This window comes from Columba livia, chromosome 1 (genome assembly GCF_036013475.1).
Source record: "Columba livia isolate bColLiv1 breed racing homer chromosome 1, bColLiv1.pat.W.v2, whole genome shotgun sequence".
Taxonomy (NCBI): Eukaryota; Metazoa; Chordata; class Aves; order Columbiformes; family Columbidae; genus Columba; species Columba livia.
This window is the reverse complement of record NC_088602.1, coordinates 52,550,437-52,622,525: the sequence shown is the minus strand read 5'-3', so window position 1 is coordinate 52,622,525 and position 72,089 is coordinate 52,550,437.

Below are 72,089 nucleotides of genomic sequence, written 5' to 3'. Positions count from 1 at the left end.
TTATGACTGTCCACAAGTCTGCTGAATTTTTACCACATTTGTGCAGTCCTTTTGCTCTTTGGATTCTTTGATTTCTAAGAACACATGACCTCATTCTGAAGCTTTTCACTTGATCAGTAGTTTTATGTTCACTCAGACATCTTTCTCCTAATTTTTAACTCCTTTCTCATTTTTATAAAGAATGTAACTGGAAAACCACTGTTTAGTCATACTTACTAATGGATACTACAGTTAATGGCATGCAGATTGTAGGCAGGATGATGGTATCAGCTTTATTTCTTTAGGAAAATGGAATAAAAATAGGTATTTTAATCCTCTTTAGAATGCCTCCCAGTTCACAGAAGACTGTTTGAGCTCCAAGTTAACTGTACATTTCCATGCACTCTGATTCACCCTGTTTCAGTTTTGTAATAGTCCATGTTTAAAAGAAGAAAGAGAAGTAAATTTAAACCCATAAGCAGAAGCTGTAGGTGGTTTTCATTTGAGGTTCTGATATATAGTCTAGTTGATTCTGTTGGTGTCCCTGCGAGTTTGCTCATACATGCCAGCTATAATTATACAATTAATATCTTCATGTTATGGAGTCAGATTGCAGATTCCTAAAGAAACATGGCAAACTAAAACACAGGATCTATCTGAGCCTCCATCTTGAGAAATTTCAACTGAAATTTGCTGAGATTTAAATTTCTTCTATTTACCTACCTTTTTAAAAAGTTTTAAATCTGATAAACTTTAATTTCCAGAAAACCAGTGAGAAAAACTGTTTCGGGTCATTTCACATACAACGTGCATATAGAAAATATTCTAAGAAAAAAAGAAAAATAAAGGGAAAAAATGGACAAAGTGCTTTTTTCTCTCCCCCCTTCCCCCCCCTCCCCATTCCTATTGTGTTAATAACATGGGATATTGACAACTGTATGTAGCATAAGAGCAGGCATTTCTTCTAATAAAATTTACATATCCTTATGGACACCATGCCAGATGGTCGCTCAACACTTTTCCTTTCAAATTTCATGTGGGAGAACACAAAAAGTTGCAGAACTTTAAGATGTTTTGCTTTTGTTGTCTTAAAGAAACACAGGGTTTTCTGACATCAAGGGCAGCACACGCCACAGGGCAGTTTTTTGCAAGAAACATGTATTTAAAAGAGATTTAAGAGCTGTTTTTAAAATGTCAACAAAAACAAGTATTTAGTGTTTCGTAAGCATTTTTATGGGTCTTTCAAAATATGACACTATAAAGAAAAACGGTTTTCTGAATTACTTTAGTAAAAGGACTACAGAACAGTGCTCTTAAATTATTTTAGTTAAATTTTCAGTTTAACATTTGCTTCTCTTTAGTGCAGAAACAAAGTAGCGAAATTGAAAGAAAAAAGCCTGTTCATTTCCACAACAAGTATTCAGCAGTCTTTTGTAAGTTCATGTGATGGATGAATTCTGTATTTGGATCATTGCATTCTGTAGTGATGGAGGAATGTGTCAGATCGTATAACAGCCAAAGAACATTAGTAATTCCCATGATCTAGATGAGAATTGGGGCTCATATCTGGCTCTTCTAACTGTAAGACACCAGATACTTAGTTTGGGCACAGCTCTGTGGCCTGTCTTTAGCTCTAGGATCTTTTTCACAAATTGTTTTTGATTCCCCAAAGACCAAATCAGGTTGACCAAACTGGCTTTGGCAACTGTGCCTTAGATGAATAAAACACAAGAAGACAAAAGGAGCAATATGCGTGAACTTTAAAGTTCTTGTTTTTCCAGCTGTTACTACTAGTTCTTATTTGATAAAGTTATATCTTGTTTATGGACCTTCTTGAGTCATTTAGTAAAAAGCATACTGAGACATGCTGGGACATTTTCTCAGATATCAAGAGTATGTAAGGTTTTACTAAAATCTGAATATTTTATATTCAAAAATCAGCAAAAATCAAAAATCAGTATTCTTAAGAGATGACAGGACATTTCCACTATGCCAATATGCCAGCTATCAATGCTTCTAACTGTTGGATGTTTGTGACAAGGTCTTGTAAATACATAGGTAACTTACAAAAATCTAAATTCCAGCAGTATAAAATCTACCATTGCATACTGTTTTCCTAAAATGTCACCAAGGTTGCTTGATTTGTATTGTCAATATCTTAGTTTGGGGTTCATCTCTGGACAGTTCTACAACCCATGACTCCTTTTCTATTTCCTTTTTCTTCTCAGGCTATGTAATAAATAAAAATGCTTTCTTCTCCAGCCACCTTATGTATATGTCTGGCTTAGGTACTGTCTGCACGAAGTTAATCTACTTTTTTGAACTAAAAAGACCCGAACACTCCATTTGAAATAGTATTTTTTTTTTGCTTCAGACCTTCTTCTAAGAGGTCTTGGGAAAAGTTTGATTAATGTAAGAATTTCAGTTACTACCATCAACACAAGTGAACAGCATACAAATTGTTGAAAATGAGATTATGAAGCAGAAATCTCAGTATCTGTTTCTGTCCTCATTAATATTCTTCCTACATACATGACGGATTTATTTGGCTTTGGTGTTGGGATTTTTTCCTTCTCCATATAATGATACCTCTTTTCAGTATATATCAGGTATTGAGGTTCTGCGACTCCTAGTTATATGAGCTCAAAAAAAAAAAAAAAAAACCACCTAGTTCAAAATCATGTCTTTTCATGGAATTTAGAAAAAGTGTCCATTCATGCAGTGAGACTGCAAAATGCAAATTAATCCACATGATTAAAGGAGGTATGAGCACAATATCACACTCTCCCCTGGATGCCTCTGAGGAAAGTTGCAAACCCCACTCTATTGTTATTTTATTTTGTGTCTGGAATCTGTCTTGGCATTGCCATTCAGCATGAAAACAGAAGTTTCCTGTCTATTCATTTCTGCTTCTGTCCCTGGCCTATTCAGAAAATAAATTATACAAAATAACATCCTGAGTGGCAATTAATAAGAAATTGTCTGCTTGGAGGAAACAAAAGCATCTACATGCACTTTGTTTTGTTTGCAGTTATCATATTTCCACAGGGAAATTACAACAGCTAAATCACAGCACATAAGGATAGATTCAGCTATGAAGTATGTTCACAGTGTTGTTTTTCACAACCTTTTTAGTGTCATCTGGTACAAGTGGCCATTTGAAGGCAACCTGGGAATAATTTTGTGTAATTGATATGTGTTCTTTAAAATATTCATGTCATGCAGTCCTGTCTTGACAAGATGCTATTGAGTCTCCATGTCTGTGAAACAGTCCCTACAACAGGAAAACCAGCAGGAGTTGCAGGGGTTTAGTTTAATGATTGCTTTATACTTTTTTTTTTTTTTTTAACCAAAAATAAAAGTGTAGCAAGTCATCAGGCTGATGTTATTATGATTTTGGGGCTAAAAGAGAGATATCACAAACAGCAATGTTAAAAATTTACTCAGTTAATAATTATTTGTGACACTGCATAGAAACAACGTATTTGTATTTGAAAACCAGTTCTTATATAGGAACAGAGACACAAATTTTTACTGGTATTTTTTTGATATGTTCTTACTTTTTAGGCAGATTTGAAATGCTTAGACATCATTGTCATTTAACATAAAAGGGAATGTTATTTTTAAAGTAGGTCTCAGGAGTGTTCCAACTTTTGCTTCAGTGAGACTGCTTATTCCATAGAGAACGAAAATTATACATTCCACTATGCCATTTCTAACTTTACAATCCTATGTGTTGAAAAACTGTGTCTTGAGTTAAATCTCTTATAATCCATCTTCTTACAAAGCAGAAAAATAGATAGCTTTTTGTCTCAGACATGGTAATTATCATCTTAAGTGGTGACAAATAACATAATACAAAAGAAGAGGATATTAATGCAGCATTTCTTCATGTTCTCTAGAATTTGCAGTGATTAATTACATCTATCATCAAAAGCATTTAATAACACGCTATAAATGGATATGAAGTCTGAGAAAAGGGCGAGATAGCATATGCTTCAGCTTTATTACTGGTTTATTGGAACATTCCTTACAAAACTGAAGTTCATTGAAAAATTCTAGACTAATCATACCTTCCAGAGATTCTGAACTCCATTTCTTTCCAAAATTTTATTTTGTGTGAACTCACTCCTCAGTATAAATTCCCTGAAGAGTTCTGGGAGCAAAAGCTAGAGTTCAGGACCACACTACTTTTAACCTAAAAGTGACATGGTCAAAACAGAGAATTGATGACTTTTTTTCCTCTTCTTCTTTAAATACCAATTTTTTATTATGCCTGTCCATAGTTTTTACATTATTTGCTGATTTAGGTTACCTTCATGCTAGGTTTGTTAATATTGTTTGAAAGGAACTAAATTATCATCCTGAATTGTGCTTGCAAATCCTAGTTGGACTAAAGTTGACCATAGTCAACAAGGACAAGACATGTAAAAAATACCTTTGGTGACTGAAGGACCTTTATTTGTGGTGCTTTCCTTTCTCATCTATAAAATAAAGAGAAGGCTGCCTTTTAGTGGTGCTGGTAGGAAAAATAGGTTAGGAAATTTAGCAGGCTGAATGAGAGCTTTTATCTCCTAGATAGTCAGGTTTTGAGGCTTTGGGATTGGATATTTATTGATTATTGACCAACTGATCAGCTAATCTGATTGGTCAGACTCTGATTAGCCCATACAATAGACCTAATGAACTTTTAACTACCTACTTTTAATTACGTGTGCTGTGAGGGGAAATGCTTGTCTTGAATAAATGCTTTTATGAAAAGTAATGTTTCATTGTCTTAGTATTTTTCAGTACATTCTTGAAAGGTGTTACTAAGGTGCCTTTTATAATTGGAGGCAAAACTTTTTCTGTTCCTATGAATCAGTTGCAAAATATGTGTAGTTCTTAGATTCCAAAAATCTAGAGAGAAGTTTGAGATTCTATCTATTTTCAAGGTTTCAGTTTCAGATAAAATCATTTGGATAAGCTAGTGCTTTATTGTCCCATTGCAACAGTACACCTGGGATCACACAGTCTCATTTTATGTGTTCATGTGACCACCTGTATAGGCACATTGTGAACTAGTCTTTTAATTAAGTTATCAGTATTTTTCCCTAGTGGACCTAGGGCCTTACTTGATACAGACATTGGATTTTCCTTCATAAGCAGCTATTCAATATTCATGTGACTTCTTTGCTTAGCCTATATTATTCTATCTCTGTTCTGGACAGTCAATTGCTAATGCTCTCACATGACTTATCTGTGGTGTTCATCACTATGCTGTTTGAATGCTTTAAAAATGCTGACGAATTCATATTCATATGTTCCTTCAAGCAGAAGAAACACAGTGAGTCATATTTTAGAGATACTGAGAAAGTTAAATTAACAGTTTCCACTTGAATTTAATGACAAATAGTCATAGTAATTTTGTTTCATGAAGGATTTTGACATCTGACTTCTCCCTAAACTTGACTTCTTTTAAGGGAGTTTATTTTCACTATGTTACCCAAAGCAGAGACTCAGGTACAGATTCCAGAAATTCTTCTTATATAGTTTATTTGCAAGGTACAGCATAGAGCAGCTCAAGCTGGATGCCGCCTGAAGAGGGACCACCAGCCAAAAAATCTTTGAACAATTACAGCCTTACAATCTAAGCTTCCCACCCCTTACGCGTGGGTACTGTCCAATTATAAAGTTAGATTCTGAAGTCTCCCCATTCTTCATTGGATCCTTTCATTTTTGTGAGGCAGGACGTTTCTTAACTGTGTGGGTAGTTGTTTGTTCAACCAGATTAGATGTTAAAGTCCTGACCTTCATTTGTTATTTTGCACCTGTAGCTAAGGAGAGAAATAAGTTCTTGGCAATAATCAAAGCATTCTTCTGTTTCACCTTCTTTTAGATGCTCTGATCCATTGCTTTACTTAACTCCAGGGACACAGGTCACCTTCTGAGACCTTTTTTGCTTAATGAGGCAGAAAGTTCAAAAGCTCACAACTTCAAGTCTAAGCAGATTTACTTATAGTAAGCAAATTCTATATAAGCAGTTTCTAAACAAATTCTATAAGAAGCAGTATACAAAAAAATTCAATAAGCTAAGGAAGTCTATTCCCTAACACATCTCTTCAATTTCATTCCTCTTCTAAATCAAAACTACAAATAGTTGAACGCTTTATGGAAAAGTGTATATGCAGCTCCCAAAGTCCACTAAAAAAACGGTGTCCCTACAGCTCATTAGAGCACACACTAATGAGAAGCTATGAGCATTGCAGCCAGGTCTCCTGTGATTCTAGGCCACAGCCTGCCAAAGAGAAATCTATTGTTGTCAAGCAGGATGGGTTCTGCTGGACTCTCACTAATTATCAGAAGAATCTTATCAAGACTGGATTGCCTCCTTCAATTTATTCCATTTGAATTTTAAGGAACAGCCTATCCAACAAATAGGTTTAATTTCCACTGACCTCATCATTCAGTTTTTGAAGACCCAGATCTGACTTTTCAGACTAATTGGTACCCAATTGGTTGTTAAAATGAAGATTACTGACAGTTCTGTCACAGTTCTTAACTGCAAATTAGACTAGACTTTAATGACCCTTCTCATGGATGAATAGTGGGAAGATACAGTTCTACTGACGTTTTCAGTGTTACATAGGACCCCTTCAGAGAAAGTGATAGAATCAAGTTCTCAGCAGGCATGACTCCTTATTTTAGTCATGAGAATGACCCTTCTTTTTGTGGTTGACAGACTCACTTTTTACATTCTCTGTTGCACAAAATGTTCTGTGCTCTCCATAGATAGAAAATATTTCCTTTTCAAAAGTCTTCCATTGGAACTATGTACAGTCTTTAATGTAAAACAAATATGAGAATCAGGTGTCATAAAAATAGGGATTCAAAACTATTCAAACATTTATTACATATTTTGAATACAAGATGACTTTACAAATGCACTGTTCTGGCACATAATAATACATCTGTCAGAAAATCAAGGAGTGTATACTTTCAGTTGCATAGTATTTAGGAAGACTTCTCTGTTTCTTTGTCAACATCTGTATCTATATGTTTAAATCAACACTGACAATGACAACACTGGAAGAGTAAAAGCTTTATGCTGTCAGGAGGTCTTGAATGATCAGATGGTATACAGAGGGACAGTAATCACTATTTTTCCTAACAAAAAATTGAAGTAATACTCACAGAGCTTTCTGAAAACAGATCCTCAAAACATTCTCAGAAACTTTTTGATTTCTTTGAAAGCAGAACATCCTTTTTAAAAACTCAGATTACAAGCAGTCAGGACATACGTATGACTCACTTGCCAAATTCCACTTTTAAAAATCAAACTCACTTAATGCTAAGCAATAAAAGTGTTAAAAGTAAGCATATTTCTTACAGGTTTAAAATAGAACTAACTTACTTAAGAAATTTCAGGGAAGAAATTCTTTTTTTTCCAGGATCATGTTGTAGCCTGGGGCAAATTCATGTAAGCACACTGGCTGAAAAAAAAAAAAAAAAAAAAAAAAAAGCAGATATTGAAACACCAGTCTTGGTTTATCAGTGTTTTGGACATACATTCCTTGGTTAGTTCTGTTCTTTATCTGTAAAGTGCTTTGCCATACTATCTTTAATGCTGACTAAGATAATATTTTATCTGTTTAACAGAATAAAAACCAGGAAAATACAGAAAGAAGTTGTCTGTCATGATCTTCTGGAACAAACTGTTCAAGGTAATTATTTTAAGAGGAAAACCATGGTACCTGCAGATGTCTTCTATCAGTAATATACACATTATTTCATCTTCTGACTCAGGTAGTAAATTAGTGGGCAAAATATACCTGATTAAATGATATATGATAGTAAAAGCAAGTTTTGTTGTCTCTTGTTTTTGAAAGCCTGCAAAGAACATCCATTCCTTGGATGTGTGCTGTACAGTTATATTTCATGATTCATAATCTGTCTTTATTCCTAGTTGCCTTGAAAAGGAAGAATGTTACATTACAGTCCCATTAAAAAAATGACAAAAACAAAAATCAGTTTTCTAATATTACCCTACTCATGTAAGATTTTAGGTTGACAATGTGGCTTATGTTCATCTGTTTTTGTCAAACTAAAAATAGAAAAACACTTGAAATCACAGATTAAAGAGAACAGCAATTTTGAGGCTAAGATAAAGAGTGTTTGTGGGAAAAATTCTAAGAACTGATGTAGCTGGGATGAAAACTAGGATTTATGGTTTTTATTTTGTTTAAAACAGCAGAAATAAAATGGAGGGTTATTGAATGTGTTTAATGTATTTTCAGACAGCTCCTATTACATATAGAAGAAGTTTATCGGATACTTAATAATCTTTTAAGACAACAACAAACAAAATGTGAACTGACCTAAAAAAAATTAATGCAAGTAATAAAGCACTATGCAGGAGTCTATATCTTGCACAAGCAACTAGATTTCAATCAAAATATTGTTTCCTTTGAATTTTCTTTCTTTCATACTTTCAGTGTGTGTTTGCTACTTGGTCCTGATGATTTACTGCTTTTTAAACAGTATGACTATTCCCTCTGATTTACCAACAGAACGACACTTACAGCAGGAATTCTCTTCTTGTGTTTCATAGTACAGATTAATTGAAAAAGCTAATTTAAAGTCTTCACAATTTCACTGACATCTTTGAGGCAGTACTCTCTATTTAAATGTTTCAAGGGAACTACATGAAACTTACAGTTTGACTTGCTAACATAGTTTTGTTTTCCAGAATATAATAATGATCTTGTTGATACTACATCAAAACCTAGATCGATTCTCAGAATCAACTTAATGCTGTTCTGGGTCTACTTAATTGCTTGGTAGTCATTCAGCACATTAATATATCTTGTTTATCCTGGAAACAGAGAAGCTCTTAGTCATGCAAGTTGTCTAACTCGAGTAAGCATGTAGGTACAAGAATCACATATATGAAAGATTCACTTCATGCACTGAAATCACATTTATGTTTGACAGAATGCATATAATGATGAGATTTAAAGTTACTTCAGCTGTACTGAGAGGGAATTGAAGACATTTTGTACTTCGTAGAAAAAGTCATAACTTAAACAATTAGTCTACAATTTTCTGGGCTACTACAGTGAATCTACTGACACATTGTGTATCAAGTGTTTATTTAGAGGATAACTGAATAGACTTGATACAATATCATTAGATTTTTAAGTCTCCCGTCTATTCTTCGCCTTCCTCCTCAAGACAATACCAGTCTTTAGTAGGTTTTGTGCCTTATCTTCTAGACCTTTGCTGAGTATCTTCTAGACCTTCACTGAATGTCTCAAACACTGCCGCTGGGCCTCCATGTGTAGGCAACAGAATTGATCTTGTGGTGTAAAAATAACTAGTCCATTATACTGGACATTAGAAAAAAAAAAAAAAAAATAGCCACTTATGAAAAGGTCAGAAAAGGGATTCCAAATTTTGATAGTGATATGAAAAACTTTCTTTTAATCACAGAATATTCTGATGTGAACTTATGTAAACTAATATACTGGTTTTGTATTTTTGAGATGATTAGATATTAGATAAACAGTAAAAATATAAGAAAAAGAATTAAAATACAAGTAGCATTAGATGTCATATATTTGTTAATTTGTTAAAAAGTATTATTTTGATGCTTATATGAAAACACATTAAAAATTCGTTGAACTCTTACAGAAAAGCGTGTTTGTCTTTTAAGCATAGAAAGATTCTGATAGGAATCTTCAAGTTGGTTATTAACTAGACTACATTAATCCCCTGAGAAATTAATTAATTAAGTGATTCATAAGGCAGGGAAAATAGTAATGCATTAACAGAGAAAACTGTTTTAGTGAAATATCTATCAAAAAGAATTCTTCTCTAGAAAATGACTGTGACATTTGAAACTTGCAGCACTGTGCAAAGGAGTTTCAGAACTACTTGCATTTAGGTTTGGAACCAACAATGAAATACTTCCAAGAACTGAAGATGAACCATCGTGACAACTGGAATATACTGAGAAAAGGTACTGTTCAGAATTGTTACTAAAAATTCTGAGAGGTCAGGATTTTCAGAGACAAGACACTGTGGTCCAAATTAAAAAGGATAGTCAGGGAAGAAGACTTAGAAGTTGTGATATCTAGCACTGCAATATCCAAGTAAAATTGATCGTTCGTAGTTCTTACATTACAGGAATGTCCAAACCTAGTGATATACAAAATTCTTGGTGCTTGAAGTCATCAACCCATGGCATAAATGACCAAGCTGGCCATTGATTTGGTCTGAGTATTTGCAACTCAGAACAGTCTGAACTTTCAGCAGTTAGAAAACTTCTGTGTGTACATAAGTTATTTTTTCCTTTGAATCTTATGTTAAGTAATGCAAAGCAATTTCCATCTCACATGCATCGAAATAATGGTAAAATAGAGGCTGGTAACAGCATGTCTCTGTGATATCAGTATAGCATTTTATATAGTGTTATTTTCCTTTATTTGAAAACTGTAGGGTTATCTCACTTTCATATGTATTTCACAATCATTTTTTCATAATACAATATTTTTTCTCTTCATTTCAGTTACTCTGATGCAATATAAAGAGCAGGGATTTTCTAGAAGCTCATGCACTGTTTTCCCCAGGACTCAGTTCAAATGGAAGGGCAATTGCAATATTTCACACGACGTGCAAACTTTACCTACATTTCATTTACCTCGCTCATTTACACTCCTAGTCTTTTCTAGTAAAGCAACTATGTAAGACACCAGTTGATATTCAGTGAACCATAAAAGCCGACATACTTGACTTTTATTGGAAAGTTACCTCTGTCAGAGTTAGAGGGAAGCATACTAAAACTGACATCCAGAAAGACCTTTCTTTTATGAAATTTTCATCTTCCTACTGTAATACAGTATACTTCTAAAAATACATGTGGAGTACAGCTGAAATAACCCCAAATATCTTTCTAACAAAAGCAAGCCAAAAAAGAATACTTTAACTCACACAGCACGTCCTTCTGCCTTGGCAAGGAAAATGAAACCATTATTTTTGGAAAAATAAAGGAGAAATCCTACTAACAGAAAAAAGACTGTAGTATATTAAAATAATTTTTCTTCTTTTGATTTTTTTTTTTTAAATGAAGGTCTAATTACTAAACAAATAGCAACAAATTAGAAAATACGAACAAATATACATTCTTACTGCTCTTCAAATAGTGGGTATCAACCATTATTACACTTGCTCTATGTTTCTGATTCAGAGTCTTAAGTGATTACAAATTTACCAAAACTTTCAATTAAGACTGTTCTTCCTGTGTTACAGAAAAAAAAATAAATTGAGTCCTTTTAGGTTCTGTTTAGCCAATTGAACTTAGCTTCTGTAAGAACTTGAGATGAGAGACTTTTCCTTAGTGCTGCTTATAGGCTTGCATAGCTCTTATGATTTTTTTCTTAGCTCAAAAAGCACACTTTTTTCACACAATCTTAATTTAAAAATAAATTTTAAAGAAAACTCAAATGAAGTATTAGATAATGTGTCAAAGTAGTTCAAAAAGTAAACTAGAATTTAAATTCTGTTTTATTATCAGAATTACTCATACCTTGTAACAAACTCAGTTTCATACTCTCATGATAACATTCAAGATGCTCGACAAAATCATTTTTACATAATTGCCTGTGCTGATGGCAAAAATTCTGCTCATTAGGAAGTAAATTACATATTGGAATGCCATTTCCCTTATCCATGCGGTTAGTTACATGGATATCTGGGGAATTTAGAAGTCTGGTGTAACATTTTACCTTGATGAAAAAAGTGAAAAAAAGGATACTGTATTTTGCATTATGCCATTCAACTGGAAAATGTATTGGTAACCATACTTATTAAAAGAAAACAAACCAGTTTTTGTAAATCAAACTGAAGTTGGAGTTCATTCCAATAAATTTTGCAAATTTGGTACCTGGCCCTCAGCTGTTATTAATGTCAAATTAGAGAAATTAGATACGTACACCATGACAAAATTACATTAGGAATGTTTCTTTCCTTCCAATAGAAAAAATGTGGACTGTGAGCAATTATTGCCTAATTGATATCCCATTAAAATTCCTGAATTTATGTGAAGAAAATCTGGGCTTTTATATCTGTCATTTAATTATATTGTTAATTTGTTTCTATTTGTTAAAGACATTTTCTGTTTTGATGCTTAAAGGTACAATGTGTGACAAGGCAAATTGTGCCCAGCTGCTTGTAAAATTTCTTTGATCCAAAACCCCCCTGTGACTCGTTTTCCTCATTGCTTTAATTAACATAACCATTTCTATTTGTTGGATAGTGGCATTGAGATTCTTAGAAAAAATTAGCTATGTGAATGCAATGTATCTGATACAAGTATAATTATTTTCCTGAAGTCAGTGAAGAATTCTCTGTACATTTAGTGTATAGAAGGAGAGAAACAGACTTTATGTACTACTGTTTAGTTTTATGAGACAGAGATGACAGCATAAAAGAATGGAGTATAAGTTCTGGTCCTTTTTTTTGTTTGTTTGGTAATGGTTTTTATGTTTTGTTTTGTTGTTTGTTTCTTGGTTTGATTTTGAGGTTTTTTAGGTTGATTGGTTTGGTTTTGTTGTTGTTGGTGGTGGTGGTGGTGGTTTTTTTTGAGTTGAGTTGGCCATCTTCAGTTTCATTCAGTGCCTCTTGTTCTAGTACTGAAGAGACAATGAGGTAGCAGTTTCTCGTTTGTCATCTTTGCAATGCAAATAATTTTATAGTTTTCTGCCAGTTCTTAATCTAGATATCATTTCCATTTTCATCATCTGTTTCTTGCTGCCACAAATCTGGAGATGCTGGTTTGTAAATTGAAACATTATGTGATGTCCCTGACAAACCTGTTTGCTTTTCTGTTTCTCAGCAGCACTGGGGCAGCTTTCCTAGTAGTTGAAAGATATCCCAAAATATATTGTTCACCAACTTTTCTCTGTCTTCCTGAGTTCCTCCAGAACAAGCCTCATGATCTTGAAACTCAGCCTTTTGTCTCTGAAAACCATGTGAACTTTTAGATAGTGTGCACACACTTGCCACTATCAAAGGAGCTTGCAATACTCTGTGCAGCGAGTTGGAACCTTCCTCACTCCTGTCTCTTCTGGGGGAACTTCTGTCTGCATTCTATTGATTTCAAGGTATCAGTTGTTGAGTTAGTTTGCCTAACCCCTGGGTCACCCGCTGCACTTCTGAAACACAAATGTTTTAAGAAGCAGCATAGCACATTGCACTGTAGTTTCCATTCTGGACAGTATCTTGTGGATTTCTTTTAGAAATAACTTCAAAATCCTTACAGGCTACTGAGACTGTACAATGTCTGTTAGTGAAAAAGGAGTGTAATTGTTGTCAAGCATGATAGTGTGAAGTGCTGTGCATTTTCACTCATTTCCACAGGAGGCAGAAGAATGCAGATAAGATAGACTGGAATGTATTAAATCATAATATACATAATATTTAACATAATGCATATTCCACTATGTAGTCAACAACAATATCAGCCATTTACTCTGTTTAAACTTCCATTATATGTTTTTCAGGACAGGTGGTGGTAACTATTTGCAGCTGTACTCCATCTGGAAATGGGAGGCAAAAATGCTGCTACAGCCCCATAATGCTGCCAAATGATGTGATGGGATGTTAATTTTATGGTTAAAGAGAAGTAAAGTCGGTTCCCGTGGGACTTCTTTTTCAAAAGGAGGCATTATTTTCAGCAAAGCTTCCAACTACAAACCTCTAACTCCTCAATGAGTTATTCTGCTATTTCAAAAAATGTCCTGCTGGTACAAACCTTAAATAGTGTTAATCTACAGTAGTGAATGCAGGATGTGGAACTGTTACAATATAGCACTATACTCTGCTGAATAATGAAGAACTATCTGATTATTGGGAGAAAATATGTTTATTCTGATCTCCTGTCATACTACTTTTTATCACAACAGTGTTAGGAAACATGGAAAACTATACTTGAATGTAAGATATATATATATATATATATATATATATATATATATATATACATATTTTTATATATTTTTTTTAGAGCTGCTGACTTCTTGTTTTAGGTATACAAAAAAACAATCCTAATATCAGTTAGAATAGACAAGAGTATAAAATGGGTCTACTTAAAAAATCTGAGGTAGGTGTTCCTGTTATTATGGAGCTCATAAATTCATTGTGTTAACCATTATGAAGTCAGATAGGAAAATGCCTTAAGAGACCTATCTACAGGACCCTATTAGCACCAAGAGGGCTGTAGTAGACTGATTTAAGCAATAGTACTTCATATGTTACTGTTAACATCATTCATATGTCTTATCTTGCCAGTAAAGGTATTAAAACAGAAATTGAATTGTCTCACCTTCTCTGGCTACTTTTGAGTGGTAGAGTTACAGTATCAAGGTCTGAAAATTCTCTCCACATGTTCAATAGCAGAAAAGAGAAAAGAAAATCCTATATACCAGGCTACCTGATTTAAATGGAAATGAGGCCAAATAACTACTTTGAATTTCCTCTAGTCACTGTAGCTATCTTAGTGACATGAAAACCTTACTTTCTTTAAAGGCCTTAAGAGCTGGGCTTTCTACAAGTGCCATTTTTACAATTGTGTATACTTCTGCGGAATTATGTGTGTGTTGATATATGTCATCTATATTTAAGTATAAAATCATTTAAATTTCCTGAAATACTAAAATCCTGAAAAACTTAAAAAGTTCAGAAAAGATATAGCAGCAATAGTTTTGCTTCAGCTTTCAAAATGACTCTGTTGAAGCTCTTCAAACACCAGTGTTTCTGTGGCTGGACTACAAAGATAAATATGTTATCATTTTCTCTCTTTTTATTTTACTTGGAGAAAATATACACATTTGTTTTATATCAAAACCAGTAAATTCTTCAAGTTTGTCAATTTTTATTGTGAACCTTGTGCTTTTGTAGAAATGTTTTTTTGTACTTAGAGAAAACTGTTAAAATGTTCACTATCATAACTGACTGCAATATTCTAGCTTGTGGTTCCTAAAAAGGCAGCAACACTAAAATCCAATGTAAGAGTGATATGCAAAATATCTTTTCCAAATTTGGAGGTATTTAATATAGACTCTTGGTTTTAATAAATCATAAAGATACTAAAGGGTGATTGTAATAGGAAATTCCCTTCTGAAAGGAACAGAGGGCCCAATATGCAGGGTTGACCCTCATCTAGGGAAGTTTGTAGTTTACCTGGAGCCCGGATCAAGGATATTGCTAGAGAGCTCCCCAAACTGGTGCACCCGACAGACTACTACCTGCTGCTGGTCTTCCAGACAGATGGCGAGGAAGCTGCTTCCCGTAGTCTGAGGAGAATGAAGAACTATTTCAAAGTCTTGGGGAGGATGGTGAAAGACTCAGGGGCTCAAGTGATCTTCTCTTCACTCCTTCCATCTTCAAGGGACGATGTGGGGTGGAATAGGAAAATTCAGTCTCTAAATGGTTGGCTCCAAGAATGATGCTACAGGCAGGGCTTTGGATTTTTTGACAATGGTTGGTTTTATAAGACACCAGTCCGGACAGTGTCACGCGGGAAAGGTTTATCTCACAGGGGCAAAAGGATGCTGGGACAGGAATTAGCAGGGCTCATTTGGAGAGCTTTAAACTAGGCTCAAAGGGGGATGGGGTTGTAGCTGGGCTTGTCCCAGTGGGGCAGCATTCTAAAACTGATGAGGATCGGGTGGCCTCCTATGCCCCTAGGGAGAAATTGGTGTGCTCTGCTCGCTCCCTGAAATGCCTGTACACCAATGCGCGCAGCATGGGGAATAAGCAGGAGGACTTAGAATCCTATGTTCGGTCGGGAGATTATGATCTGGTGGCAATTAAAGAAACATGGTGGGACAGTTCACATGACTGGAATGTGGTCATGGATGGCTATGCCCTTTTCAGGAAAGACAGGCCAGCCAGGCGTGGTGGTGGAGTTGCTCTCTATGTGAGAGAGCAACTACAATGTACTAAATTCTGCCCAGGAGTGGATGACGAGCGAGATGAGAGTGCATGGGTCAGGATCAAGGGGCAGGCTGGCAGGGGAGACACTGTTGTGGGCGTCTGTTACAGGCCACCAGATCAGGCTGAGGAAGTTGATGAGGCCTTCTATGGGCAGTTGAGAGTGGCCTCACAGTCACACGCCCTGGTTGTTGCGGGTGATTTTGACTTCCCTGATGTTTGCTGGAAGGACCATTCAGCCAGCCAGCCACAGTCCAGGAGATTCCTCCAGTGCATTGATGATAACTTCCTCATGCAGATGGTGGAGGAGCCGACTAGGAGAGGTGCACTGCTGGACCTCATCCTCACTAACAAGGAGGGTCTGGTCGAAGCAGTAAAGGTTGAGGGCTTCCTGGGTTGCAGTGGATTGCATTCAGAGATTGCTTCTTCCACACTCAGGATCAGAGCATCCCCACACGAAGAAAGTCAAGGAAGGGAGCCAGGAGGCCTGCGTGGTTGAATAGGGATCTTTTGGGTATGCTCAAGCAGAACAGGAGAGTTTACAGGTCATGGAAGCAGGGGCTGGCCACTTGGGAAGAATATAAGGTTGCTGTTAGAGGATGTAGGAAGGCAGCTAGGATAGCCAAGGCCTCCTTAGAATTACAGCTGGCGAGAGGGGTCAAGGACAGCAAAAAGAACTTTTTACAAATACACAGCAGATAAAACTAATACCAGAGGCAATGCAGGCCCACTGATGGATGGGGTGGGTGCCCTGGTGGCAGAAGATACAGAGAAGGCAGAATTCCTGAATGCCTTCTTTGTCTCTGTCTACTATGCTGGAGGCTGTCCTGGGGAGCCCTGTACCCCTGAGACCCTGGATGAAGCCAGGTCAATGGAGGAGTTTGCTTTAGTTGATGAGGACTGGGTTAGGGAGAAATTAAATAGTCTGGACATCCATAAATCCATGGGTCCAGATGGGATGCATCCACGGGTGCTGAGGGAGCTGGCTTAAGTCATTGCTGGACCGCTCTCCATCATCTTTACCAAGTCTTGGGAAACGGGGGAGGTGCCCAAGGACTGGTGGAAAGCAAATGTCACTGCAGTCTTCAAAAAGGGCAAGAAGGAGGACCTGGGTAATTATAGACTGGTCAGCCTCACCTCTGTCCCTGGGAAAGTAATTGAACAGCTTATCCTTGGTGCCATCTCAAGGCATATCAAGGATAAGAGGGTTATTAGGGGCAGTCAGCATGGCTTTACCAAGGGTAAGTCATGCTTGACCAACCTCATAGCCTCTTATGAGAATGTAACAAGGTGGATGGATGATGGCAGAGTGGTGGGTGTGGTCTACCTTGACTTCAGTAAAGCCTTTGACACAGTCTCCCACAGCATCCTCACAGCTAAGTTGAGGAGGTGTGGTGTAGACAATAGAGTAGTGAGGTGGGTTGCAAACTGGCTTAAGGAGAGAAGCCAGAGAGTGGTAGTCAATGGTGCGGAGTCTAGTTGGAGGCCAGTATCTAGCAGAGTGCCTCAGGGGTCAGTACTGGGGCCAATATTATTCAATATAGTCATTAACGATTTAGACGAGGGAATACAGTGTACTATCAGCAAGTTTGCTGATGACACCAAGCTGCGAGGGGTGGCTGACATGCCAGAAGGCTGTGCTGCCGTCCAGCGGGACCTGGACAGGCTGGAGAGTTGGACGGGGAATAACCTAATGAAATTTAACAAGGGAAAGTGTAGAGTCCTGCATCTGGGCAGGAACAACCCCAGGTTCCAGTATAGGTTGGGAAATTACATATTAGAGAGCAGTGTAGGGGAAAGGGACCTGGGGGTCCTGGTGGACAACAGAATGACCATGAGCCAGCACTGTGCCCTTGTGGCCAGGAAGGCCAATGGCATCCTGGGGTGTATTACAAGGAGGGTGGTTAGTAGATCGAGAGAGGTCCTCCTTCCCCTTTACTCCACCCTGGTGAGACCACATCTGGAATATTGTGTCCAGTTCTGGGCCCCTCAGTTCAAGAAGGACAGGGAACTGCTGGAGAGGGTCCAGTGTAGGGCAACGAAGATGATTAAGGGAGTGGAGCATCTCCCTTATGAAGAAAGGCTGAGGGAGCTGGGTCTCTTTACTTTGGAGAAGAGGAGACTAAGGGGGGACCTTATTAATGTTTATAAATATATAAAGGGTGAGTGCCATGAGGATGGAGCCAGGCTCTTCTCGGTGGCAAACAATGATAGGACAAGGGGTAATGGGATCAAGCTGGAACACAAGAGGTTCCGCTTAAATCTGAGAAAAAACTTCTTCTCAGTGAGGGTGACAGAGCACTGGAACAGGCTGCCCAGGGAGGTTGTGGAGTCTCCTTCTCTGGAGACACTCAAAACCCGCCTGGACATGTTCCTGTGTGACTCACCTAGGCCTTCCTGCTCCAGCAGGGGGATTGGACTAGACGATCTTTTGAGGTCCCTTCCAATTCCTAACATACTGTGATACTGTGATACTGTGATAAATGAGTCAAAGATTTTGAAGATAAATCAATAATTAGAAATCAGGGTATTAGCACAAGTTTCTTAAGGCAAAAAGGTATTTTCAGAACTTTAAGATTTCCACCTAAAACTTTCAGAGACAGAAGAAAGCACTAGCTAAACAAGTCATAGTAAATTCCACAGGCATATAGTAAAGTAATTGTAAATTCCATTGTGCCATTAGCAGCTCTATGTTTAAACTTCTAAAATTGTGAGAATTCATACCAAATCTATGTCAATCATCAAATTCTTGCAGAGCATGGACTAAAATTCCACTTCTTTGGTATATGTTTTTAAAGATTGCAGGGTTGTCAGAGTACAGAAGTCAATACATGTTCAATAATCTTCGTTGCCTTTTTAAAGTGACATGCTGGAGAGTGTTCTAGACACACAATATGTTGTAATCAAACATGAAAGAAGTAATAATGGGAACGGCATAGTGTCATCTTCTTAAATTATTCACACTATGAAGAAATGTTTCAAGAATCCCTGGAGAGCAGGAGGAAATAAGACTTTCTAGACCTTTCTTAGTTGCAAATGAGTAAGAATAGTTAGATTCCATTTCTTGATCCTATATGTATACGTGTATACATTCACAGATGCACACAAACATACAAACATACACAAGCACCAGCTTGTGTCCTGAAAACCAAAATGATATCTTATTTAGCCAAGTAGTTTTTAAATGAAAATTCCAACATTTTCATACACACAACCTTCACCTCAGTTCACATAGTTCAAATGTAACAGTAATTGGGCTCTAAGTGCATGCTGGGAGGCATAAGGCTAACAGAGAACAAGAAGAGGGGATCTACTGGGAGAGAAGTGGTATGCTAAATAATGTTTATAGAAAAAGTATGTCTTGCTAGAGAGGAATTCTCTTGCAAACTTCTCTTGATAACGTCTGTTAAACTTTCAGAACTAGTGAATAAAAAGGTTTGCTTGTTCATTTGCTTGTGGTACAGATTACAAAGGCAAATATGAATGAAAATATTTTAGTTCATTGTAAGCATGCAAAGTCATTTATGTATTTACTTATATGTATGCATATGTTGAAAGGTTTGGAATTAAGTGCCTTAAAACTCTCTCTCTTAGATTCAGAGAAAACCAGATAGTTATTGTCACGGGGGCACCCCGAGGTTAATTTAAGGGACAACAGAGTCCAAAACAACTTTTATTAAACCGGTGAGAAACAGGGTTTTAGCACTCCAAAAGTGACTTAAATAAAGGTTCGGATATCAGTTGAGGAAAATTATCAAGAGGCAGCAACTAATACAACAGGCGGTCCACAGTGTGCATGCACGTGGCTTCACCCAAAACAATGCCGGAGCCGTCCCTGAGTCCCGGAGAAATACACACATGCCTACACATGGCACAGGATTATTTTTAAAGAGATATATGCACTCGTAGTGAGTACGGGAAGTGTACACTCGCGATTCCGCGAGGGTAAATTTGTAATACATCCGCAATCCTGCGAGAGTTTTTTTACTTACACGTGCAAGTGTGCACGGAATCCTACACGTGCTTATGTGGAAGCACGGGAGGAAAATACACTTGCGATTGTGCGAGGGGTTCTTGGCTGCCACTTGCGATTGTGCGAGGAAATAATTTATACGCGTGTTCGTATTGGGCATGGAAAGTTACGCGTGCAAGTGTGCACGGAAGGAAAATACACTCTTGATTGTGTGAGGAAATAATTTAAAGTACGCCTGCAAATGTGCACGGAAAGTTACATGTACATATGTGCATGGGAGGAAAATACACCCGCGATTCTGCGAGGATTCATTTTACACGCGCTCATATGGAGCACGGAAAGTTATACGTGCATATGTGCACGAAAAGTATAAATCTACTCGCAGTCCCGCGAGAAGTTTTACTCACATCCGTGGTGGCGAGGCAAGCGGAGTCCCCATCCCGGGGAGGGGGGCTCTCGGCGGCAGCATCTTGCTCGTGCTCCGAGAGACCCACACAATGGGCAGAGTCTCGACGAGAGTCCCGTTTTTATCTGATCAGATCTGACTGTAGGCACTCTAGAAGCTTCTCTGCACCCCCCACACTGGCTGTGGGTGCCCCTGAAGCCTTACACTGGCCGCAGGCACCCAGCAGCTCGACACTCCCTTCTCCCAATGGCCCAGGAGCCAGGGTGCTCTGGGACAAACAAAAGAAGCTGTTAGCCTCAAGTAGCAGTGAAAGAGGGAGATGTGCCATACTGAAGGAGGGAGGGGGGTTTGCTTTCTGCCACAGTTACATATAAAAGACACAACATTTACTTTATGACCTACAGAATGCATATTTTTTCCTCATTATAACTGTTTTAATGTATCAGTTCAGCACATAATGCTCTATTCAAGGTATCAGCATCTTAATATATATTCACCTCAAGAATATTATCAAAGGAAAGGTCAAACTGACCAGCTTTTTATATACATTATTTGCTGTCACAGTACACCTCAGAAACTGCACAAAATCTGTTCCTGAATTTCTAAAATGCTTGATGAACATCAGACTGTACAGGTCTACAGGTAACATCAAGTTTGTGATAAGAAACCAATTTGGTTTCCACTTTTACAATCTTTTCCTCACAAGGGGTTGACAGAAGGTCAAATTACAAAACATAAATCCACATTTTTCCTGGACAGGACATGAAATAATTATAGGGTCTTGTGTTCCATTCTTACCTCATTCTTGTTAGGAAGTAGACATTATTAAAGAAAACCTGACCTGTATATTAGTCTATTCTTATTGTTATTTTTGTGCTAATGTCACGATATTCTGTCCAGAAATTATTTTTTATAACAGTGTGAAATGTGAAAAAATTATGTCTGAAGAAGGAAGATCATAGTTTAGATTTTTAACATAGTATATAAACAATAATTAAATGAAGTGGAATGTATAAACTGGTGTTCTATAAACCATCACCACTGATATCTTTTTGACATTGCTAAAATACTTACTGTTGCCCCAGTATTGTACAGAGGGTGAAATAAATGTCTAATAGGTGTGATTTCTGATGAAACTGGGCTATATCTTTGGATCTTCATGTTGGTTACACATTGAAAGGGCAGGGATGGAAATAAAATGTACCTGGAACCGAAATAATGCTATTCTTGACTGTGCAAATGTCTGCAGGTAGTTGTTAACCTAGCCAAATGCAATAAATTTAATTCTTTTGATTTAATGAGCATCAGCTCTTGCACAGGAGTGATCTGGTTGTCTGTAAATATGCAGAAATTTGACAGCTCGGTGATGTGTAAACTCTCTCAAAACAAACAAACAAACAAGCAAACAAACAAACACAACAAAAGCAACCAACCAAACAAAAATTCTACAAAACCAAAACAGAATATGAACTTTGTCTCATACTTTGCTACTGGTTAACCTTAGCAGACAGGTGCGCCCCCACCCAGTTTCTTGCTCACTCTCCACCGCAGTGGGATTGGAGGGAGAATCAGAAGAGTAAAAGTGAAAAACTTGTGGCTTGAGATAAAGACACTTTAATTGGGAAAGCAAAAGCTGTGCACACAAGCAAAGCTAAACAAGAAATTCATTCAGTACTTCCCATGGACAGGCAGGTGTTCAGCCACCTCCAGGAAAGCCAGACACCATCACACGCAACAGTTACTTGGGAAAACATATGCCGTAACTCCTAATGTCCCCCTTTCCTCCTTCTCCCCCAAGCTTTTACTACTGAGCACGACATCATATAGCATGGCATATCCCTTTGGTCAGTTGGGGTCAGCTGTCCTGACCTGTTCTTGTGCACCCCCAGCCTACTCTCTGTTAGAGCAGCATGAGAAAATGAGAAAACTTTGACACTGTGTAAGCACTGTTCAACAACAGCTGAAACATCCCTGTGTTATCAACACTGTATTAGTCTCAAATCTAAAACAAAGCACCATCCAAGCTAGTCTGAAGAAAAACAGCCCTATCCCAACTAAAATCTGTAAATACTTCTATAAGACTCTGTATTCTTATGGAAATATTCTTGCATTCCTATTGCTCTTATGTAAGACATCAACAATACTATTAAACATAAATGTTACTCATTTGTTTGAATAAATTCTGATAGTTTAACTACCCATATACTAGTGCTGAGATATCAAATCAGAAACTGATTCAAACTTAATTGATAATGTGATTGATTTATGCAAAAGAAAGTATAATGAAATTCATTAGGTGCTCTTTTTTATCTGATCACCAAATCAAAACAGTGTCAAATGTCTCAATTTTTTTTTTTTTTTTTTTTTTTTAAGTTGCCGTCTGTTTGTACTTTCAGGTACAAACACAGAGATTAACACAGAAGTTATTTTTTGGTGTATGTTTTATTTACACAGTAAGAGAACTGAATGAGAGCAACCACAAGAACACATCTAAAAACATCTTTAACCAGACTTTATCACCACATCCTTAATTTGGAATTGTTCTTTTAGCTAATCAAATATTTATCTATAGTATGCAATATTTTAGCTACTACAGTTAAGACTGACTCAGTCAGAAAGTTCAAAGTATCCAACAAACAAATTCTGACAGCAAATAAAAAAAAATGAGCTGACATTAAAATATCATTACTGTGTTTTAAATTTTCTGTTAAACATCTCAGAAAGCAGTCAACTTCCTTTAAGTCTAAGCTCCACACAATGCAGAAGACAGTACAGAAGGTGTATCAAATACTGAAGGTTCCTGTTATTTGTAGAATGTAACAAACCTGAAACCTCTCTGCTAAGCATCAGTATGTCTGCAAAGGCTGGATGCTGACTGAAATTACGGTCCTTGAATCAAAAAAAGTGAAGGAGAAGTTAAATGCTGTCATGAACATCTTAATGTGAAGATGGCTAAAACTTATCACTGTGCAGTTATGCGTAACTATATTAATATACCTATATCCCTTTTTGCATACCCAGACTACACCTACCATTTCCTATTAGGTGCTGACAAGAGATCCTTTATGTAGAATAATTTAGTATATCTCACCCTAGGTAATTAACTCTTTCACAGCATTTTATTCAGGGAAATAACTTTCTGGTGTTTCATTAATCTGAAGGGTTTCTCCTTAAGGTCTATCAAACCAGTTGTCTGGCTCCTTGGTCAGACAAATCACTGTTGCTTTCTTTATAACAAAATGAGGTAATAACAGCTCATGTTCCTGACTGTCATAAATGATATTTAATTATTTTCCCAGCAGGATCAACACCTGCTCACAGCGTGAATCTTTCAGAAAAACACAGTCACCTTGTTTTATTGGCAAATAAAGATTATGAGCATGGAAGTGAGTCAATGAAGGAGACTGTAAAGATTTATATTGCTGCAAGGGAGGGGAAAAGCTGACTTTTTTTTTTTTTTTTTAGGCTGGGATGGTGTGGCTGATGGCAAGTGAATTTTAAGACATTATTTTTAGATTGAAAAAATCAGAAGAAAAATGTCATTTAATTTTTAGCATTTTAAAAGAATTTTCTTCTCCTAGGACTTGTAGAGCAAATCAGGCACAAAGTACTTCTACCATAGAAATAGTTGAAGTGGGAAGGGGCCTGCAGTTTTTAATTCAAACCCTTCTGTTTAGTATTGGTCTCTGTATTTTATACTGCCATAAGAATTCTCTCCATAAAGAAATTTTACTTTCAATTTTTATTAACATCTGTCCTGTATAATATCTCTATAGCAACAAGATGATGCTGTTTCCTTGACAACAATTGTATGATGCCTTGTTAAAACTGCAGTATTTTCCTATTTTTCTTCTATCCACAATCTCTTTTTTATATAGAAACATATAAAAATTTCATGAACACTGATTCATTAATTGAAGATTTTTAAAATAGTATGGACTAACTTATTATGGCTTCATTTACTGATATAGTACTTCTGCTATATAAGATGTAGCTCACACTGTCACCATATAATTTGGTTACCAACATTTGAAAGGTTTGAGGTCCCTTTATTCAAAACTTCTACCTTGAAACTTCTTGTTCATTTGCAGGTCTAACCTTAAAGGCCTCTGAAGTCTGTACATACCTACATTTGAAATAACAAAGTTCAGCAACTTCCACATTTCTTTTTATGGAAGTTCTTAAGTCATAACGTTTCTGGCCAACATGAGAATTGGCTTACAACAAAGCATAGTCAGTACCCATACACTACAAATTTTGTTGCTGTATTCCTCTCCTGATGTATCTAAAAAGTTTAAATATATCTAAACTATCTAAAATGTGTCAGAAACAGCACAATACCTGTATGTCTGTTGGGACATTTCTTCACAAAGATGAATTCAGACAGATTTATCCCAGGAAACATCTCTGTCAAAGTTTCTGCTACAGAAAAAAAAAACAACAAAACACAAAACACTAGTATATCAATGAAGTAACTTTCAAAATGAATTAAACTTTTTCTTAGTGTTGTTATGTTGCTGAAATTTCATGATCTTGCATTCTGTAGCTTCTCTTCATTTTTTTAATTTCATAGTTCATCTAAATCTGCATGATACATGAAAATCTCTGATGTGCCCCTTGAGATCTTAATCCTCTACTTATTGGTAGAACTCCTTTACCAGTTTTGAAAATCATCTTTTGTTGTTAAAAAAAATGTTTTTCAATTAGTTCAACTAGCAATTTTGTTCTTACCCTCACTTTCATTTCCCCAAGGTAGCAATTATTTATTTCAATTTCCTTTCCCCCCTTAAACTCTTCAGTGAATAACCATAATCTCAATATGACTTAAGTCATATTAAACAAAGAAAACCATCAAAATCCACCACAATAATAAAGTGGGGTTGGATAAAGTTATTAATGTTTCAGTTTTGCTTTGAAACTTTCTTGAGAAAAGCATGTGTACAGATAGGTGTGTGCTAACGTACTGTATGTGATTATCACAGAAGTTAATTATATAAAGTATTTTTGCTTGCTCTGTATTCTAAAGGAATAATTCTAATCTAACATACATACATAGTGTGCTGGGTCTGTCTGGGATGCAGTGAATTTCCTGCCTAGTAGCCTGTATGATGCTGTTTTGGATTTGTGCATTTGTCTTCCCATGTAGACATTGATGCCCTGCTTCCCAGGAAATGGCTAAACATCTGACTGCTGATGGGACACAGTGACTGAATTTCTTATTTTGCTTTGCTCGTACACATGCAGCTTTGCTTTACTTATTAAAAGGTCTTTATCTCAACCCAAGAGTTTTTTTCACTTTTTCCCTTCCAGTTGTCTCCACCATCCCACTCTGGGATGAGTGACAGACTGTGTGGGGACCTAGCTGCCTACTTGGAGGACTATCTTTTACGACTATCTTTTTCTAATAATTCAACCTTATAGCCTTCTATGATAGTATGACCGGCTGGGTAGATGAGGGAAGAGCACTGGATGTTGTCTACCTGGACTTCAGCAAGGCTTTGGACACTGTCTCTCACAACATCCTCATAGGTAAGCTCAGGAAGTGTGGGTTGAATGAGTGTATGGTGAAATGGATTGAGAACTGGCTGGATGGCAGAGCTCACAGGGTTGTGACTGATAGTGTTGGGTCTGTCTAGAGACCTGTAGTAAGTGGGGTTCCTCAGGGGTAAGTACTAGGACCAGTCCTGTTCAACCTGTTCATCAATGACCTGGATGAAAAGACTGAGTGCACTCTCAGCAAGATTGCAAACAATACCAAACTGGGATGAACGATTGACACATCAGAAGGCTGTACTGCCTTCCAGTTAGAACTGGACAGGCTGGAGGACTGGGCAGAGAAGAACCTGATGAAATTCAACAAGGGCAAATGTAGGGTACCACACCTGGAGAGGAATAACCCCAAGCACCAGTAGAGGTTAGGGGCTGACCTCCCGGAAAGCAGCATTGTAGAGAGGGGCTTGGGAGTTTTGGTCAACAACATGCTGACCATGAGTGTGGCAGAATGCAAACCCACCTCCCTCCTTCAGTATGGCACATCTCCCTCTTTCTCTGCTACTCGAGGCTAACAGCTTCTTTTGTTTGGCCCAGAGCACCCTGGCTCCTGGGCCATTAGAAGAAGGGAGTGCTGAGCCGCTGGGCGCCTGCGGCCAGTGTAAGGCTTCAGGGACACCCACAGCCAGTGTGGGGGGTGCAGAGAAGTTTCTAGAGTGCCTACAGTCAGATCTGATCAGATGAAAATGGGACTCTCATCGAGACTCTGCCCATTGTGTGGGTTTCTCAGAGCACAAGCAAGATGCTGCCGCTGAGAGCCCCCCTCCCCGGGATGGAGACTGCGCTTGCCTCGCCACCACGGCTGTAAAACTTCTCGCAGGATTGCGAGTAGATTTATACTTTTCGTGCACATATGCACGTATAACTTTCCGTGCTCCATATGACCGCATGTAAAATTAATCCTTGCAGAATCACGGGTGTATTTCCCTTCCATGCACATATGCACGTGTAACTTTCCGTGCACATTTGCAGGCGTACTTTAAATTATTTCCTCACACAATCGCGAGTGTATTTTCCTCCCGTGCACATATGCATGTGTAACTTTCCGTGCACATTTGCACATGTACTTTAAATTATTTCCTCGCACAATCGCGAGTGTATTTTCCTTTGGTGCACATTTGCACGTGTAAGTAAATTAACCCTCACAGGATTGCGAGTGTATTATAAATTTACCCTCGCACAATCGCGAGTGTACGCTTCCCGTACTCACTACGAGTACATATATCTCTTTAAAAAATAATTCCGCACCGAGTTTAGGCAAGTGTGTACTTCTCTGGGACTGGGGGACGGCTCCGGCATTGTTTTGGTGAAGCCACGTGTATGCACTCTGTGGACCGCCTGTTGTGTTAGTTGCTGCCCCTTAATAATTTTCCTCAACTGATATCCGAACCTTTATTTAAGTCACTTTTGGAGTGCTAAAACCCTGTTTCTCACCGGTTTAATAAAAGTTGGTTTTGGACCTTGTTGTCCCTTAAATTAACCTACGGGGTGCCTCCGTGACAATGAGTCAGCAATGTTCCCTTGTGGCCAAGAAGAATGTGACCAGCAGATTGAAGGAGGTTATCTTCCCCCTCTACTCTGCCCTGGTGAGGCCACATCTGGAGTATTGTGTCTAGTTCTGGGTTCCCCAGTTTAAGAGGGACAAGGAAATACTGGAGGGAGTCCAGCAGAGAGCTACAAAAATGATTAAGAATCTGGAGCATTTTTCTTATGAGAGAGCTGGGTCTGTTCAGTCTGGAGAAGAGAAGGCTGAGAGGGGATCTTATCAATGTTTATAAATATCTCAAAGGTGGGTGTCAAGAGGATAGGACCAGATTCCTTCCAGCAGTGCCCAATGATAGGATGAGGTGCAATGAGCACAGACTGAAATACAGGATATTCCATCTGAATACAAGGAGAAATATTTTTACTTTGAGGGTAATAGAGCGCTGGAACAGGCTGCCCAGAGAGATTGTAGGGTCTCCTTCTCTGGAGATATTAAAAACTTGCCTGGACTCATTCCTGTTGGATCTCCTCTAGGTGAACCTGCTTTAGCAGGTGGGTTGGACTAGATGATCTTCAAAGGTCCCTTCCAACCTCAACCATTTTGTGCTTCTGTGATTCAGTTTTCCATTATTTGCACAATTAAGCTTTATATCTCATCATGTATGGAATTCAAATTAATAAATTAATTAAATAACATCAATTTATCAGTCCTGCTCATGGTCCTTTTTCCCAGGCTCATGTTCACTCCTTCATTTGCAGCTCCTCTACCTCCCTGCACCCTGTGCCTCTGGTGAAAAGGGGAGTGGGTGTTATGGTGAGTCCATAACACTTTGTCTCTGCTAATCCTTCTTCCTCATGCCTTTCTCTTGCTCCAGTGTGAAGTCCTGCCCACAGGCTGCAGACCTTCACAAGCTGCTCCAGACTGGGTTCTCCACAGGCTGCAGCTTCCTTCAGCATATCTCCACCTCCTGCTTTGTGAGGTCCTCCACAAGTTCAAGTGTGGATATGTGCTTTGCTATAGTCCTGCATGAGCTACAAGGGGGCAACCTGCTTCATCATGACATGATCTTCTCCACAATCTTCAAGGGAATCTTTTCGCTGACATCTGGAGAACCTCCTCCCCATCCTTCTTCTCTAACTTTGGTAGCTTCAGGGTTCTTCCTTTCACATTTTTTTTCCTCACTCTTCTCTCTCTCGGGCAGTGTTTTGCCCTTTTTTAAAATACGTTATCTCGAATGTGCCACCATTTTGGCCGATGTGCTCAGTTGTGCCCTGCAGTGGGCCTGTTGGAGCTGACTGCAATGCCTGTGTCTGGCATGGGGCAGTCCCACCTTCTGCCCACAGAGGCCATCCCTGCAGCCCCCTGCTGCCACACTTGGACATCTGCACCCAATACAAGCTCTAAGAATGGACATATGTTATTGTCACCTTAGCAGGGCCAGTAATATTTTTGGAAGTAATAAAAATACAAGAAACAATTTCTGAAGTTTTGCATATCACCTCAGAAATTAATGAAGTGAATAAATTATACTCAATGACAGAAAAGAGGCAATCTCTGGTGATGGTACCTGACATACAGTTCCAAAGTTTAACCTTTCTTTTCAGAGAACTCTTATTTCAGTAGAATGAGGGGATATTCAACTAGTTACAGAAAAAAAAAAAAAAAGAATATATATATATATATATATATAAGCCATATCTAATGATATAATAGAATCTATTTTTTTTCCTTTTAAAAAGATATCTATAAGATAATAAAAAAACCCAAATTATAAAATCACTCTTGTGATTTTATTTGCTTCACAGTGTTTTCATTATGCAAAAATGAATACAATCACAAGTAAAGCAGTTGTAACAAATACAACTAAAAATGATGTCTTACCAACAGTGGTGTTGGAAAAGAAAATCCTGTTTGCAACCCAGAGAAAACCAAGTAGACTGTGGGATAAACTGAAACTAATCATTTAGTGGAGGGGGTGGATAAGAAATGTGGGATGTGAGGAATGAAGGAATCATACATGGAAAGTGTAGGATTCAAAAAGTATTTTTCATTCTGTTCATTACTGTTCTATTTATATTGATGGATATTTTTTCTTAAAGTCAAGAATTATTTGTGTCAGATTTCCTTTATTTTTAACCTCTTCTAAGAATGTCTCCTCTCCCCACATGAAAAATAAAATAAGCTGTGGTTTTCTGCAGTGTTTTGTAATCCATTTCAGTGCAATAATCTGAAACACACCTGGTAGTGTGAAAAGTAATTAAAACCTTTAGAACTCCAAATAATATTCTCATGCCTCCCAGAGAAACACTGCAGGTATCAAGTGTGGGTGTTCTACTATCCACATAGTCTTACGAAAAAATAAAGATATTCTGTTTCTTCATTTATTACTCTAAAGAAAACACATTTTATGGAAGTGAACCACATTTATGTTATTTTGTCTCTGAAACTCAATATGAATAATAATAAGATAGTTCTAATTACAATTTAGCTTTTGAGCAGAGTAAACAACAGGCAAGCACTGAAAGGTATTCCCCCTCTTCAAGATACAAATGTGGGAAACTGCAGCAGGTCTGTGGAATCCTTGACAGAAAATATGGGAGTAGAGATCAGCCTTGAAGATATTAATATTTACCCTTGAGAAGGATGGGAGTAAAGGAGTATCCGGAGATATGGAGTTGTACCCGTGAGAGAGAAGGGGATAGAAGAATAACATGGATGACAGAAAACTTAACCAATGAGATGTTAGTGCTGTAACTTGTAACCAATAGTGAAAAGACACATGAACTGGTAGAATTGTATAAAAATGCACTTGTAGCAATAAATGGCACCTATTACCTATCACTTTAATCTAGAAAGAATTTGGTCTATGTCGTCTGTCCGTCTCAACCACGACATATAAAGTGGATTTTTTTTTTCCCCATCATTGTCTAGAATACTGGAGACTGTTTGTAGGTAGAAATAAGAAACACATGAAGAGAATTAAGTGCCCCCATGATTCTAGAAGCACAAAAAATCCTTCAGGTGCCTAGTCAATTTGTACTGAGAGCCAGCTCAGGTGAAAAATCAAATTTGGGATCAAGATGGAATTTTTGTATTTACAAAGACTCCTGGACAGTTTTGCTGTCTTATCTTCTGTGAGGTATAGTGCTCTTCCAGGGATCACCACAACAGATCACAAACTCTCTGCCTTAGCAAACTTCAGACCTCATTTTGGTCTAACCTATTCTTTGGACAGTACTAGTTTGTGGTTTGACTCTTTTATATTTCTGACCTTTAGGTTGTTACAGGCTGCTGGAAGCATTCTACAGCTAGTGTTATGGAGGATCACGTGCAACCACTATTGTGTAGACTTCTACTTCTATGACATTTTTTCATTTGTCTGTACCTAAGAGATGTTGGTTTCAGTAAGTACATCAATACTGGAAAATAGAGAAACAGTGCTGGCTCCCAGAGCGTCACGTCCATAGGATTTATTGCTGGTGTAAAGTTGCTTAATTTATTATAATAATATTTTTTTCAGATTTTTTTGTAGGGTGCAGGTTCTGCTTGACCAAAAAAAGTAAACTACCAGTGTGAGATAGTTTCTGCTAATTAGGCACAACCTCATTTATATTAACTTTAGAGAAAATAACTGAAGCGTATTTCTGCTGTTCTTCACACTACTGAAAACCTAAACTTTTTTGAAGTCTTATAAATGAGAAAAAAAACAGGAGAGGTGGAAACTTATTCTGTAAGTCTAGGCTAATCTGATTTTTAACCCAAGGAAAAAGTTTAAAAAATAACATGGAGACATAAAGAAATCTTTAATCTTCATTGAATGGAGATATTCAGTGGAAAAAGCAGTGCAAGATGAGGATGAGAACAAAAGATCTTACCTACAGACAGTTTTCTTCTACTTTGATGAAGCAACAAATGGGAAATTCAGATTGAATTGGCATTAACTTTGGGATTTAAGTAATTTGATTCACTGAGGTAAAATTGATAGCATTTAATATTAATAGGAGAAAAATCCAGTATGATACATACCAGTGACAAAGTATAAACAGAGACCTGATCAGAATAACAACTGAGGTCATTCTGTCAATATGATGAAAGGAAGATTAGGGAGGAAAGAATACAAAGACATAGCTCAGTACAAAGACAGATGACTGGGATTATGGAGAAGAATAATATTTTAGAAGCTATGATATCATAAGCCTCTAGAAAACAATGGCTAGGAAAAAAGAGAAAACCAACTGGCTGAGCAGCAGCTTCTCTGAAAATTACCTAGAGGTAGTTACACTGGATAGTAGGGTGGGTATGAACTGAAAGTGCACTCTCAGTGTCAATACAGCAAAATGCATACTGGGAAGACACAGTGATGCAGGTGATAGGAGTTAATCTACTTTCTTTCATTTCTCAAGTTAAGAAGAAAGTAATATACTTGGATAGTTAGTTTTCATTCAAAGATACCTTCTGCTCCTGTTTTTTTAACAATGCCAGTTATCTTATCTCACTGGCTGTCTTGATTTGGAGTAGGCAAATCTTTCTTGGACTGTTTCAACGCCATAGCTGTAAGATCATGTCACAGTTTAACCCCAGCTAGCAATCAAGCCCACAATAACTGCTCACCCACTCCCCACCCACCACAACCCCCACCTCCAAAATAAGGGAGAGTGTTGAAAGGGAAAGGAGAAGCTCATTGACGGAGATAAAAACAGTTTAATAAAATAACTACTACTATTAATATATATAAATATGCTACTAATAATATATATAAATATATAACATATCCATATAAAATGGAAATAGAATATAAAATAAAATATACTCAACACAATTCCTCATGAATTCTTTCTGTGCTGGACAGCCAGTCCTGGGAAGAGGGATAGCACACTGGTTCCAAACAGCTGATCCTGGAGGAAGAAGAAGGAAAAAGGCAGAAAAGCCCAGAGGCCTCTACAAATGACAGGATGGCAAAAGGCTGAATGAGAGGAACTCCTGAAAGGAACTCAGCTGAAATGGAGCAGAACCAAAATGGGTCTCCCTAGCCAGGAAAACCAACTCTCATTAAATATGAGGCATGAAGCTAATGGCATGGAATATTCTCACTGATCAATCTGTATGTCAGGCAAGGTCTGTCCCATATCTGCCTTGCTGACCAGCTGCCTGACACCTGCAAACAGAACGCCCAGAAAGATCTTGGCTCCCAGAACACAACTAAGGTAACAGTAAGTTCTTACATTCTCTCATTCTAACTCAGAAACACTGGAAATTTACTTGAAGAAAAACATTATTCTGTCCCAGGCTGTTATCTTTTTGTTCTCAAACTAAATCCAAACAACAATGGTGCTAGCTATGAAAAAGTTTCTTACTGCATGAAGAAAATAAACTCGCTTTCAGTCAAACCTGTACATATCATATAAATCCTGTTAAATCCACTTCTCTTATTCAATTACTAATGTCTTTACTCTGACAATATTATAATGTAAAGTTTAATTGTTCTTTCTGATTTAGAGGGAGAGAAAATCCAACTGACAAAACAAAAAAGCAGTCACTAGAAGTCTGAGCCAGCAAGTCTCACTATACTTAGACACCAAGGAAATAAGAGATATTTTATCTACTAATATAATGAAAAAGTATGTGGCTGGATCTTTTCCAAACAAGTTATAAATGCTCTATCAGTAACCTCCCACAGTCTGAATCTTGACACCAGCTTGGCAAGCAAGTTGTTATGACGAGTCAATGACTTGTAGGACAGAGTCTTGATGTCATCTCATCTCAAAATACAGCTGCTGCTCTACTAATCTCGCAAGGGATTTATCTTTTGCAACAGAGCCAGACAAGAGCCTCTAACCAAGGTTCTTTTCCCTTTTTTCAACAGCTTCCTGTTCACTTCTGACTATTGCCCATAACTCACAAGTGAGCCAAATTAATTTGTTCGCTTTAATGAATCCTTTTAAGCATGCAGTAACAAATGGATGAGCAGGAAAAATGAAGGTAGCATGATAACTCCTGTTCATGCCAAGTCATTTCAAAGGCTTTCTTTTTTTTTAAAGGAAGATGTAAGCCATGAGTGGACTATTAATTACTGGGTCCCTTCCCTAATTTGCTTGAAGGCAAGTAATAAAATTATTGTCTGATCAGGATTTTTGATGGCTGAGTATCATGCAAACAAATGACTCATTGTCTCACTCTGTAGAGAGAGAACAAGTGTGTCTGACTGCTTTATAGGTAATGGAGAAATAGAGCCTTTTACAGAGCACAATTAACCCCTTTGACCTCCAGTATGAATATTTAAATGAGTCAGACAGTCCTTGTGCTAAAAATGTCTATTTATTTGAAATGGCATGAAAAGAGTTGAGTGTGACTACTTCAGAAATAGAAGTCTACATTGTAGAGGTAGCTGGGATATGTGTTTGCCAGAGTTTTATACACTGTATAATATTGACTTGAATGTTCTGTACAGATTGAAGAGAATTAAGAATACTGTTGGAATAAATCAAATTGTATATAATTTGGAAGACTGAGCATTGGTTATATCACTGAGGCCATATTGGGGTTGAAAAAGGAACCTCTGAAACTGGAATATATAGTTCTATGTAAATCCCATTTAGAATTTGAGGGTAGAATCCTGATGTTAGTTGAGCTAATGACATTTTGGCTTTGATTTCTTATGAGAGTTTCAATTTGTAGACAGAGCTGCTCCGGGTTCTGTGAACCAAGAAATAAATAGAGAAAACACTCTATCTTGATTGGCATAGTAGGTGTGTAGGACCACTCTTAGATAAATTACACAAATTTGTAAAAAATTTGTATGTGAGAAGAACTTAGCAGCTTCAGAAATGGTACAATACTTTGAGGGTATTGAAACAAATAGTAGGAGAAAAAAAAAAAAGAATGGGATTAAGAAGTTACTTGATAATTATTTGAAGTGTAAAAAATAATTTAGTCTAGTGAAGAGTCATGAAACTAAATCAGTTGTGTTGAAAAAATCTTTCATGCATGTTGATGTAAGAATAGCAGTTCTGTATCTACAAACTTCTGAAGTAAGACCTTTATGTCTTGACACACATTTGGCAGGTCTCAAACATTTATTGAAAATTACAAGAGAAGAAAATACAAATAGAGAACTGATCACTGTTGAATTGGAAGTTTCCATGGAAATGAGCCAGCATGAACTTATTATGAAGAGAAAAAATGCAAGCTTGAGATGACAGTTCTCTGCAGTTGTTTGGGATTGATAGGGAACAGTTTTCATATTTTGGATGAGATTGTCCTTTTAGTTATGCTGACACAAATCCATTTAAGTGCTACAAATATGAGTTATATTATTAAAACTGGAAACAGAACACTATACTGTTTTTCTCTGGAAATAATAATAAAGGATGAAAATGACTCTTGTGTAAAACAAGTTATTTCTATAGATCAAAAAAGAGTAATCATGATAGCAGCACATTGTAGGGAAATGAATATATGGGTGAAAACTTTTGTGGTTTTTTTTTTTTAGCTTACAAATCTAAATTGTGTGGAATTTAATTACATTCTAAAATAATTTTTCTGCCACTACTTTGTATTTTTCAGTGACTTCTGTTGCAATAATACAATAATCTATCACTCATTTCCTAGTCCATACTTCATGCTCCAGTTTCTATCATGCATCTGTACACTGATCCATCTTTGCTCTTCTATTTCCTTCCCTAGTGAAAGATCTCATACATGAATGTAGCAGTTCTGTGATAATTTCAGAGTTATTTCTCTACTCTAGGTATTTATCCTGTGCCTAAACTAAAATCTCAGACTTTTCCCTGACATTTTCTTATTTAAAAAAATGAACAATTAGCTGATCATAGAAACAGTCATGCCTGAACTATTTGGCCATTAAAATTCTAATTTTTGCTCAAGCTTGTATGTTGAATTTCATTTTCCAAGAGAGACATTTTTAAATTCCTAATCTGTTTGTTTCCTTAGGTTCACTAAGACAAGACTCCTATCTAGGTTCCCAGCATTTTGATTTCTACCATATCTCCTCCTCAGCTACTGAAAATGTAATCTTACAGTGCATATATACATATACATTTAAAATCCTGCTATGAAGCTCTAGTCTGTCACTTTATCTGCATCATCTATTTCTTACATTGCACTAGCTCTTAATTATTTAAATATATTTCTATAAGCAATGGAGATTTATATGGATATCTCCAGGCAAAGTAAATCACAATAACTCATGTGGTACAGCATGAAAAACTAAACTGTAAAAGAAAGCTAAACAATTCCTGCTTATTTATCATATTAATTCTATATTATTTGTACTGAAATGTCTAGAAAGTATCATATTCTATCATATATTCTTTTGAGATTTAACATATTCATGCTTCAGTAACACATACATGTTTTCATGCTTATCATCTATCCTACCTACCAGAAGCCTTTGGTCTCAGATAATCCATTGCTCTTTTTTTTGTGTTGTTGCAATAGTAAAAAAAAGAGTCAAAGTAACATTAAGAAGTAACAGCGTACTGTTGAGTTTCCTATGTATTGATCCGATTAACTTTGTATATTGTGGATTTTTTTTAGATATTCTGAAACTTCTATATCTTAAACCTTGCATAAAGCAAATACACTAGATTTCCCAGTATTGTAAGTTTTAATGGAAGTGATATTCAAATAATATATGAGTTTCTTATTTGGGGAGTGACAGAAGGAAATCAATATATGAAGAGGTGTGATTTATTTTTGCACAGCTGTTACTGAAATTCTTTCTTCACCTACCTATAGCCCATCAGAACAGTAGTTTATTCTTAGGCTCCTTAAATTTTGTTTCCTCTTCTTTATTAATAAGTTACTGCTTTGGAAATATACTTTCACTCCACTAGAAAGTATGTGAGAATTGAAATTATGGGGAACATTTACATATCTTAGCATGTGAAAGTCCTGCTGAGTCCTCTAACAGAAGCAATGAACAACCAGAGGGTCCTGACCAGGCATAAATGCTCAAGGTATACCAAGTATAGCGTGTGAAAATGACTGAATTTTTAGCACACAAAACGAGATCGTGAGATGGCAAAAAATGTATTAGAAATAATACTAATCATTTAAATTGATTATTAATAACGCAATTATTTTAATGCACCACAAAGAAGCTGGAAAAACTTTTCTGTTTGCCTAGGCCAGCCATACCAAAATATTAATCTGGTATCAGAGATCTGATCTGACCTCAGGAAAAAATACTCTGACTCAGGAACACACAATATGAAAAAACAAAAATAACTACCTGACAAAACTACATAGGGAAAGGTTGTCCTTTTTGTCTAGTTGTTCCATCAGTCCTGTGAAATAGCTAGCCACAAAGGACATAACATTTCAAATAATGTGTGTACCTCCGGCTCTATCATAAATAGATCACAGTTGATATACTTAGATGTGTTTTCTGAGCCATTAGAGGAGACAGACCTATTTAAATGGCAGTTTTGACCTTAATATTACTTCATAGCCCATTTTCTAGATAGTAATACTTATTTATTTTTCCCATATCTGCTAGAATTACATTGCCAAATTATTATATTTTAATGAAATATTTTGCTACTCCTATTATTATGAAAACAAATCAAAGAAAGTTAAATAACACTGAATTACCTTATATCTTCATCTGTTATGCTGTTGTAGCTTAATTGCATAAAATATGGGTTATTTTTTCCCCATAAGATCTTGCTGTTATACCTCACTTTTTTGTGGCAAGAGTTTCCCCAAAACTAAACTTAATATCATAAATCTCTGTTTCCATTTTAAAAAGACATAGGTGATTAAGCCAGTTGTTTCTTATAGCCAGCAAGGTAACTTCAATGTAAAGCAGCCAATAAGAGAATGTTCTTGACAACATAATTCTTGTGGACACAATAAATTATGATTTATGAAACAACTAAACCAAAATAAACAGCACGGTTTTAAACAAACAATAACACTTTTTGAACATGCTTTTGATTCTTCAGTAAAAATGTAGCTTTTTAATGTTACAAGAGTTGTTCTCACTTTTTAATATTAATTACAAAATAGCTGTTTTTTTCTCATCACCAAAGATTATTGGTTTATATTTTATAAGAGATCACATTTATTTTTAAAAATTAACTTTTCACAACAAAATTTAAAATTATCTACTCCTATGATTCTAATATGTCAGTGTCTCTCCCTAAAGGAAACAGCATAGAATTTATAAGGAAACCAGAACCCTCATATGTCAACATTCTAGTACAGATTTATTTTTTCTTTTTTGTGACACCTGTACATTTCTTTCCGCTTTTAAATACTTTTTTTTTTTTTTAAATTAATAAAGTTACTTGCAAAGCAAACACATAGAGGATTAGTTTAAGGTTCCTTAATTATATTTCACAGGATGTTTCTTACAATTTATGTCTGCAGATCAAGACTAGATAACAAACACTGAAAATCTACAGAAAACCCAAAGTTTGCTCAGCATTGTTTGAAATAGAGATACATTGTCATTATGCTTTGAGGGTGTGTTTTTTTTTGTCTACTCACTTAATGAAAACTGGAACAACTTTTCTCTAAAATAAGTTGGCTGTTGTTCTAATTCTTGCAGTGTACACAAAGACCTAAGAAAAGAAGCTATTAGCCAGAGTACACTAAGAAACATACATCTAGCATTTATTGGCTTAATTCTAGGGCTAATTAGTAGGATCCATTAATGCCTGTTTGCAATCTCAAAGTAGAATATTATTTCCACATTCAGACTTAAACTAAAGAAGGACTTTCAAAGTTGTAATGTATGTATATTCATGTTTGCACGAATCACAAGATTTTTTTTAAGTCACTTCCGTTTTAAGAGGTTCAAGTCCTGGGCAGTCACCCACTTGCTCTTTCCCAACCCCACAAGTGAGACAGGGGAGACAACCGAAACAGAAGGGAGAAACTAAAGGGCTGAGTGTAATAAGATAATAATTAATAATAATAACAATAACAATGACAATAATAATAATAATAATAACAACAACATCAGCAGCAATCTAAAATAAATGATACTCAGTGAAAGCTGTCATAAGTGTCCAGTCATGCTGTACAGGCATTCTCAGAGAGGAGAGCACCCTGGTCCCAAACAGCTGATTCCAGTAAGAGAGATCACTAACACTGAACTCCAAACAGAATGGAGCTCCTGAGTGAAACAAAATAAACTGGAAAACCTGAACTAACCACCCAGAAAAGCTGGCTGCAGCTTTATACTGAGCATGGCACTAATGGTAGGGAATATTTGATTGATCAACCTGGATGTCAGTCTAGTTGCTGTTCTGTCTGTACACCTCTCCTACCAATTTGCACCTGCAGCTGAATGGTCAAATAAGTCCTTGGGTTCCCTGAAAACAGCCAAGACATCAGTGAATTCTTACATTCTCTTCATACTGACACAAAACACAGCTACTTACTCAAAGAAAAACATTAACTCTATCCCAGGGAAGAAACAGTGTTATCTCATTATTCTTGTAGTAAATCTAAACAAAAGATTGTGCTACCTACAAAGGCGAAAAGATTCTAACTGCATGAAGAAAATTAACTTAATTGCAGGTAAACCACTGCACTCTGACTCTGTTTTTTTCTGCTTGCAAAAGTTTTAGTCAGCTTCTAGGAATGTTACAAAGTGTTTAGTGTTGAGCCGACTCTTGCTGTTTGTGCTTGTGAACAGCTATATATGGTAAATATGTCAGTGGAATTCTACAGATAGGGTCCTGTGAGAAGCACAGTATAATGAGACACTCCATAAAAGTTTCAAACAAACAAACAAACTGGTGTAAAAGACTGCATTGTGAAGACTATTTATCCTCTTCTCATTATCGATGCAGGACAGGTTTGTCCATCTAGGGTTCATTCTTGTATAGCAAAACAAAACAAAACAGAACAAAACAAAAATCACTACAAAAATCCACGCTTGTCTATGCACTAGTCTCAAAAGTGTAATCTTCTTTGCTTCTACAGTTAGAAAATGTATTCTACTTAGCCCTTTGAGTATCTTTAGAGTGCCTGAGGGTAGTGTGTTGAGATAACTCTGGGAAAATCTACTAGTTTTGGAAAGAGTTTTATTATTTGATCTAGTACAAGTATCAAGAAGAAGAGGAAGAAGAAAAAAAAAAGAAGAAGAAAAAAAAAGAAGAAGAAGGAGAAAAGGAAGAAGGAGAAGAAAAGGAAGAAGGAAAGAAGGGCTTTTTTAGTAGAACCACATCTCAGAAATAGTCTGATATTTTTAGTGGAAGCAGATATAGCTAACAAATTCCATGTTTTCCAATAAGAAGACGGTTTATAACCACCTTATTGAAATATTAAACCATCACTATTAAATACTGTTCTCAAAGGATTTAAAATAATTGGCTCCATAGGCAATTTTATACACCTGAAATATAACAGACATAATAATTTTGAATAATTTAAAAAAGTAAATAAATTTATAATTATATTTCAAGGTAAACAAACCCAACAGTAATAAACTCTTCAGCCTGTGGACTGGAATTTGAAAAGAATGTCAGAAAAAGTAATTAGATTAAATGAAATACCTAAATGGGTTCACTGGAAAGTTTTCCACATGTTTAAGATGTCCACAAATTTGCTTCAAAGGAATAAACAGCATGAAGTAGGAGCCTGTGTGTGATCAAAGCTGTGATTTGCTGTCATAGCGTACTTGTGGGAGAAATCAGATGACTGGAACATTGCCAAAGAAAAAGATGAAATTGCTGTAAAATCAGGAATAAGTAAAAATATATGTTGTAGAATGCTTCAGGGTCAAAAGAATAACATAAAACCTTATGTGATATTATTGTAGAGGTCCTCTAGTGATCGATCAATATGACTCTACAGTTATAACATTTTCTGAGCCACTTCCAAAGGAGCCTTGCAGAACTTGGTGACAATTAGAGATTTTTATTCCTCTATCTGTGAAAAAAAAACCACAACAGTGTATTGACAGGTGCCACAACCCGAAGGGTTACCCATTCTTGGGGTGTATAGTGATCACAACAGTGAGTCTGTAGGATTTTGTGATACAAAAAGACATGGAGACTTTGTCCTGTAAGTTTCTCTTTTTTATTACAGATTACCATAAATACCAAAAAAATCACCACTGACAAGTATACTTATAATAAATATATATATAACAAACAATTATGAATCAATAGCAGCAATCTTTCTATAGCGGAGATCAATTATAACAGCAATATCAGCAACAACCAAGCATATATACGTAATATTACAGGTTACAACAAGCATCACTAGTGAAGCAAACATCAATATTTTACTAGCAGTAATACTTATGATAGATGAGTTATATATGTACATATATGACATTAAGTAGATTTCAAAAGGGGGTCAAACCATCCTAGAAGTAAGGACATACTGATCCTGGAAGGAGACCCAACAATTCCAGAAGTGGGAGGACAAACAAAGCCAACCCCAGAAATGGGCCCAGAGAGAGACCAATAAAACAACAGGCAGAATCTCACTTTAAAGATGATCTGTGTCACAGAGTTTGGAGTCAACCAGGTGTTCCCAGTAAGGGTCCAAGATCTTGAAAAAAGTTTGTGCTGACCCGTTTGAGAAAATGAAGAGTACATGCAGCATAAAAAGTCATCATAAAGAGAAGCTCCATTCAGATAAAAATTATATTTTGTATTATGGAGACATAAAAGGGCATTGCACAGCACCACTTCAAGCAGCCAATAGAATTTCTCCATGTTTTTTCAACTTTCCTGGGAATGTGGAGAGGTCCCAGATGACTGGAAGCTGGCCAAACATTGTCCCAACCTACAAGAAGCGCAACAGGGATGATTCTGGCAACTACAGACCTGTCATCCTCACTTCTGTTCCTGGCAAAATCATGGAGAAAATTTTTCTGGGAGTTATCAAAAAATATCTGAATGACAACACAGTCATTGCTTCCAGACAGCTAAAGTTCATGACTGGAAGGTCCTGTTTAACAAACCTAACTTTGTGCTACGACAAGGTTACCTACATAGTTGAGCAAGGGAAGCCTGTTGATGTAATCTATTTGGATTTCAGTAGAGCCTTTGATACTGTCTCTCACAGCACCTTCACGGAACAAGATGTCCAGCATACAGCCGGATAAACACACAATATAGTGCGTGAGCAATTGGCTGACAGGCCAGGCTCAAAGGGTTTACTAAAATGGGGTTATGTCAGGCTGGCAACCAGTCACTACCGGGGTTCCACAGGGATCCATCTTAGGGCCAACACTCTTCAATGTGTTTATAAATGACTCAGGACTTGAGGGAATACTTAGTAAGTTTGCCAATGACACAAAACTGGGAGGAGCTGTTGATACTCTTGAGGGCAGAAACGACCTGCAGAGGGATCTGAACAAACTGGGGAATGGGGCAATCACCAACGGCACGAAGTTCAACAAGAGCAAGTGCCGGATTTTGCACCTGGGACACAGCAACTCTGGCTGTACCTACAGACTGTGGGATGAGATGCTGGAGAGCAGCTCCGCAGAGAGGGATCTGGGGATTCTGGTTGATGGCAAGTTGAACATGAGCCAACAGTGTGCCCTGGCAGCCAAAAGAGCCAACCATGTCCTGGGATGCGTCAAGCACAGCGTTGCCAGCCGGGTGAGGCAGGCGATTGTCCCGCTCTGCTCTGCACTGATGTGGCCTCACCTGGAGTACTGTGTGCAGTTCTGGGTACCAGAGGATAAAAAGGACATAAAGCTACTGGAGAGTGTCCAGAGGAGGGTTACAAACCTGGTGAAAGTTTTGGAGGGGAAGCCTTATGAGGAGCGGCTAAAGTCACTTGGTTTGTTCAGCCTGGAAAAGAGGAGACTGAGGAGAGACCTCATCACAGTCTACAGCTTCCTCACAAGGGCAGGAGGAGGAGCAGGTGCTGATCTCTTCTCTTTGGTGACCAAAGACAAAACCTGAGGGAATGGCAGAGGAGATTTAGGTTGGACATTAGGAAAAGCTTCTTCACCCAGGGGGTGGTGGAGCACTGGAACAGGCTCCTCAGGGAGGCAGTCATGACCCTGACAGTATTCAAGAAAAGACTGGACATTGTGCACAGACACATGGTGTGAACTGTGGAGCTGTCATATGCTGGGACAGGAGCTGGACTTGACAAACCTTATAGGTCCCTTCCAACTCAGGACATTCCATGGTTCTGTGATTCTATGATTCTGTTGTTATACTTCTCCTTTCTGCAGACTTGTTATTTTCCAGCTCTCCTTCATGTGTTGGGAGAAATATTAAATTTATCAAAATTCATTCTTATCTCCCTTGGTTAATCTATTTTATATAAAATCTACCCTCTGTCTCAGCTTCACATATAGTTTCTGTCAACAGGGCATTAGAATGTAGTGTCTATAATTCCAGCCTTCACATTGTTTCTAGAAACACGTTATGGCACCTTTTTCCCTCCTGCAGTATCTGACACGCATAGTGATACAGATGTCTTGGCTTCGTGACTATGTTTAAGCTCCTTCTTTTGATACTAGAGACTGCTTCTATCAGCACTTCCTCTTATAGGCTAAGTGATCCGCTAGCTGATTAAAGACTTTTGTGTTAAACCAGTGATGTGATAAATGGTTTTGGCCTTAAAGAGACCTATTCATCTCATACACTTACTGGAATTTGAAGATTTGTTCATAAACTGCAATTCCAGTGCACATGTTTTTAAAGAAAATTTGATTAAATATAACTATTATCTTCATGAAAACTCATATGAAAGTGGTCAGGGGTAATAGATGCTCATTTTAACATGAAAGAATGAAGAATACATGGCAAATATAACTATAATCTCTGCTGGCAGTCACTTGCTTTGCTGAGTAACATAGCAGCCACAGGTGATTTGCAGCATTAGGCAGCAGTACAGAGAACTGCTGAACCAGACAGACAACATCAAAGAGACTCATCATGGTACTAGCAAACTTATGAAATACTAAGTAGTATTATATAAATATTATTATACTTAACTAAAGACAAATCTTAAACCTCTGTCTTAATTAATTCTCAGTTTTATTAACCAGCCTTAAAAGTTGCTATGTGATGCAGAGAAACTTGCATGTACAGCACAAAGGGCTCGGTCTGTAGAGCAGATCACTTGTAACACACAGCACCTGAACCCTGGACTTACCTGGGGCAGGCACTGTTCCCCTGTGGCCTTAAAACAGAATTGTTATGTGTGGGAGTGGTTACATTTCACAAAAAAATGATTTTCATTACATCTGTAGCTATCACTGATGGGAACTGAGTACAAAGTGAAGGTTCTCTCTTTCTCTTTATTCCATTCAGTATTTTACTCTTCTAGTGTTTAACTCCCACTGTGCATTTCCTAATTATTTAAGAACAGTTTGATGCATCAGACTTTAAAAGCAAGTTATTTTCATTTAGAAAATCAGGAGGTTATTGACAAACAATAGGACATTGTAACATTATTTTTTGGCAGCATAACCTAATTAAAAAAAATATATATCTTTCACTTTGCAGAACAGAAAAATACAGGCACAGTGTGCTGACAAATGAGACCCAGTAGGATATATGCTATTAAACCTGCCAGCTAGCAGAAACCTTTGGCCTAGCAGTTAAGTTGTGGTATGACAAAAGCATAGATCAGATTGATTGCGATTAACTGATAGATAAAGCAGAGGTTATTATCTACTGTTTCAATTTCAGTATTAAAAAAAATATGTATTTAATAAGAAATGATCAATGAAATGTAAATTTAAAAGCTAATGAAACTAATTTTAAGACAAAAAACAGGGGACTCAGCTGGTATATTGGAAGAAGAGTCCTGTACCTTCCACAGAAATTAACTATAATTAGTTGAAGTTGACTCAAAGCAATTTGATTAATAGTTGTTGATCTCGAAATGTAATTTAATGGAATTATTTTTTTATTAACTGTTCATTAACTGCTTGTAAGTAACACACTGTGAATGTACTTATTTACTTGCAGTTATTATCAAACCACATGCAAAATAATAAAAAATAGAAACACAATAATGTTTGGGTTTTTTTCAAGATAGTGGATTGATTTGCATCTATCTACCTTGAAGGCAATGACTAATTTTTAAAGTGCATTATTTCAACCCCAAGCAATAGTCTGTCTGTAGTTTTCAGCAGTATATTTCTTCTGCTCAGTAATTTTCTCCTTCTAACCAGACCGTCTTTATGGTTGTTTGCATTGGAAGTCAAGTCAGCAAGAGGGAATCAGGTCTGGATCAGCAGGGACATGTCTGGGCAGGGGCAGGGCTGTAACATAGTTTGAGCATGAGGGAGAAAACCATGGATGAAGTGAAGTGAGGTAGGGACACCCCAATGAGTCTTTCTCCAGCTCTTTCTCACACAGTGGTATGAGCCAAGGTTGCACTGTTGCACTGCGTCCCACCACTGGCTTTGTGTGCAGGCAGGTGAAAGCCAAAGAGGCAGGGAACACCAACACTTGTGTTTTCAGCTTAGAAAAAAAACCATGGTTAGGTTTTCTACTAAAATGGTCATTAACAGGATGACCATGAGCCAGCACTGTGCCCTTGTGGCGAGGAAGGCCAATGGCATCCTGGGGTGTATTAGAAGGGGGGTGGTTAGTAGATAGAGAGAGGTCCTCCTTCCCCTCTACTCCTCCCCGGTGAGACCCCATTTAGAATATTGTGTCCAGTTCTGGGCCCCTCAGTTCAAGAAGGACAGGGAACTGCTGGAGAGGGTCCAGCGTAGGGCAACAAAGATGATTAAGGGAGTGGAGCACCTCCCTTATGAAGAAAGGCTGAGGAAGCTGGGTCTCTTTAGTTTGGAGAAGAGGAGACTGAGGGGTGACCTTATTAATGTTTATAAATATATAAAGGGTGAGTGCCATGAGGATGGAGCCAGGCTCTTCTCGGTGGCAAACAATGATAGGACAAGGGGTTATGGGATCAAGCTGGAACACAAGAGGTTCCACTTAAATTTGAGAAGAAACTTCTTCTCAGTGAGGGTGACAGAACACTGGAACAGGCTGCCCAGGGAGGTTGTGGAGTCTCCTTCACTGGAGACATTCAAAACCCGCCTGGACATGTTCCTGTGCGACCTCACCTAGGCGTTCCTGCTCCAGCAGGGAGATTGGACTAGATGATCTTTTGAGGTCACTTCCAATCCCAAACATACTGTGATACTGTGAATCCAGCCAAATGGGCTTTACATGAAGTTCTGGCTCAGAAGCATTACTGGCAACTCAAGGAACTCAAATGTAAAGAGACTCTTGCCTCCACATTAAACTGCCTTTCAGGTCCAAGTTGTGACAAAATTAACAAATAAGCAGCCTGAAAGAGACCTATAATTTTGCATACAAACAATTCAGATTTTTTTGTTGTCCTGTCTCTCATAAATATATGTCACCTACAAGTCAAGTCAAGTCAAGTCACTTATTCATATATGAATACAAAAGATTGAAAATAAATCACCTTTATGTTAAATAATACCAAAAGTTCACATTTCAGCATAATTTGATGATCTCTGATTTTCTAGCTCCAGGTAACACTAGTAGCATTACAGGGTAAAATAATACAGGAAGATGCAGAATAAAAAGAAAATAGAAATAGATGCCTGAGGAATACAGCTTGGAATTTAACTACAGAAGCAATTATTCTACATGATGAATTTTAATGGGGCAAAATAGACATATCAACCGACTTCTGAAGATTTTCACAGAGAAGATGTGAGAAGTCACAGACGGTAATGCCTTGGGAAAAGAAGAACTTTCCCCTGTCACAAGGGAGAGGATATTGAGAGGCAAGAAATTGGAATATATTTCTATATGTAAACAGCTTTCTACATAAAAATTATTTTTTATTTAGAATATAAAGATTTTATACAATCTAATAAAATTCTATAAAGTAATATATTTTAATATGGCCTATAAACGCGGAAATCAAAGTACTTAATATAATGAAGAGTTATCAAGAACAGGAAAAGCTATAGAGAAAAAAATAAATCAGAGTTTCAAGATTGAATAATAGAAGTAGGTAGTGGTTCTGAACCACTCATTTTCCATTATGATCCAATTAATAATGATAATGAAGTATTTTTATATTTACTATTCATTTAATCAATGGGAAATTTAATTTGTATGGGAACTGTAGTTACGCTAAATATGAGGCTAATCAACCAGAGGAGGCAAAATAAATCTCTAAGGGGAAACACGGATTTCTGAAAGTTCCGATGAAAAAATATTGTGATTATTGTAACAAAAAAAATATGGAAAATGCAACAATTCATTGAAAAACAATAGTATTTTATTAAATTCACTCACTGGATTAAAAAGAATGAATTGCTATTGTTTTGTATTGATAAGGATCATGGCTGAAAAACTAGTTCAGCCAGGAGATGACACATTCAGAGCAGGGAGAACTGTGAGCTACATATCAACGACGAGCTAACGAGCCACAGATCAGGCCGGCTGACTGATACCAGAGGTGGAGGGTATGCTGGAGGGCACATATCCCCATCTTCTGATATGCCCAGCTCTGCAAACAAAGGGGCAAAGCTAAGACCCCTCAACGTGGTCTAGGACTTGTCCAGACTTGTCAATCTTTCTCAGTCACCACTTTTTCCCCCAGACTTTGCTCTACTCTGAGAGCTATAGAAAAAGCTCACCAAAAACAGCACACCAAGGGAATACCAGCTCAGCCTCACCAAGGGAACCCAACACCCTGAGGACCCTCAGCCTACCGGCCTCACCAAAGGGAATCCACCCTCAGGACTCTGAATCAGACATTGGAGGACACTGCACTCCTGAACTGCATCCTTGCTGTGGAACATCGAGGCCATACATCATTGTACAAGTCCTGTCATCCACACTGTGGGGCCGTAAGAGACTGGATCCCTCACTCTTTTCTTTCTTTCTTCCTTTCTTCCTTTCTCTCTTTCTCTCTTTCTCTTTCTCTCTTTCTCTCTTTCTCTCTCTCTTTCTCTCTTTCTCTCTTTCTCTCTCTCTTTCTCTCTTTCTTTCTCTTTCTTTCCTTCTTTCCTTCTTTCCTTCTTTCCTTCTTTCCTTCTTTCTCTCTGCTCTTTCCTTCTCTCTCCTTTTTCCTATACCCCCGTTTCTTTGTCTCTCCCTCTCTCTCTCTCTCTCTCTCTCTATATATATATATATATATATTTCTCTCTCTCTCCCTTACACCTTAGTTTTCCTTCCCTCTCTACCACTCTCTTACTCTCTAACCCTTTTAAAAATATAAGGATAAACCATATTTAAGCTCTGCTGTTGGATTCTGTTTAAATTTCATATTATAACTACTGATGGTTGCCAACACATTGCTCGTAGTAGGACTTTTGCTGTTAATGTGTTGATAAGTTCTGTTATACTTTTGCCAAGTCGCCATTCATTGTAACCAATATTCCAATGTGTACTTTTAGTAAAACTCACAATTGAATTGGACCCCTGGGGTGATTGTCTGTCATTCACTTCACACAACCACACAGAATTAACCCAGAGTTAACTCTTCCCTCATCCCATCTGTTGGGATGGGACAGCTATTAACAGTACTTGATTAAGAATCTCAGTGAGGCTTTAGATATAACATAGATACTGACACATTCATAAAGACTTACAATATAGTAATTTTTTCATCAATGTTTCTTACTCAAAAATGTTTGGTGATGCATCTGTTAGGTGATGTAAATGATAAAAGTTATTGCACATTATACATACGCATGAATCTTGCTTGTCAAGAGCTCACTGCTTCTTGTAGGGAATTTACTTTTTACAGATTTTCATGGGAGTGCTCAGTGATTTCCAAGGGTACAACAATTTTATATTCTTTTGCAAGTGGACCAATAGGGTTTACTAGACAGAAAGCCAAACCTATGTTCACTGTAGGTTTCTTACTCAATACATTTTAGGGTTATCTTTGCTGTTTTCCCAGCCTTTTCATACTGTTAATTATAAGCATCCTCTGAATGATTTATACATATATCTATTTTCTTTTAAGTGTCTTTCCTAACTGAAGAGGCCTCATATTGTACTGGAAAAAACTTCTTGTGATGCCAAAGTGTATGATCTACATTTTTGGATAAGAAATACAATCCCACTTTATAAATTATGTTCTCAACATAATCTACATAGTATTCCAATCATCAAAATATTATTGCTTCCTTATTTTCTGTCAGCAACTTTTATTAACTTTCCTACTCATATTTTACAGAAATAATTGGTGAAAAGTATTAAATATTAAATAAAGCTGCTGAGGAACTTTCTCATGCACAAATAAACTCGTGGTTGTCTTTCATCATTATCAATTCTCTCTTTCCTTTTGAATAATTCTTTTTTCTCTTGACAGATGTCTACATTCTCTAGTTTTCCTAGTAATGTGGCATTGTACCAAGATCTTTATTGATGTCTAAGAAGATTAGATCAAGTGCATTTTCCTACTGTAAAAAATCAATTATCCTGTCTAAGAACTTAGCAGGTAAATTGGACATGATCTATCTTTGTTAACTGCATGTTGCATTTCATTCAGTTTCATCTAACTGACTTAATTTTTTTATCAAGTGTATAATTCTGGTTTAACTAGGTTGAAATTGATATTTGTTTGATGCTTTCATGGTTTGATTCATTGGTATAAAACCATATATTTCCTTAAATGTCTACTATGCATGGATACAGAAAAAAAAAAAAAAGAGAGCGAGCTAATATGCCGTTCATTTTTAGTATAATGGTTGATATTTAAAAGGATGCTAATATTGCTTTTCGCATGTATTTCCTGATTTACAACATATCAGCCTTCTGAATGCATTGTGAGTATGGTGTAACTTGAGTGACATCGTATACACTTAGAGAAAAAGGAAAGATGGCCATTCTACCAGTCCTTTGGTAGTTTTGATTTTCTAAAATGTGACACATCTTCCACTTAATTTCAATTCACATTTGAGAATCCAAAAGTATTTTCTAAGTACTGTATTTTTATACAGTTATTACTTTCTTTATTGTGTACATGATGTATCTAAGTTAGAATGAGAATGATTTGCACTTGTATTCCTCTTAACTACTGTTCTTGAAGTCAGAGGGACATTTAGTTGGGAATTATAAATCAAGTCTATTTCTCTGTAACTGTTAAATCCCTCGATTAAATCTCCGTTGTGAAACACAGTCAAATTCTGTCAAGCAGCTGCAGAAGTTCTGTGATTCATTAATTCATTAAAAATATAAGGATAAACCATATTTAAGCTCTGCTGTTGGATTCTGGATTCTGTAGGTACTGTTCATAGGCTTCAAACCACCATCCAGTGTAAAATAATACCCAGGGTAAAAATGAGATCTAAATTAATCCCATACAACATCATAAAAGCAATAATTAAATATATTAAAGGACTGCCTAAGAGAAAGTATTACATGTATTGGAATATGTTAATTTATTCCAGGAAGTAAATAACTTTATTTTGTAAGCGATTTTTTTTAAGCTTCAGTTTACTTATTCCAAGAATCCCTCTTTGTTTCTCTTTTAACCTTGATTTAACCATGTACTTGCTGGATTGGAAGTTTCCAGTTTCTTCTAGGTGACATGTTGTCACCCGAAAGTTTACCAGCAGTGGCATTATTATCATGATTAAATTTTGGTGCAGCTGTACAAGTGAAAGACAACCAAAGAAAAATGAATACCAAGGAACACATTTAATTAGCTAATACTTGAAACATCATTTTTTTACTGACAAAGAAAGTAGCCTAGTTTCTGACTAAGGAAGGAAGTTGTCTGATTTGTTACTTTTATTATGGGTGATGGTAGTAATATTCATATATACACTAACATGCATATTTTTCTTTATCGACAGCATTTACTTTGGTTTTCAAATATTACTAAAACCATTAGTAACATATTTGAAATAAGGAAACTGAATTAACTAATTAACCTGAAGTGGATTATTTTGAAGGAATGTGTTTCCCATGTCACTATATGGTTTTTATTAGACAGGTTAAACGTTATTCCAAAAATAAGCTACTGAAAAGTAAGCAAAGAATATGCTTCCAGAAGTGAAATCAAAAATTACCTTTGGGACTATTAGGTAAAAAGGATTTTTTAAATCTTTGTATTGTTAGGTTATACTTGACTAATAACATTTGGTACATATTTATTATGTGAAATTAATTTTACATGATCTCATTATTTGATCAGGATAGATAACTTTTTATATGACCTTTTCTGGACAGTTGTTTAGTACTTTTAAAAATAAGTTACAACTGTAATTAGTTACTGATTAATGTTAATGGTGATATTATAACTGTAATAGACATTCTTAATTGTTTTCTCTAGAAGATGATTACCGCTCAATAACTGAGGAAATAGTCCTCTCTTTTTTTTTCAGTGATTGAAAAAAGTGAGTCTTCTAGTTTAAAGAAAAGAAACTCTTAAATATTTCTGCAATTACAATATATATTAATATCACTCAATATAATGTAACCAATATTACTTAAATGTCTAGTATTGAAATGTATTTATAGTAATAATTTGAGAGATCATCAAATCCTATCATAATGAGGAGGTTTTTGTTGCATATATATCATTCAGTTTTCTTTTTGTTTTATCCTTGTGCTTGTTCTTTTAATTCTGGCATCGACTTTCTTGGTTTATTTCCCATTTCTTCTTCTACCTGTGTATGTATTAACCAGCATATATTAACAGTTTATGTTAACTGATAAATATTGTAAGACCTGGCATCTGAGAAGCTGAATAATCTTTCAGCAGCAGGAATTTGCAAGCTTGAAGAATACAATTTTCAACACAATTTTTATAAATGTTGTAGTTCAGTTAATAAGATTAAGCAGATAATAATTATCACAGCTGTAATGAAAATTTAGTATAATGAAAAAGGCTTTTTTTTTTTTTCAGTTTGTCTTGAAAACTGCAATCAAACAGAGATTATATGGAAAGCACTTTTCAAATTCAGTAAATAAAAACTGAAACTACATTCAGGGGAAGATGGTGTATTGTAACTTTTTAGTTACGGACTTTTCATTTGGTAAGCAAGCTCATATCTTTTATACTAAAGACTGTTCCATCCCAAGTGAATGTGTTACCTAGTAGGCTACAACAATAAAGTATAGGAAATGATTGCCACTTTTACCTAATAAAAATAACAACAGTAGTAATATGGACCCATGGGGCGATCAACAACTATGCAGAGTAGGCAATTCTACCACCTTACAGGAAAGTCCAGAAGACCCTACAGCCCACCAACCAGCACTGCATGGCTGGAACTACCATGCCATGTAACCCAACCTTACTTGCAGGCTGTGTTATTTCTCCCACGGTGAAAAGATGTCATTTAATTTAATAATTAATTTTGCAGACAATAGTGGCATACCAATTACTCAGACCACAGATATCTGAAATAATGGGTTCTGATGGGTTTTAGTAACTGGAATTTGAGACTGCAACAGTATCTTGCTCTCAAGAAGGGATTAATGCAGCAAGGGATGCCCTCGTGGCAAGTTTTGCTCAAGTTTGGTGGTGAATCCCAAAGTGTGTGTACGTAAGACTTGGTAAAATGTTTAGGCATTAAAGTAAGAATAGGATAAGAAATAAGAACTCCACGGTTCCCCAGTAGGAGGCTTTGTTCTGGGATTTTTCCTTTGTACACTGTTTTTACATGGAAAAAAAATTGCAGAAACTGGAGTAAGAGAAGAGCCATCTGGTAAATGTGACCACAGCTGGGAACCATAGTCCTACATTTGGGATATACTCCTTCTCCTCCAAGAGTGATGAGGGTGGCTTGTTCCCTCCCCAGGGCTAAGCAGCCCTATCACAGTTATTAAAGAAGAACGAGGCAAGAAGAGGGCAGGTCGCTCTACCCAAGGACTGGCCAAGCTATGTAGCTGTGAGAGTCGGGTAAGTAAGTCTAGCTGCTGCTGTGGAGCCTGAGTGGCTGCAATGATACCTCAAATCCTGCTCAAGTGCCCTGCTGGCATTGTACAACCTAGGAAGGAGCACAAACTGCGGAGAGGGGAAGGAATGATCATTTAGTTGCTGAAATGCTGGGAGGGGGGAACTGCAGGGGTAGATTTAGCACTAAGGGATGTTCTCAAAGAGCAAACAGTTGTAGCACAAACCAGCTCCCCTATGGCAGTGCGATGTGGCCTGTGAAAAAGACAAATGAGGAGTGGTGGCTGTTGATGAATGAAGTGACCCTAGCTTTGGGTGCCACTGTACTGGATGTGCTTCACGTGCAGTATGAACTGGAAGCAAAGCAAGCTAGAGAGCCTGATACCATGAACAAAGTCAATGCTTTCTCCAGTCCCACACTGTAGGCATGTAAACACAGCTTGCTTTGACCTGATAAGGAAACCAGTACACTGAAAACAATTACCTCACTAGTAGAAACACCATCCCATTGTTTTCTATGAGATAATTTAAGACACCCTAGAGATGGGTGGTACCCCAGAACACATTCAAAACATTAAGGATGTTATTTTCTAGGGACAAACACTATAACTATGCAATTAACCCTAGAAATAGCTGAACAGGTCAAGCAGCTCATAGTGTATGTCTACACTGATGGCGGCCAATGCTATGTGGGGATAATTAGAGTGATGGAAAAAAACACAGATGGAAGTCAGTGCAAACCTGTCAAGGGATCAACTTGATTATAAGAGTAATTTAGCATAAATAACCTGCCAGTTGCTGTAATAGCTGCAAATGTGTAAGTCATTGTGAAAATGGTGAACTCTCGAGAACCTCCCAGACAAGCAGAGTGTGAATATCAGTGATGGTGATGGCCAGTTGTTAGGTCCCAAGTGATGCTGAAGAAGCCAGTCAAGAATCAGGTATTCTCTGTCCCATTGTAGCACTGATGGTGTCTGGGGCCAAACAGGAGAAACTTTGGTTACAGAAGGAGATACCAGGGGAAGTCCTCACCTAGCCCCAGGATCATTGATCCCACAGCCAAGACTGCTACACTGACCCCAATCCACCTTTCCTTCAGGACAGGGTTGTTTGTGCGAGAAACTGCTAGCATGAGCTGCTCAGCTCTTCTCTACCGGACTGCACTATCTCTCCCATGGTATAAGGAAGATATATAATTCACAAAATTTTGTATAGATTTGTGAGTGAAGTGTTTTATTATCCCAGTTCATATTGTCACCTTGTCGAGGGTTAAGATTGCAGGGTGACAATAAAACCCTGGCAGATGTATTGTTAAACCCCTCTCCCCCCCACACACCTCCCCCTCCCTCTCCCCCCTTTTCACTAAGGAGAGGCGATTGGGAGGAAAAGAAGCACAGAGTGAAGAGAGTTGGAAAAAATTAAAGATGTTTTACTAATGCTACTAATAAGAATAGAGAAAATAATACAAAATATACAAAACCAATCTTGAAAGTCTCAGCAACTGCAGAGCCAGCACTGAAGTCCTGGATTAGACTCTGCAGCCAATCGGAGCTGGATTCAAGTCTCTCACTAGGCCTCAGTTCGCAGGGACGACTAGCAAGGTCCTCTTCTAATGCCGGCCATAAGCAGAAGGGAAGGCAAAAGGGGAAAAGCACACGAGATCCTCGTGATCTCCCACTTTTATATGAAGTATTCACGTGAATGGGATGTTATACACAGTTGGTCAGTTTCTTGGTCTCTTTCTTCTCGTCGCCCCTCTCGCGAGATGTCCATCCGTGCTTATCAATAAGTTTGCATTCCATTGCTAGGTTTACCAAAACATGTGTCTGGTTCTCCAGGAAAACGCAGTTAATATGAAGGCTTTAGCTGACAGGCAAAAATTCACTAAAAGAGAAACTTGTTTTTAACAAAACCAGGACACACCTCAATGTCAAACTGATCTTAAAACATGACAATTTGCTACACAAGTCTAGGAAGTAGAAAACCCCTCATCATGACTGGGATTTCAGCCACACTTCCAATAATCCAAGTAACAATCAACTATTAGGACATAAATAAGCAAAGAAGATAATCAGCAGGGTATCTGATTAAACACTGAGGAAAATAAATACATGTAAAAGGAATCCTGAATCCTAGTTTCTCACTCTAATGTTTTTCATTCCTTTGTAGATAACAGTGATCCCTACAGAGAAAATACATACCTTCCCCAGAAGCCAGGAAATTGAAAGAATGGAAAATAGTAGAATCATCATTTTATTTCTACCCTCCTACTTAAAACACTCCTCTAAGATGTGAGAAGTGAAGGATCAAACCTGCACACTAAGCCCCAAGTCTTGTTCTGAACTTCTAAGGTAAATGATACATGGATGTAATTTCTTAATGCAAAATAAGTTGCTCCCTCTTTTTTTCCACCATAAAATGTGAAAACTGAAATTAAAGTAGAAGGCAAACCCACCATATGCCATAATTTTAAACCACCTACCAGTGTCTTGGATTTTTCTTAGATACTTGCTGATTAAAAGGAACATTGGATCATACTACAGTTTCAGTTCTTGGCATACACTATCTGAATTGAGGTCTAAGCTCCAAAGTATTCCCAAAGAGAATGGCCCTGACATATTTCAGAAAGTTTATCTTGTCACAAGTAAAATTTGATTCTAGTAACTTAAATGAGCTGGGAAATAGTCATAAAATCACAAGATGATTCATGCTGGAATAGACTTGAGGTTTTTCTTCAGACTTGTCCTCCAAGAAGACGAGATTGGCCAGGATTTTATTCAGTCAGGTATTGAAAATCTCTAAGAATGAAGTCTGAACAACCTCTAAGGGCAACCTTCTTCCCTGCCTGACTGTCCTCATGGGAGAAGGGTTTCTCCTTATAACTAGTCTGAACTACTTTTGTTTAATTTATGCTCATTGTCACTGGTCCTGCTACCACGCACTGGTATAAAGAGCCTGTTTCAGCCTCTTTGGTGACCTTGTAGGCACCAGGGGCTGCTCCAACATATCAACTGGTCTTCCTATTAATTGTCATCTGCAAACCTTATGCACAAGCCCTATATTCACTCCTCCAGCTCATTGATAAATATGTTGAAATGAGAAGTTCACAGGAGAGCCAACTAATGCCTTCAGATCTCTCTCCCCTGGGATTTCTGAGTAAGATGATGTCTGCTTACCTGAAGTCCAGGATGAATAAATTGCTTCTTACCTTCCTTGGAGATAAGCAGTCCCATCTCAGAATTAAATGGGACTCACTCCTCATAGAGTTGGTCTGAGTAATAGACTATGCATGAGATCCACAAAGAAATTTAGGCATTCCTCCCTAACTCTTCAGGTGTTTTAACAACCTCCCAGGGTCTTGTCTCCTGTTGTGCAATGTTTCTGCCTCATTAACATGAAATGCTTAAGCCATTGTAAAGAATAATCATAAACCAATTTGAAACATGAGAACATGAATCACTGTAAGAACCCCTAGCTACTTTACTCCCAAAGCTTCTCATAGCCTGTGGCTCCCAATTTCTAAGCTAAAGCCTGGAGATTTCTCATCCTTCTTTTTACATTAAGCTTGAACTCAGAAACAGTTCAGAACACGGAAATTCTTTGAGATATATATTCAGATTATCATTACCTCAAAAATGTTTAAAAACTATCTTTGGAACTTGATTCCTTGAAAAAAGTAATTGACTTTGATGGGTTTTGGATCAGGACCTAAGTGAAGAGTCATCTAAATTCAATTCAGCTACAAAGAATTTCAGTGAAATAAAATCATAGTAGAAAGACAGGGAGAGTTAAAGTCTTTGACTAGTCATCTGAAGAATCAGAGCACATCCAGTGAGAATTAAAACCATTAGCTTGGGAGAATAGTCTTAGTAGAAGAAAATATCAGATAAGCTTTTATTCCCTTAATAAGTACCAAAAAGTTCACTTTTTTATTTTTTTCCTGAATTATAATTTGATAGTATATTTTTGCATATAGATTTGACATATATGACATTGTCAGAATGCATTTTAATGTTTTAAATAAAAGTGAATAGGTAAAAATGCATAATTCATAAGCAAGATGCTGTGCCTGTGGAGACTTAAGTGAATCCTGTGGTTGCCTAGTCACAAGTCTGATTGACATATAACTTAATATTTTTCCTGTAATACTAGACCATGCCATTGAAAATCCAGGATATTTTAAGGGGTCTTTTTTTCAGTTTACCATATATGAGTCACGTGTGTTTCTCTAAAACAATAAAAACAAAATCATACAGCTCTCAGAAAACTATTTAAAAGAAGTTTTGTAAACTTGAAGTTTGTAAATTTAAGAGTGATTTTTATTAATGGAATTTGACCTTTAAATATAATAATTTTTCAGTTGGTTGTTGTGGAAATTACTAAAGTGTGTGTGTGTTAAGGAAGGTAGATTAACTAATTTTTTTCTTCAGTGATGCCTTTGCCTCAAGCAAGATATGCATGTCTAAAGTTAAGATTGTGTCAACATTCATATTAAATTTATTCTAAAGAAATTCCCTATAAACTTAGAATATTTACAGGAAACTGAAGATTTACAGGAAATTGGCATACAGACTTACTCAAAGTATAAATTAATAGAAATATTTAATTAATTATTAGATTTAGTTAATATGGAAGGACAGCAGAAGGACAAAGTTTATTTTTAGAAACAGATTAACTGAACATAGTTTTTCTTTATTTAAACACTAGGACAATTTGATTTTCTTTTTTTAAGATGGAGGGAAGCTGTTGTGCTGGTCATGACTGATGAACCTGATCTGAGCTACATCACAGTTCTCCCGCCATGCCGTGCTGGTGGTAAATTTGACCTCTGCCTACTTTGAGGCTCAGGGTGGAGTCTGAGTAGTCTAACTGCACCTCAAAATTCGTCTCAATGGAGGAGGTTTCCTGGGAGGTGTTCATTAGCTTGACCTTGCAGGACCGTGTCAAGTGGCACTGTCAAGTGGCAGCAGTGTGACTGAGGCATAAACTTCCAGGTGTCTTTCATCAATATCTGAAACCAGCAGGCAGTTTTCCAGATATCTAAGTAAGAGTTGGTGCAAAAGGTGTTCAAGAGGTTGGGGTCTTGACTTTTCAGCTCATCCTTATGGTGGTGGAGGAAGCATAGTACTCTCTCATGCACAGATATTAGCTGCACATGGGGGCAGGAGTCCCTTGTCAGCATCTCCTCCACAGTGCTTATCTCTGAGCAGAAGGCATGCTCAGAGGGAGTCTGCAGGGACATGAACTAGTGGTAGAAGACTTAGTCCTCTCAGGTACTCCAACCTTCATAGACACAGGCCAACCCAGTGTCTGGCTGCATCCATGGCTTGAGGTTACTCCTGGAAAAATCTTTGGAAGACAGTAACAGGCTCGTCTACCAGATCCCCCACAAACTTGCTTGTGTCAGCTAAAAACAGCATTGGCCACTGGATGCAATCAGCCAAAAATTTGCCCAGATCACATGTGCCACCAGAGTCTTCATCTTCTTCTACCTCTTTCTCCTTCTTCTCCTTCTCCTCTTGAATTCTGGGGCTGCCTTGCTTGCAGCTGCTTTCTGGATTATAGCTCCTTTTTCTGGTCCTTCAGCAGAAGGACCATGGCTCCTGCCCCAAGAGCAGAGGCTCAGAAACACCATAGCTGGAAGGCAGCAAGGAGAAGGTCTTACCTGGCCATCCTGTTCTGCTCCTGTATTTGCTATATATTCTGCATCAGCTAATTCATCTTCCAGCTCAGCTGCTCTGCACGTTCTGTATGAACCTGTGCATGACTGCATCTAGCTCATCACCCAGCTGCAGCGGGTTATGGACAATGCCTAACACAGTTAAGGTGAGGAAGACAATAACAGCCATGGCCTGCAGGAAACAGAAGAGGGGGGCTAGGCAGGAGAGAGCTGGTGGCTGGGGGAGCAGGGGTGAGAGCCACAGGGACCTGGGCATAGGTAGAAAATGGGGCAAGAGGTGGCAATGTGCACTGTTCCAGGTGCTCCCCTGAGTAGCTGAACCCTCACTTCAGGGTGAGAACCCCCTCAGGAGCTGATGTTTCTGCCCCAGCCCCTGTTCAGCACAGCATCCTCAACATGTGCACACTCACACTCACAGTTGGCCCATGCTGCACTACAGAAGCATTGTCTGTTGGTCGCCCTAGTGACAGCCGGACTGAGACCCATCCCTTGTGCTGTCACAGGCACTAGAGCCCAATCACAGATCTCCTCTTCTCTCTCCTTTGGTTTTTCTCCATTTTTCTTCTATCTATTTTCCCTTCCCTTCCCTTCCCTTCCCTTCCCTTCCCTTCCCTTCCCTTCCCTTCCCTTCCCTTCCCTTCCCTTCCCTTCCCTTCCCTTCCCTTCCCTTCCCTTCCCTTCCCTCCCCTCTCCTCCCATCCCCAAATTTAGATTTGAAATTTAAATACTGAAACTCTATTTTGAAGTGCAAGAATCACCAGAATTTAGTGCTAATTTTCTATTGAGGAGACATTAATTCCAACTGTAAACTTTTCTGTGCAAGCCACCATATCTTGTTTTCTGAACGTCTGCAAGGAAAACTATTTCTTTTATTTTGAGAAAATGCTAATATTAAAGGTAGTGAATACTATCCTAATGGACACTGTGGAAATGTTTGTGATGAGCTTCTGTCAGGCCAACATAACAATTTTCTAACCCTCTGCAAAAAGAAGCACAGGAACTCTCAGCAGCCATTAATTAGAACTTTCTTCCTATTAATACCCAAATACAAATCCTTTCTTAATGGTGAAGGAAAGTGGATTCTCATTACTACATTTGATCAACAAAAAAGATGAAGCAAATTTCACAGAATAAAATAGATACCTAAAGAAAGGATAATGTGAAAGAGAAGAAGATAGAATATAGTACAATTTGAGAGCCTGATTAAATTAGGACTGTAGTACTCGCTTGTGTTTCATACATTTCCCTTGCAAACCATTTTCAAAAAAGAGCCTGGGTCATCTACACTACAGTTGGCTAAATTAGTCTCTGAGAATGAAGATATCCAAGCAGTTTAAGCCTATTTTTAATTGCCAGGGACCATTAAAGTTCATTTTTCCAAATTTATATTTGAGTTTGCTTTTTGGTTAGTCACCAGAGTCATATTATATAATTTCTGTGCTTTTCAGGTTAAAAACATCATAAATAAATTAAAAAAAAAATACTAGACATATGAAGTGTCAGCTAAAAGGCTGTGATTTACCCTAATGAGTCTAATAAAAATATTTTCAAGGAACTTTCACCTCTTCTTGTCTGGTCTGTACCCTTCAGTAGGAAAAAACAGGAGTTAGAAGGAATCCATAGTGTTCCACTTGTTCCTTAATTACTTTTGGAATTTGACTGGATCTGATTTAGGAGACATAAAATCTTTAAAAGGAGAAGTGAACAATTTAATTGCTGTGAAATTCTTTGCAGGGCTTTAGATATATCATGTCAGATATGCTGATATGAAAATTCAGAAGATATTTAAATTCTCTACCAGTATTTTGAATTGGATGGATGAGAGTAAACTTGATTCCAAGAGCTGTAAATCCACCCTGAATTTATCTTGATATGATTATAGGTAGAGCTTTACACTAGTGTAGTGTACAGCTTATCTGTCTTTCCCTCCATATCTTTGTCTGAATATGCCATGTATTGGAATCTGCATGCAAATAAAGTATTTACGCCTTTCACAGTTTAATTTTTGCCCCCTCTTTTTTTTTTTTTTTCTTCTTCTTTTTCCGCTTGGGAATCTGATGTGATTTTTCCTGCATAATTAGATAGCTTTTTAAAAGCTATAATTTATATAGACACTTGTGTTTATGTATGAGATACCTTCATTGTAAGATATATTTTCAAAAACTTAGTTGGGTGCTTAAATGAAAAAACAATATAAAATCTAGTCTTAGGAAGCATACCTGGATTATTCCATTTTGTCTTTGCAACATAACTGAGACACTTTGTTCACTTTTTAAGCTACTGAGGTTTACTGAATATTCATTAGAATATAAAGTATGCAAGGATATTTAGAATATTTCTCATCCATGGAGACAGTATCTAGTTTAGAAACCTCTACAATGTTTTAGCAATTCCTCTCAAATTTACATTTGGTAGTTATTGAGACACTCATCTACTAATGCATGCCACACTGTTTATTGTAGTTACTAACTTTCAACATTTCCTCTCCAAGTGTGAAATAAAAGAGCTGAAATTAATATAATTTACAACAATATGATCCTTTAACAAGTAACTGTGAATATTTTTATCCCACAACACACTGCTATAAAGGACCATGTTACTCAACAGAATCAATAATTTATTTTTGTGTGTAGTATATTAATCAATACATGACATTCCTATTAGTTACTAAATTTCAAATGTCAAACAAGTCGGTTTTGATAAATTCTTAAATATTTTAGAAAAAATATTGACTAAGTGACAGACTTAGAGGTGGCAAATAAATGATTTTTTTTACTAGTTTGTTTGGATAGGGGGAAGAATAATGTATTTGCTGTCACTGAACACCAGCATTAACTCCATAAAGAAACAAACTGTTTGCCTTTGTCTGAAATCACATCATCTGTTTTGTAAATATTTATTTTCAAATAAATATACTTAAAATACTAAGTGTTAAATTGAAGAAAAAAATGTGAAAGTGAGAAAAAGTAACAAAGTTAAATCTGATATCTCCTTGCCATAGTCTGTTAATGAACAGGATGAAGTGAGACACAATATATGTTAGTAAGGCAGAGGATAATATTAAATATATATATATATATATTAAAGAATATGTTTATATTTTCCTGACTTGCAAAAAAGCATATATATCAGACACTGTTAGTGAATTTCTCCAAGTCCTCACCAGGACATAAGCCAAATTCCCCTCTAAATTAATTCCTTTCTAGGAATCATAGCTAAACAATATCTGTGTAGTGGCTGAAGGCCTTAGAATTGTAGGCATTACAGATTAAAACAGTTACAGAATCATAAAATCATACAACATTTCAAGTTGGAAGGGACCCATAAGGATTGTCGAGTCAAACTCCCTGCTCCTTACAAGACTACCTAAAAGTAAACCATACGACTATGAGCATTGCCCAGAAGCTCCTTGACATCTGACAGGCTAAGTGTCATGACCACTTCCCCGGGGAGCCTCTTCCAGTGACCAACCAGCATCTCACTGATGAACCTTTTCCTAATGTGTAATCTGAACTTCCATTGACTCAGCTTCATTCCTTTTCCTCATGTTCTGTCACTGGTTGCCAAAAAGCGAAGATCAGCACCTCCTCCTCCGCTGCCCACCTTGAGGAAGTTGTAGGCTGCAATGAGTCACTCTTCAGCCTTGTCTTCTCCAAGCTGAAGAAACCAAATGACCTCAGCTGCTCTCATAAGTCTTGCCCTAGAGAACTTTCACTATCTTGGTTACCCTTCTCTGGACACATTCTAATACTTTGATGTCTTTCTCATATTGAGACATCCAAAACTGCACACAGTCCTCAAGGTGGGGCTGAACCAGCACAGTGCAGAGTAGGACAATCACCTCCCTTGACTGGCTAGCAATGCTATCCTTGGTGCACTGTAGGATGCAGTTGGCCCTTTTGCTGCCAGGACACACTCTTGCCTCGTATTCACCTTGCCATCAACCCAAAACCCCAGATTTATTTCCATATGGCTGGTCTACAGCCCCTTGTCCCTCAGTTTCTGTGTATAACCAGGATTACCCTATGTGAGGTGGGAAATCCAGCACATGCTTTTGTTAAATTTCATATGGTTGGTGATTACCCAGCTCTTGAGTATGTCCAGATCTCTCTGTAAGAACTCTCAGCAAGCTTAATGTACATTCAGTTCCTGAGTCCAGATAATTCATAAAAACATTAAAGAACACCAGCCCTACAAATTAAGCCCTGGAGAACCCTACTGGTGACTGGCCATCAGCCTGATGTAACTACATTTGCTATAACTGTTTGAGCCTGACCTGTCAGCCAGTTGGTCACCCAACACACTATGAATCTGTCTAGCTGTGTGCTGGAAAGTCTATCCAGAAACATACTGTGAGAGACAGTATCAAAAGACTTGCAAAAATCTCAAACCACCACATCTACTGTCTTCCCTTGGTCAACTTGATGGATGACCTTGTCATAAAAAGAAATCGAGTTATTGAAGAGGTAGTTTCTCCTCATGAACCCATGCTGGCTATAACCAATGTGTGATCTCTCAAGTGTTTTTCGATAACTCCCAGAATAACCTTCTCCATAATTTTACCAGGCACTGAACTGAGAATGACAGGCTTGTAATTACCAGAGTCTTCCCTCTTACCCTTCTTGAAAATCGGAACATTTGTCAGGTTCCAGTCAACTGGGGACTTCTTCAGACTCCCAAGACTGTCGAAAACTAATGGAGAGTGGTCCCGTGATGACATCAGCCAGATCTTTCAGTACCCTGGGTTGAACCTTCTCGGATCCCATAGGTTTATGCACATCCAGCTGGAGCAGCAAGCCAAGTTCAGAGTTGTCTGAGAGTTTGTCATCCTTCCAGTCACATTCTTCCAACACATGACTTCAAGGGAGTTATATCTCAGAATCATGTTCTATATTAACAAGTTATTTATTGGCTTCAGGTTTCATACATATTATAAGAAAAATAGCTTTTTCTTACATTTCATTTTTTTCTGAATGTTAGCCAAATTAGTGGATAAAGGAATATGGTACTTTGGAATTGCAACCACCATGTTTAAATGCCATGCTGCTTGTGTTATTGTTGCTCTGGGGAGGTCTTTCATTTATTACTACCTTTGGAAAAAAAATGTAACACTCACTAGTAGACTAAATGCATAAATCCACCTCAAAATACTGTGAAATGTTTTGTGTTTACTGGGTTGTGGTGGGTTAACTTTGACAAACAGCTGAACTCCCACCTAGCTGTCTGCCTACTCCCATCTCTCAACAGGATGGGAGTAGAAGATAGGAAGAACAGGAATGACAAAGCACATGGGTTGAGCTAAAGACAAGGAGACCACTTGTTAATTATCATCTTGAGCAAAAGAAACTCAGCTTGGGGAGAACTAAATTTGTTGCCTGTTAAATATTTAATCCCTGATTCAGGTAGTAGGAAACATAAAGACAAGCACTAAATCGACACCTTTTCTCCCCACTTCCCAGTCTCAGCTTCACTCCTTCACTCCCAGCTCTTCTCCTACCACCCTTGCTGTCACCACAAGTCACATTCAGTCTCTTCAGTGAGGTAATGAGTGGCACAAAATGGGGTGGTGGTGGTGTGGGATATTGTCAGTACGCAGAGTTTTCTCTCTGCTCCTCCTTTCCTTTTGTACCTTTCCACCGCTTTAGGATTCAGTCCTTCATGGGTTGCAGAGGATATCTGCTCTGGAGACATGGAGTACCTCCTCCTCTTCCTTCTCTGACCTTAGTGTTCCTTCTGCTGTTTCTCACTTTTTCCTCATCCTCTTTTCTGTCTCTCCAGTGTCTTCTGCCTTTTCTTAAATATGTTTTCCCTGAGATGACACTACCTTGACTCAGAGGCTCAGCTCTGCCCTGCAGTGGGTCAGTTGTAGCCTGCTGGAACAGACTGTGTCCAACATGGGGCATCCCAAGCTTCTCCTCACAGAGGCCCCCCTGCAGCCTCCACTGCCAGCACCTGGGCACCTGCACCTAGTATAAGTAACTCCATTGTTGGACTTGCAGGAGAGGAATATGCTTAACATAAATTGTAATCACTAGGTGATACAGTAGTGTTCCTTCTTTTTATATGTCATCTGGGCATATTCATTTTGATTTGTTACCTGCACTGTGGCATAGTGGCACCACAACTAACAGTGGGTTGTTTCATTTCCCCACAGCCAAGATACCTGCTGAAAAACAGGAACTATGTGGACCTGAAACCTGTAGCTGTCATTCCATAAACCAAAACATAATAATTTTAAAAAGACTTACCTGCACCATACTGTGTGCCCACCTTTTGAGAAAGATCATTAAGGATGGAGATTCCCAATGTGTGGCCGTTAGTCAGGTGTATCAGTTTCAGAGAAGCAAAAGTTCAGACTTTCAGACTTAGCTGTGTGTCCAGGATGAGAAATATTCTATATTGAAATAAGTATTCCATTATGATCAATTAAATCTTGACAGGGGAACAGAAACCTGCTTAATAGTGTTTAAAGAAATAAAGAAAATCATTAATTATATGTTGAAAATTTTGTAAGAGGAAATATTTTCTTATCTTACTAGGTCTTGATTACTCTTGATTACTAGGCTACTAGGTCTTGATTACTCTTCAGCTGCTTAACAGTCTACTTTTTTAGGAAAAAACTGTAAGAGAAACCTAGACAACACTTCCAGAAACTGCTCTGACAATCATCTACTGATGTCAGATGTCTAAAGCAGGAGAAATGTTACTAAAGGCAACTCAGGCAGGAAAAGAGGGCAGTTCAGTTGAACATGAGTATGGTGCTTAAATTCTGGCACTTAATGAATAAAATGTCTTAGTACATCTAAAAGCTTGTCCTTAGTTTTAATTCTACCCTCACTGACGTGAATTATAAACTTCACAGGGCTCCCTAGTGTGTTCAAACAAACTTACAAATGTTTTATTCTAAGTGTTTGTGTTTTGCATTTTTCCACATCAGCTTTGATTTATTTCCAAGAGACTTGGTTTGTTGTGATTGCTGATTGTTGGAGCAATGCTATTTCCTCTTGCCTGATTTATTTGCTTTGCTGTCTTTTTTTTTTTTTTTTTGTCATTACTGTTGAGCAGCTCAGTGGAATTGGAGATTATACTTACTATTGTCCACACATATGCTTCATATCTCTCTTGTGATCTCATCAGTGGCTTTCCTAACTGGTCACTAAAATATGCTTTCTAGACAGCACACAGCAAAGCCTAACACATGTTTAGACCTCAAGGGAAGACTGTATTTACTAGGCCAACTATAAAAGACTTTTGAGGTGTTGCTGCCTTCCACAATTTAAACTTTTGACAACTACTACTTTATCTTTCATACTGCATCAAAATTTCCTATGCTATCACACAGTAAGTATTTAAGAATTATCACACAGAAAAAATGTCAATAGCTTCTGCTTGGTATTTTCTTACATGTGATGATATTCACTGTTGACAGGTGGAAAACATGGAAATCCTGTGATGGATCTTAGTGCAACATTATATCCCTTTCAGACATTAAGATAAGAAAATATTTCCTCTTACAAAATTTTCAACATATAATTAATGATTTTCTTTATTTCTTTAAACACTATTAAGCAGGTTTCTGTTCCCCTGTCAAGATTTAATTGATCATAATGGAATACTTATTTCAATATAGAATATTTCTTATCTGTAAATGCATTAAGGAGGTGATATAAAACCAGATGAGATGTTTGGAAAGATACCTCTTAGCATCAAGGTAGCTTCATTAGAAGATTGTCATTTGACCAATACAGAAAAACCTTACCTTCCCCCAAAAAACGCATCTTTTAACTAGCTAAACATATATTTTGAAAACAGGAGCTATATGACTGCTTCTTTTCACTAAGATTTTCAAATACCTCATATATGCTTAAATAATAATGTATGTTTTACAGGTCATTCTCAAATAACCAAATAAATTTTCTTTATAAAATTATTCAGATGACTTTAAAGGTTCATGTAAACATTCTTTGGGCCCTGATAAAAAAGAAGGAATAATAACAGCACAAGATCAACCTATGAGGGAAGCCTGGTAGTGAAAACAGAAGTCTGTAAAGAAATTATTTTCCTGGCCTTTTATCAACAGATTTATTAGCATCTCCATATATTAAATTTAGTAATGTGTTTTTTTACTGAAATTTCCAGTGTGTGGAATGGGTACTGAATGGCCATGCTGACATTCAAGATGCATTTTTTTCAAGATAATTTTATTTATAGTCACAAACAATAACACACACATTAAAAATATTATAAGAAAAAATGCCAAGCTGATAAGATAATCAAAGGAGGCCAACTGAACTATTGTTCTGTTAAAGCAAATTAATTCATAACAAATATAAAAGCTGTTCATCCTATCCTTATGAGCTGGAGGTGGAAGGAGGCAGATGCACACTCCTTCTGTTCAAAACAGGAAAAAAAGATTGGGCAATACTGGTTTTCTCATTGAGAAGTTGGGGGGCAATGAGTAATTTCCTGCTCTACACGCCTGTGAAAAGTTCATATTAAATCCTGTGGTCACTCAATTTGAGGATGTTTTCAGATTGAAGCCTTTTATCCCCATTCCATTTGTCTACCTTTCTTTCTTGATGTAGCTTGTTTAAGGTCCCTCTATTCTGTCAGAAGAGCACTAAATCTTCTTGATACCAAAGTTACTGAGAGTTCTTGGCACAGCAATTTCAAACTCTGACCTTAGCAGAAACTTTAATAAAAGCAAGTGCGTTTATCAAGATAAAGACTCCCTTCTCCCTTCCTTGTTCTTTGTCCTGACTTCCATGGTTGGAAACTCAGTCATTGTCCAGGTAAACAATGTGGGCTGCCTGAAGATCCAGTCCCTCCAGATCAGGGTGGCATTCCCAGCAGGTAGATTTAAATACAGCCTTGGAGACTACACAATTATTTCACAGCACAGTAGCAGATAAATGAAAGCTGCATGCGAACTCCAGTCCATATGACAGATATTTATGGATGTAGAATTCCATTCTACTTGATCAGAATCTAATGATACACTCTGTTGTTTTTTTCCTACCATTTACTCCCATGCAGATGTTATAGGAGATAAAGAAACTGTTTCAGAGACTCGTTGGAAATTTTCTTAGTGCATTCTTCCATGAAAGTCTGAATAAAAATACCTTAATATAGTCAACAGCTACTATTTCTTAATACCAATTCCTCATTAATAAAGGTTTGCCCCAGCATGGAATCTATGAACACTACAGTCTGCAAATTTTGGAGTAAACATTAAATGAATCTTTTACACTGTGCAAGGGACACACCTGAATTTTCCTATGTGGTCTCATAAAACTGAGTCCTTCTCATTGGTAAGGCTGAAAAAGTATTTTAGAAGAGTTTGCTCTTATATTGTGAATTGTAAATAATCTGTTCCATTCTAGGCTAGACTAGCAATGACTGATCTCTAACATGCCAAGCTTTTATTGTGGATGGCATATGTTTATAAATACACTCAGAATTTTATTTAGCCACCACCAAGGTAAGACGTTTTGCTTGTCCGTACAATTACCATTATGAGCAATCTGCACAATGCTGTTGGGGAGGCAATTTGTCAATGGTGCTGGCTTTAGCTCAGGGTATCAGCATGGATGTAATATATGCATGAATTCACAACATGTGAGTCCTTATGTGGCTACTGTTCAAAGACTCATGAGGCATTGGATAGGGAAGAGGTTGATTTTTCTATTTTTGAGGGGGGCAGGGGTGGTATATTTGATTGCAGCAAATTACCTAATACTATGAACTCACATAAAACACCCTAAGAGAAATGAGAAAAATTAGTATAGGCATCTAAGAGACTTATGATTGAGAAATAAAATAGAAAATTAAATTTAAACTGATTAAAATTAAATTATAAAAATATTTATTTTTGTATTTTGTCATTGTTATTTGATTACATTAATTTCTTCACTGAAAACACTTTGACCTGGACAGAAAATGAACCATTTTCCATGGAAACAAAACCCAACACAATAATATCCGAATTATATCTAAGTTTAACTCTGTATGACTATAATTCCTCTTCCGTAAATGCAACTCTAGTAATTTCATACACCCTCCTTATTGATTGAAATATAGAATTTATACTGACATTGTCATTCAGTTTCTACTTAAATTGTCATTGATGTTCAAATGTTTCCATTTAGGAGACAGAGCCAGGTCAGCCTTATCTGAACATAAATAAAATTAAAAAGAAAAAAATAGTTAGCCTGCATCTTGTTTGTTGAATTACAAATACAAATAACTGGCAGTGTATATTTTAAAAGTTTAGTTTAAATAAAATATATTAGAATGTATCTTTAACAGCTCTTCTTGCTATTCTTTAATATGGTTTGCTAACTCTTTCCTGATGAAGATGAAGAAGAGATATTCAGGAGTGAACACTGTCATCACATGCACAAATCTCCTCCTAAAAATGCTACATTTGCTTACAACAAATTAGATTTTTGGAATTTTCAATGAATGGAGCATAGGGAGAGCAAGTAAAGGAACATGACCATTTATGGACATGGGAAAGTTAACAGTTCCAAATTCTATGGGGGTGCCACAGTCAGACTATGATGAAAACGCAAATACAAACTTTCAGCAGGTGATTATACATCAGCATACTTTAGCTCCTGAATTGCAGGTGAATCTGCTGGCTTGGTCCTGAGGTCTCACTTGTTCTTGGCTAAATGTATGCTTCCATTCACAGTCTAAACCACAGTTTTTTGGCATACTTTGCTTTTTAGTATAAAGATTTAAATGTTGTATTTAACTCTAATTGTGAAGATATGGGTGGTCATCAGAATTTGTATTACTGTCTAGAAAACTTTCTAAAGACTATTCCTACATCTGTATGCCAAACTTGCATATGTGTTCATGTATATATAGGCATGCATCTGTGTGTATATATGTATATGATACCTAATTTTTTTCAGGGTACCTGTCACAGTAGGGAAAAGGTAATGGCCATCAAATTACTCTGTAAATAATGGTTGCCTAAATACCCTCAGAAAAATCTATACTATGAAGGCATTGTTTCTTTAAAAATTTGTGTTCTTAATAAAAGCTATACAATGTTATATTACAAGGTCAGTGGAGAGCTCCAAAAGGGCTTTATCTTCATAATTTTGATCACAGCACATTGAGAATTCAGGATTAAGCTAGTGTAGTTTGTATGGGTTTAATTAACTACAAGGCAAGGTTACTGTAGAGGTTAATTAAGATCTACCTCCTATGACTGTACAAAACACTTTATGGTAAGTACTTCAGGAGCTATTGTTTTCTATAAGACCAATCAAGCATTTTATATTTAGTAGCTTGACATTAAAAAAAAAAAAAAAAAAAAAGCTTTTTCTGATTTACCTGAAAGCCTGATAATCATAAATATTACTTTGTCATTTACCAGCAACACAAGAGAGATAAAATCAAATTATTTGTAGTGTTTTAACTGGAACTTTCTGTATTTGTTTCAAAGCACTTATCCTGTGTCAGCTAGGCACTGGGTGATCCTTTGAATGATTTTTATAGAGATTAAAGTGGGCTGGAGAGACAAGACCAAAATAGATTTCTTGGCACTTCACCAGGAGACAACAAGATTGTATGTCACATTTACAGCTTTTCATCTTTGAGCAAATTAATCTTCAAAGGTGACTTCTTTCACAAAGAAAACAATAATTAATCAGATAATTATGGTGCTGGCTAACCTTCTGAATGGGCAGTAAATCTGCATTTTATTTAAGAATTATTTCCTCAGAACTTACAAAAATGCTAAAAGAGAATTAGTCAGAAAAAAAAAATAGTTTGCAACAGGAATTATTGACTACATATTACATCTAAAATCTGAGTCACAATGTTTCTATTAGGATAATCAACTCAATATTAACTTATATATATATATATATATTTTTAACAATATCCATTCTGTGGAAAGCAGATGTGCAAGGTAAGGTGGTAAGGTGCTGGTAATATATTCGAAGTTTATTTTATGCTTTCAAAACACCTTAAAGTACTGCATCAGGGCACTGATCCATGTCATATTATTTAGCACTTGTACAGTATGTAGGTTTATAGCTAAACTGTCCAAATTTTCTTTAAAATCAATACTGTGAAGTTAGTACTTGGACAGTAGGATTCATTTGCTGTGTTTTAGAAATTTGGTTTACTAGGAGGTGACCTGTGGCATAATATTGCCTAATTATTGAGAGTAAAAATAAAAAGACCTCTACATTTCATCAGATAAGTTTTACCAACATGTTTCCATTTATCGTGTGCTGTAATTATTTGAAAGTTTTGACATGTAAGATTTGAGTTGAAAAGCCAATATTTTTCTAAGAACCAGTCTGATAATATCTAGGGTCTCTACTTCTACACTTTAACAGAAGGAAACTCATGTACAGGGAAATAGAAGCTCCATCTTGTTCAGTTTCTAAAGTTCCATTAGAAGGACACTTGGTCAAGAGTATAAGAGGAAATGTGGGTAGAGCATTGTACAAATAAAGGATATTTGTGGATAAGTCAGATGTTCTTTACCATGAAACAAAGCTTTTTGTCCCTGTATTGTTTCCAATTTACTTTAATTCCTTAGGCAATATATTACTTGTCATTCAGTCAGGCTGCTGCTGCCAGATGATTCTTCCTTCCTTTTGTGTTTTTAATATGTTTGTTTGTTGTCAGGCTGATGAGATTTTGAGTGTGGTCTTTCCTGCTTCAGGACAAGAATGTAAGAAATTGATGTGCAAGAATTTATGTGGGACTGAAGTAAAAATAAACACTCTGTCTCTTCTCTTCTTAATTATTCACATAGCCTGTATTTTGTTTCCTTCTGCCTGCGAAAACAAATTTCTGGCCAAGAGTCTCAAAACAATTCTGGTCTAAGACTGCACAGTCTGAACCTAGCATTATATTGGAGCAAAACCAATACTATTCATTACATTTTAGGTAAATCCAGCTTTTTTCTTATTTTCTTATCTGCCCTACTCACAGAAGTAAAAATGTGTATAAGAATGTTACATATCTATTGCTGAGAGTTATCACCTCTTGCTAGAGCACAATAAAATGTTAGGGTTCAAAACATGCACAGAAGGAAAGCTTACTAATTTTTGAATGATATAGAACAACACTATGAGTAAGTTAGATCAGCATTTTTAGACAAGATGAACAGCTAAGACTAAAAATTCTAGATAAGAGAAATGGAGAGCAATAAAGCAAGAGAAGCAAAAAAGGTATACGTTTCATGATTCTAAATACATTTGTATTTATATTTGGTCCCTAACATAAAAAATTCTTCATAAAACTGAAAAACAAAAAAACCCAAAATGAAACAAAGCAAGACAAAACAAAATAAAATACAGACACAAAAACAAACTAACAAAAAACCTTCAAAAAAATCTTCTTATTTCCTAAAGAGAATCGGTATATGCTTGTAACAAGCCACAGAATCCTTTTTGCAGGTGAAATTTATACCTAGATTCCTGAATGTATAATTCCAATTAGAGACTCAGTGTATTTCTGAAAATAAAACCTGCTTAGAATTTAAAATTAAACCTGGTTTGTAAATATTTGAATAATACAAATTGGTTTTGATCAGTAAAAAGATCTAGCGTAATTGTACTGACCTCTGTTGTGGAAAAAAAAAAAAAAATCAGATAGATGGGAATAAACCAAGAGAAAGGACAAGAAAAAGAAAGTGAAGTGGCAAGCAAAACTAATTTCCAGTTACTGTAAAGTAATCTTAAAGTTCAGAGGAATAAAATATTTCCATATTTTGGCAGACTTTGGTTTATGGGATTGTTTAAGAAATGTGTTACATTTCCTTCCTGCTTCTTACAGTATTTATCCCAGCTCATGACTAATGAAAAAGACTTCTTAAGTTTCTGAAAAGAGTATGGCCTCCAACAGAAGCTGAAGCAACTACTGGCATATCAGATGACTTACCTCAGTCCAGACTGCTGGGCTGCAGGAAAATCTGAGGGAAGGTTGTCCCTCTGAGACTACTGAATGGCTGGTGGGATGTGAACTGTGGTGTGGGCACTGAGCTACCAGGTGAAGGATCTATAAGCAGCATTAAGCAAACTGTATACCAGCAAAGGGGCTGAAAAAGCGATTGAGAAGGATTTTCGCACAGACCTTGTAGAGGCAAGAACCCAAGCCCCATGATGAAAGGAAGAAAGGACAGAAACAGACTGCACTTAGAAGAAGGGAGGATGTCTCCATCCCAAGATGGGGGAAG